Genomic DNA, 72,089 nt, shown 5'->3' with positions numbered 1-72,089 from the left:
TAAGAGTTTACAATAAAGAATGGCCACATGATGTTCATTTAAACTGAGCATTTCCTAATGTTACAAATATATAATTAAATTTATATATTTGCAGATTGATTAATGGCTAAAGACCTTGTAAAAAAATGGAATTTTGATGTTTTATAGGTTGACCGCAGACCAAGAAAACTTTATGCACAAAAATGGAAGAACACTTTGATTCCCACAATGGATGAATGGCTGCAAAAGTTGATGGAGTTAGCAGAGATGGCATACATATTTTTATTTCTCATGCATTATTTTAGAATTAATGTGGCACACTTAATCATACAAAAAATTAAATTAGGTGTGTTTAAAGATTTCTTATGTTTCAAATAAATTTAAGACACTGAACATTGATGTACATCGGTTCTTTATTACTGTTTCCCTTTTGCCTAAATACCCTTAGTAACTAATCTCCAGATTGCAGAATAAATAACAAGAGGCTTCTGCAGGACTCATTAAGAATGCAATTTCCTTTTAAATGAGAGGCAATCAATGTCATTATCAAATCCATTAACACAAGTATTTTAGCATTTTAGCTGAGTTTTTATGTGTCCTACCTGAGATTCCCTAGAGTTTTTTTTTTTGTTGTTGTTAATTTTATCATGATGTACATTTAAGTTGCTTACTTGTATTTTATTTGGGCAGCAGAGAAGGAAGGACAATATTGTAGATTTGGATTAGATGGATACGGCCTATTCAAGGGTAGGTTTAGTTAGCTGACATTTATTTTGTAGACAGCATTGTCCACTACAGTGGATTATGTAGAACATGGGTGTCAAACTCACATTGTCATGGTGGTGTCAGGTGGTGTGGTTTTTCCCCCTTTGTTAAACTGGGCATGGGCATGGGCGTGGCCAGTGCATGACGCATCCAGCCAGCAGGCCGGGAGTTTGACAGCCCTGACATAGACGATATGGAAGAATACAGTGGACACACATGGAAATATATGAGAAGTGGTGCAAAGAAGTAAATTTTTCCATCTCTTAGTCTATATTCCTCTTCTTTCCAAGCATAGCTGCTTAATGATCACCAATCAGATCTGCCAATATATCCAACCTATTGGATTTAGATTAAAGGTAAAGTTGATAAGTTCTGTTGTTTTCTTAACTAACTGGAGCAATTCAGCTTTCTTTCCTTCCTTTCTCTTTTAGTATGATTTCCCAGCAAAGAGGTTGCCCATCTAGTGTTCATAAGCAGGGGTTCTGGGAGTTGAAGTCCACAAGTCTTCAAGTTGCCATGGTTGGAGACCCCTGTTCATAAGCATGATCTCCTCCTAATCCTTAATGCATATTCTTTTGCCCTTATTTCACCCTAGTTTTACTGCAGAGATAGGAAATTATTTAGTAGCAGAATTGATTGAGTTTTGCTTATAATTCTTGATCATTTTGGCAGTTTGAAAGAGAACATGGCAGCAAAGTATTTTCAAAATCTACTTTTCTCCCTTTATAATGCAAAAGAATCTGAGGTGTTTGTTGAAAGAAGTAAGCTTTTAAAGTACAACTTGGAATCCCATTCTGTCTTAGATTGCCTTTAACAGGAGAAAGCTGCTTTTGCCTACAATAATATATTGGCAGATGTTAATCTACCATCATTTCTTCTCAGAATATTTTGCATTCTGCTTCTGTTTCCAGCTGTGTAAGTGCACTTGAGAACCATTTGGGTTTTGTTAGTTTGTTTGAAGGGACTTCTGAGGAAAAAGGAATAATTCAAAAGTAGCTTTACTAACGGAGACAATATTTTATCTTTTAGAAGCAGGCACTGTTGCTTTTTGTTAATTTTTCGTATTGTCTGATGCCTGGTGAAGCTGCATTCAAAGTCTTCTTTCATTTTCTACTTTGACCCAAATCAATTCAGCATAGTCAAAATACATAGGGCTTCTATTATTTTCTGTTTATAACAATGGGAGCTAAACCAAATTCCTCCCCATTCGCATAGCAAGAAGAACAAGGTTATTGTAGCACATGAATATTTAGGCAAAATAGGTACTCTGGATTATCACCACTTCACCACCAAGGGGCAATTATTTGATACTTAGGCATTTACGTTCTTGTGCCAGTGTGGTGGGTGTGCAAATTTTAGATAGTTGCAAAAGAGAATATCAAGGAGAGACTTCTAAATGTGGCGAAAACTTTTTAAATTATGTTTTAAAATCAGGTGCGGGTTGGCTATTTCATGGTGCGACACTGTAATTAAGAGTTGCAAGTGGATTTAAGATTTCACCTGAAGAACAAAGCACTGTTATTATAGATGAAAACAGACGTGTGTGTGTGTGTGTGTGTGTGTATTCATCTGGCATTATATCTGGTGTATGATGTCACCATAATCAGTGTATCTGAAAGCTCCATCTGTGTTGCTGCCACTTCATCATTATGTTGCATTGTGTGCTGCTTTTGTTCTTCAACTGGCTGGCTGTTTCCTTACTCCCCATGAATTATTCAACTTAAGAGGCTATTCTTACCATTAGCAGCAATCTTGAATCCTTCCAACATGTTTTCCAAATATGTGATGGAAAGCAGTCCCATCAGTGAAACATTTTGATGCTGTTTAAGAAATTTTTAAAACCACGGTGGTTTTATTATTTCTAGGGCCCTGACAGCCTGTTGACAAAAACGGTACCATTTTGGAGGTCTTTTAGGAGACACTAAGAGATGTCATTGTGGATGTATTGTCATTGTCCCTTGCTGTCCCTATTGTCATCAGCCAGGGTACAGTATGTCAGACATAAATATGAATATTCCCCTGTAACTAATAGGCTGTTTGTGGTAGGAGGATAAGTAATGATATATCCTGAATTATACAGCACTATGCTTAATGTTTTAGGATGCTTGTATCCTAAAACATTTATCACAAGCTGCTATGTGAAATTAATCTGAATACAATATAGTAGATTTCAATGTAGCACCATATTCTTCTCTCCTTCTGCTTTGGCTTCCTGAACTGATGGATTTATTGACTAATCTTATATACTGCCACATTCCAAAAGGCTCTCCGAAGTTTACAATATCTAAAAATACATGAAAATCAATAAAATGGACTACTACCAAAACCATCTGAAAGGTATCAATCTCTTCTTAGGTTGTATTTTTCTCATCACATCAGAGAACTAGATTGATTCTGTCCCCTAAGGTGGTAATTTTGCCAGTGACTGTAATCTTGAACAAATCAATGTTTTTCTCTTTGGTGTATTTTACAGACAGGAGGAAAGATTATAGTGGCTGACTCTACCTTGCTTTTGCCATCTTAAATAGCTGATAATTTGAAGATTTCCCCAAGTTTTCAAAATTACAGTGATTTAGACTGGCTTTGCCTGGGGAGCAAAAAAAGAGCTGAGTGTGGAAACAGCAGTCAAGATCTTGTTTGCAAACCATAAGGGAAAAATATTTGAACATGGTTATGATTTGAGAAACCTTGACTTTTAGTGCTATCTTAGGCACAAAGCCATGTCATTGACCCCCAACCTGTCATTGTCTCTCAGCCTTAGGAAGGAGAAAATGGCAAGCCATTTCTGAAAATCTTGTCAAGAGAGCTGCAGGGACTAGTCCAGGCATTCACCAGGATTCAACATTGACTCAAGGTCATCCACACATGGTTATAGAAATAGGTTATAGGGGGGTGAAGTTCTAACCCCCAGGGGAAGGGTGCGCAACTTGGGCGTTCTCCTGGACGATCGGCTGTCTTTAGAAGAACATTTGACGGCCGTCACCAGGGGAGCATTTTATCAGGTTCGCCTGATGCACCAGTTGCGCCCCTTTCTTGACCGGGACTCCTTATGCACGGTCACTCACGCCCTCGTTACCTCTCGCCTGGACTATTGCAATGCTCTCTACATGGGGCTCCCCTTGAAGAGCACCGGGAGGCTCCAACTAGTCCAGAATGCGGCTGCACGGGTAATTGTGGGAGCATCACGTTGCTCCCATATAACACCTATCCTGCGCAGCCTGCACTGGCTGCCGGTAGCCTTCCGGGTGCAATTCAAGGTGTTAGTGCTCACCTTTAAAGCGCTCCATGGCTTAGGACCGGGCTATTTACGAGACCGCCTTCTGCCACCGATAGCCTCCCAACGACCTGTGTGCTCCCACAGAGCGGGCCTGCTCCGGGTGCCATCAGCCAAACAGTGCCAGCTGGTGACCCCCAGGGGGAGAGCCTTCTCTGTGGCAGCACCGACCCTATGGAATGAGTTACCTCCTGGGTTACGCCAACTTCCCGACCTCCATACCTTCAAGTGGGAACTGAAGACTCTGCTATTCAATCAGGCAGGACTAGCCTAAATATTATTTTAATTTGATATTTTAGTTTAACTTAGTTTTAATTGAATTTTAAACTGTATTAATTTATTTATAATTTTATAGTTTAGGGTTTTATATCGGTCGTTTGACCGTTTTAGTTTTAAATTGGCTGGTTAAATATTTCATTTTAAATGTATTTTAAATTTATTGTGTTCCTATGTGTTTTAATAAGGCTGTACACCGCCCTGAGTCCTTCGGGAGAAGGGCAGTCTAGAAATCTAATAAATAAATAAATAAATAAATAAATAAATAGAAACAATAAAATACACTAGGGAAGTTTGCTTCCTTAAAGTGGCAGCTAGCGCAACATGTGACCTTAGCCAAAATGACACATAGTTAAAATACATGCGCAAGAATTAGAACCACAATTTTTTTTAGATACTGTCAGGGTTCCAAGTAACACCCCCAATGAATGAAGACTCTAATGCTTGTTATAAAAAGTTTTTATTGGTCAAAAAAAAATTTATGTAAATACATATCAGGTATGGTAAATTTTCATTTTTCTTATACATGATAAGAATTTTACTCAGAATTTTAAACACATACAACAGCCATATGGCAAGCAGGTGATACGAAGTAACTAAGTTTCAATCTTACACAATAAGGAAGGGTCAAGAATAATCAGAATATCATACGAAAGAGAATAAGGAAAACCAACACAATACCAAATATCTTTGTCACTTCCTAGTTTTGGATCTCAGAACTCTGGGTTCAGCCTGACCCAACTCCAGGGTCGCAACAGCGGCAGCCGCCCGCCCCATGGTCTATAACCTCCCTTCTTCAATTCCTGGGTCATCTAAATCCAGGAGGGCTTTGTGTTCCTCCACGAGGCCGCAGCCTCCGCAATTGTACTAATTTTTTCGTAATGCCCTCCCGGAAAATCATCAATCCTCTGGCATCAGCCATCTGAAGCCCACTCCTTCTGGTACAATTTGCTTGATAAAAAGTAATATTTCTTTCTCATTTCACGTACCTGTCTGGGAATCTGCCTCAGAATGGCTATCTCCTGCCCCTATAAGTCAGTGCCCCACTCCTATGTTTTCTAAGAATTTCATCTCGCCTCTTTTCACAAATTTGACATGAACCTCTAGGAACTGCATGCGTGCATATTGTGAATTAACTCTATAAACTCGATCCACATCCCAATTCATAAAATCAACACCTCTCCCAAGAAATTCTCCCAACAGTTTAGTCACAACATCTCTCAAGTCTTCTTGGTCCACTTCTTCCAAATTTTGAAACCTAAGGAAATAAGACATTTTATCCATCTGTAGTCCAAGCACAGCATTGCTTGTCGTCTCCCCTCTTTTCTGCACTGCCCGCATCTCACCCTCCAGACCTTCCACTTTCTGCTTATTTTCTGCTGAGACTTGTTGAGTATCCTTTAAATCCTTTTGGATAGTCACAATTTCTGCTCTTATTTCATCCAGTTTCTTGTCCATATTAGATAACTTTTCCAGAATTCTCCATTTCTCCAGCAGTTGGTCTCTGACCTTTGCCATTTAAAAAAATTTTTAAAATCCTCAGGCAAGCACAGTATCCTTATAATTTCCTCCGGATCCACCAGGGGGCACTCACAGGAGCAACGAGTCCAGAGTACAGTTAGTCAACCAGGAAGCCGAAGGGAAGTGATGTCATCAAGATTCTCATAGTGAAGGCGGAAGCTGGACGCCACCATTGTTCCTCAGAGGAGGGGGCCTCAAACCTCCCTCCTAAATTTCTCCATCACCTCTTTCTCCAGAGCTCCACAAAACCGGTAATCTTGTTATTTTAAGTTCTCCTCTCTCCTAAGTGATTCGTACTCCTTCCAGTCGCAGGGGAGAAAAAACCCCCCCGCACTCCGGAGTACTCCACTCACATTTGCCGATATCCCCTTCCCTTCTTCATTCCTCAATTCTTCTCCGTTCCCTGTTCACCACCAGGCTGCTGCAATTATAAATCCAAAGCCCCGGTGTCACCGAGCACAGCGGCCCAGGCGACGACCAAAATAATGGCCGCGGCCTGTGGCCTCCGAACCCCGCCGAGCCTAGGACGCGCCAGCATCGGTCCCCCCAGTCCTGTATATCGGCTGGGAGACCCCTGGCGAGCCGTCCGTGCGGCAGGTGTCCTTTCCGGAACACCTGGCCCCTAAGGGCCTCGGCGGCGGCCGGATTCGGACACTGGAGGCAGGAGAAGCCTTCCAGACGTCCGTTGCCACCGGATACCGGAAGTCGTCTCTCAAGACTCTAATGCTTGAAGTTCCTCAAAGTTCCAATTTATTAGAGATGTCATATTGGCATATCAGAGAAAACCTGAATCTGTAAGTTTTCAGGTTTTCCCCACTCAAAGGAGAGTCCAAGTCTTTGCCCAGCACCCACAAGTCCATCACATGGCCCAATCAATGCACCATCCCAACTGGAGATGCCTCCCAGATTCAGCCCTCTGGGTGCAGAGCAAGATGTCCTTGACTATCTGAGAAAATAATGTTATTATGACTATATATCATCCATGCTCCACACAATCCCCCTTCCCAGCACTAAATGTGGCAGGCCCAATGCAAAAGATGGCTTCCAGGCCTGACAGATACAGCTTTTAGCAGAGAAAGGATCATTTCTCAGTGAACTCTGCTATTGATGGCTGCCTAGTTATCTGTTTTCCTTTGCCCCACTCTGACCTTAGGGATGAAATTGCTGATTATAGATTGTTGACTGGTAAATAATATACATCAAACTCCACATTTTGGTTTAACTACTTAGGTGCAACTATTTAAATAATCGTATCTCTAAAATAAGGAAATAGTACCCTGTTTCCCCCAAAATAAGACATCCCCTGATAATAAGCCCAGTCAGGCTTTTGAGCGCATGGCAATAAGGCCAAGCACTTATTTCAGGGTTCAAAAGAATGTAAGACAGAGTCTTATTTTCAGGGAAACATGGTATGTGTTATGGATTCCTTTATATTATATTTTCCATTGAAATATCATGCAGAGAGGAGATGGTAGAGTAGATGGAGCAATATTAAGCCCAGATGCATCTCTGTCTTGACAAGAATAAATAATTAGCTCTGAATAAATGGCGAAACTTCGATCTATGTCTAAACAGATGGACTGCAGACTTGCAAGTCTAGAAACTGGCAAATCTGAGGTCTGTGGGAGAACTGAGGATTCTGGAAGCCAAACCTGTTAACATTTAACCAAGATTTGGAAGTACTGAAAAGAATTATTATTTCTCATGAAGCCAGAATTAGGTCTTTAGAAGTAAAGGAACAGTCTCATGAATAGAATAGAATAGAATAGAATAGAATAGAATAGAATAGAATAGAATAGAATAGAATAGAATAGAATAGAATAGAATAGAATAGAATTTATTGGCCAAGTGTGATTGGACACACAAGGAATTTGTCTTGGTGCATATGCTCTCAAACTATAAATTGTATTCAGAGATCATAGGCAATTCACAGATATGAAATGGTATAGGGTCTCCTGCTTGAGCAGGGAGTTGCAGTAGACAACCTTCAAGGTCCCTTCCAGCTCTATTTTGATTGATTGAATGATTTAATGAATGTACCTTGGGTTTACAACCTTTGTTAATATTTATGGAAGAATGTATTAATGGAGTCTTTTCATTGCCAACTGATTTTAAATTGGAGATACTGGTTGGTTACAGATTAAGAGCAAAATGCAATTTTTAACAGCTATATTTAAATTAGAGGTACTACATTCAGAACAACTTGAGTACTTTTTCAAGTGCAGCAATCACTTAATCTGAACTATTGGAAAAAAAGGAAGGAAACAGGAATTTATTGGCTCACCAGCTTACTTACTTACATACTTCCCCCTTCTTTATTTGTTTTTATAAATAACTCAAGGTGGCAAACATATCCAAAACACCTTCCTCTTCCTCTGAGGAGGTGTTGTTTCTCCAGAACAACTCTATGAGATGAGCTGGGCTGAGAAAGAGTAACTGGCCCAAAGTCACCCAGATGACTTTCATGGTCTCCTGCTTTCTAGTCTGGTGCCTTAACCATTAGAATAGGGGTCTCCAACCTTGGTCCTTTTAAGACTTGTGGACTTCAACTGCCAGAGTTCCTCAGCCAGCTTTGCACTAGAACAAACTGCCTCTCTAATATTCCAAATTTTATATTTGGAATACAGACTAATGAATGGTTTTATACTGAGGCAGAATCTATTAATTGCAGTTTTTTTAAAAAAAATATATGTATTTAATTATATAAACTAGAGACTTTTGTAACTGAACAGCAATATTACCTTTGAAGTAAATATTGAAAAGAGATCTCTCGAGGATTTTTTTTTTAAAGGCACAAATATTAGGTTACATGATAGCTAATGATAATTCAACCTATAAGCCCTGCAGAACAGGGGTCTGCAAACTTGGCTCTTTTAATACTTCTGGGAGTTGAAGTCCACAAGTCTTAAAGGGACCAAGGTTGGAGACCCCTATTCTAGTGGTTAAGGCACCAGACTAGAAAGCAGGAGACCATGAAAGTCATCTGGGTGACTTTGGACCAGTTACTCTTTCTCAGCCCAGCTCATCTCATAGAGTTGTTCTGGAGGAACAACAGCTCCTCATAGCTTTGCTGGCTCAGGAACTCTGGGAGTTGAAGTCCACAAGTCTTAAAAGAGCCAAGTTTGCAGACCCCTGCACTAGAACCTTTATAGATTCATAGACACCTATATTATTAGAGTTTTATAGTGAATAATTTTTCTATATTGCCTTTATCATTGTATGTGGCATATATTGATTGAGTGCCATCAAGTTGTCTTCGACTTCCAGCAACCACAGAGATTTTTTCCATTATGAATGAATGATAGTAATATGAAATCATGAGAAATACACTAATAGATGTATGAGTTATAGGTGAATATCCTTGTCTAACCCCAGATGATAAAATATTAATTGCAGCATTAGCCAGGTGTTTATACAGTGTGATACCATATATAGTTAACCTTTCTCAGCCTGAATTTTTAAAAGAAGCAGACAAGCATCTGATAATATTCATCCTAAAATTTATATTTTGGACACTGGAGGAGATAAATGATTATTGGTTGTTCTAATCTTTTTAGATACTGAAAAGTTTTTGATATAGTTCAGATTGAATGAATGAAGTGCACTTTGTGTTAGAATTGGCTATAATTATATCTCCAACAAGATATCCTACTCCTCTATTTTTTAACCTGATTCTTGATTCACTAGCTTCTCTCATTAAATGATCTCAAGGTATTAAATGATCTCAAGGTATTTGAAACTGAACATATGTTGTTTTTATACAATCATGATATTGTGGCTGTTTTGGATAATTATTATCAATGCCTATTGATACTTATTATTGATACTGCAATATGATTTTATATTCTTATTATACTATAAGTTAGAAAAATCCAATTTGTTGGAATCTACAATATATATAAGTTCCTGCAATAAATTGGGATTTAAATTTGAATAGGCTCTGTAACGTATCTTGGATTTGTATTTTTTAAAAAATATGTTACAGTATGTAGTGCAATATTTATCCAATTTCTAGGTTGCCAAACTCCAAGAAAACTCTAGACTTCACAAGATTAAAAAGACAAAAATGGTTTTATGTATTTAAAAAAACCCACATATCACAGCACAGCAGTTGCCAAAGGTAACATAACAGTAACAGAATTGGAAGGGACTTTGGAGGTCATCTAGTCCAACCCCCTTCTCACACAGGAGATCTGTACTAGGGATTCGAACCGCCAAACTTCTGACCTTTCTGATCGACAAGCTCAGTGACTTAACCACTGAGCCACCATAATGTAATTCCATATCCCCCCTCCAACTACCTGAAATATCCCAACCCAAAGCCTGAAGGAGAAACCAGTTTTTTAGAAACCAGTTTTTTAGTGTCAGACAAGGTAAGGGCATTATAAATTAGATTTATCTAAATGTTTAGATTGGCTATACATTTCAGTAGATATAATCCAATTGTTAAAACTTCCTTTGAGTCTCTGGAATAAGATGATGTAATTAAAATGAATATTGTATGATGTCTAACGTATATTTTAAGAGAAATTCCAATGTTAATTCCTAGTAGACACTTTACATAGATTGATTAATGAGAATCAGTTTATGACAGGATAAAATCCTTCAAATATTTTTGCCAAATTGAGCATAATTTGCTTTGTGATGCTGGCTTAGCCTACCAGATTTTCAATTTTACTGTGGGCCTTTATTTTAAAATCTATATTCTTTTGAAATGAGAATTTGAGAAATTCAGAAATCTGAACTGGGAAACAAATATTTGAAAAAATCTCATCTTGGAAGATCAATAGGTCAATTTTTTAAAATGTAAAATTGAGCTATTATTATTTGTGAGTGATGTTAATTCATGATGAAGTATCTTGGATCTAGTCCCCTCTTAATTTTTTTTAAATCTGGATTTCAGATTTGTGTAGATGTGTGTGTGCTGGTATTGTAGATTTGAGGATTCTTTCACTTACATAATTTCATCTTGTCCAGTCATAGCTCTCTTTCAGTTTCATGTCAGAGCATATGATTTTGAAAAGAAATATAAGGTTTAAAGATGTAAATAAGGTATTAGAATATATTCTTAATTTGGTTACTGGTCATTTTATGAAGATCTTTGTCATGATTGATCCTGGGTTTCAGAAAAAAGAATAATCTTACGAAAATGTGAAGAAACTTACCCTCCTGATATCAAAGAATTGATTCAAAATAAGGTTCTGTTCCTTTTTTTAAAAAAAATATCTTTGTCTTCTAAAAATGAAACAGGACATTTCTATACGATATAGATTTCATTGTAGTTTCAAGGATTGAATTCTAATGTGACACAAATGCTTGTAATATGGACCTTTTTATTATAGCTTTCTCCTATTACATTTAGTTATTTAAATCTCTATAGTGTATTTGGCTGTTTTACTGTATATCTAACTATTAATGTGTTTCTTCTTTATTGGTGATGTTGGTTTTTCACCATGTAATAAAAGTAGTAGAAGAAAAGTAAAAGGGAAGAATGTTAAGATTGTGTTCCTGGAATAGAAATGTAACCATTTCTTCACTTTTACAATGTGATATAAAAAGATTAGCCTCTCTGTACTATGAATCACAATAGAATTGATACTTGCTTTTATATGGGCTACAAACTACAGGCCAGCAAGTTTATCAGCCAATGACAATTACAAAGAGAGCGATTTACTTAATTTACTACAATGATCCACAAAATAAAACTCATCACTTGTAGAATTCTTGGAGTATTAATTTCATTTGAATCAGTTCTCTTACCAAAACCCTTTGGCAGTAACACTCATACTTTATGAGGTTCATATTTCTTCAGTTCAGGTTCCAAGTTATCCAAGACAGCATGTCCCATTACCCACAGTAAAGGTTGTGCTTAACAGAGGTGTGTGTGTATTTATTTACTGATGAATTTATTTACTTAAAACATATAACTACCTATCTTACACCCAACTCTGCACTGCTCCTAATCAGAATTGGTGTTATTATATACACAAAAAATGTGAAACCACAGCTATCAATTCTTTAGCTTGTGTTAGCGTCCATATGCATCAAGTTCTTCTCAAGACCACTACCATGCTGTATTGTATTGGCGTAAGTTATGTGCGGATCCAAGCAATGTGGCCTTTTGACATTGACAGATGGAAATTTTGTCAGTGCACAGATTTTCTAAGTGCTGTCCAAGATTTTTAAGTATGGCACCTAGTGTGCCAATAATTACTGGAACCACCACTGCCAGTTTATGCCAATAGTGTTTCAGTTTAAATGTTCAAATTTTGATAGCTTGTGATCTTCTCCAATTTTTGGTCTACTATTGTATTAACTCCTATTATTACCACATCAATTTTCTATACTTTCTTCTTTCCAACAATAGTTTAATCTGGTGTATTATGAGCAAAGACCCTCATTAGTGTGTATTCAGAAATTCCACAATATTTTAACCTACTCATTTTCAACTCCTTTTTCAGTTATATGTTCCTACCAAAGTTGCTTTATTGGCATAATTTTTACAGATGTTATAATGACTCATTTTGGCAACTATGTTATGTTCTTGTTTGTAATTAGTTTGTATATTTTTGCCTGACAAAAATAAGACAACATCAGCAACTAGATGTCTAGAAGTTTTTAATTTAGCTGTTTAATGTACACCATTGGTAAAGTTCCTTAGGTTTTCTTTAGTAACAAGTTGATGTCATCCAACCCGAGGGGCTCATCATATTGTACTATATGTAGTCCTTTTATATTGTCTATCCGTGTGATTTTCATGGTCAAATACAGTATAGGTTTACCATTCCCTTCTCCTGCCCAATATAAAATGATGCCTGCTACCCAATATATGTTCCCTATAACATGCTGTAACGTGCTCTAACCAGAATGACCTTTACATCTTGGATGAACTTTCTGGAAGTATATAGTGTTGGTGTAGGCTCCCAGCTTTCTTTGCTCTTTCCTCCTAGAAACATCTCCACACAGTGTGGGAGCATAGAAAGATTTGGAGTGAGATCATACCCTTCTGAAATTTTTATCATTTCAAATTGCAATTCATCAGGTATATATCGTAAAATACCAGCTTTCAAAACGGAAAGTTTTTAGTTACCTGAAAATAAGAGAAAAGGGATATTGCCAACATTTTTCTATGGCGGTTTCTGCCCTTTCCAATTAACCAATTATCTCAGCAAAGCACAGAGCAGATTGCAGTTCCAGCCTACACAGTGTGGTATTGTTCTCCTCCCAACATACGTAGCTGGCATGCCTCAGGAAATGTGGTAAAGAGTAGAAGATTCCCATTTCCCCAGTGAAGGAAAAAGTTTGTGAGCATCAAATTATACAAGGCGTATTCTATACAAAATAAGAAAATACAGATAATACAGGATGAAGATAATTCATAATAGGAGAAAGTCATAGCATTTGACCTAAACTTTCTCTATGAACAATGCATTCATCATACATATCACTTTCATCTATTCTCTTCCGCCTCAAACCAGGAGCTGTCATCAGACTACACTAGGCATTCCCAAAGAAAAAACCAGCAGCAAGAAATAATTGCAGAGTGTGCTTAATGTAATAGCCAATAAATCTAGAAATCATTTCTAGATTTCTCACCATGTGTCTTAATTTAGGAATCACTCCCAGCTTTTGGGGTTGTTTGTGTTATAAGAAGGGCCAATGTTTTGCCAGCAGTATCCATTCAGCTTTGTCAAAGTATTACCATATTTTTCGGTGTATAAGACGCACTTATACACTGTGGGTAGGTGGAAATGTCTTTGTGTCTTATAGCAGGGATCACCAACCTTTCGGACCTCAGGGACCACTAAATTCATAATTTTAAATCCCGAGGACCACTAATATGATTTTTTAAAAAAGATAAATAGTATTTAGTGCAATATAAAAAATGCAAATCATTTTTCTGTGGACCACCAAAATTTTCTCACAGACCACTGGTTGGTGACCACTGTCTTATAGAGCGAACGTTGCGGAAGCCCCACCCACCCTTTGCCCACCCCACTTCGGCTTCTGGCTCCCAGCAATTTGCCTCCTTGCTGCAAACAGCCTGGTCAGTTTCAGCAAAGCCTGATTTAGCACGAGCAGCTGATTGGTGGTTGGATTTGCCTTCCAGAATATTGCCTATCAGCTGTTCTAGGCTGTGGGATCGCCACCGCCCATCACTGCCATCGCCACCGCCTAGCCCTGCCAACTGGAACGGGCCAAAAGTGGGATGCACAGAGGCCAAAAATGGGGCACACAGAGGCCAAAAACAGGACGAGTGGAGGCCGAAAATGGGGTGTGCAGAGGTGGCGATAGGTGGCAGCAGCGATGGGTAGTGACGGCAGTGGTGATCCCCAAAGCCTGGAACAACTGATAGGCGGTATTCCGGGAGGCAGATCCAATCACCAATCAGCTGCTTGTGCTAAATCAGGCTGTGCTGAAGCTGATCAGGCTGTTTGCTGTTTGCTGCAAGGAGACAAATTGCTGGGAGGCAGAGGCAGATTTTTTTTTCTTGTTTTCCTCCCCAAAAAAGGTAGGTGCATCTTATAGTCTGGAGCGACTTATAGCCCGAAAAATACTGTACTTCTGTTCAAACTATTGGAGGAGAAAATTGAGGATCTGCTTTGAAAAGGACCCATTGTTCCTCTACTATAAGGAGAGGTGGTCCACAAGGAAGTCTTCTGTTTTAGACTAAGAGATTTGAATATTTTCACGAGCTTCATGGGATTTTGAATGATCACTTGTAGCTTGTTCTTCCTTACTCTAATTGATGATTAATTTGCATCTATTCATTTAAATCAGGGGTCTCCAACCTTGGCAACTCTGGGAGCTGAAGTCCACAAGTCTTAAAGTTGCCAAGGTTGGAGACCCCTGATTTAAAGGACCTTACACATCATGAGTCGGCTCCAACACAGATGCTTCCTAGCCTCCATGAAGGTTACACAGCTTTTTGGACTTTCACAACACCGTTCATTGTTTTTTTCTTACTATTTTAGCCATTGCTGTGTCTGAGGCATCAGAAATCATGCATATTCCCATAAACATATGACTGATTCATAGCTTCTTGACATCTGTTTCTCATGCATATATAGGATTCACTCTCATTCTCCTAGGCTATTTAGTTTTCAGATCATTTGTAAAATTTCCAATTGCAGCTCATCCCTTCAGTTTCTTAGTATTTTTCTCAGCTGAATTCAAGGAAATGTTCAGCTTATAACTGTGATTCAAACAGTATGAGAGGTGCCCTGCAGATTTTGGGATTTATGAAGTTGACCTTAGTTAACACTATACTTTAGGGCTGACCCTTTATATTGGTGCTTCCTTGGACCATTATACTATATATCCCAGACAGGTCTGAGATCTCATCACAGACGAATCTGTGAACAATTGTACATTCTCCTCAAGAGTTCCTGGTTATGCTGATGTCACTATGTACCTTTAGACCAGGGGTGTCCAAACTTGGCCCCTTGAAGACTGGTGGACTTCAACTCCCAGAATTCCCCAGCCAGTATGAACTATAAATATGAGCAAGCTGCTGGCTGGGGAATTCTGGGAGTTGAAGTCCACTACTCTTCAAGAGGCCAAGTTTGGACATCCCTGCTTTAGACATTCCCCATGAAACTCATATAAATAATACTAGTATTTTACTTATGTACTTATTCTATCTTGCACGCAGCGTTTTTTTAAAAACTGGGGTAACCTTTCAGGAGTGAATAAGTGCTCTGAGCAGAATTCAGTCTGCTGGAGTGTATCCTGAGGTTATCCACTATCTATCTCTTCTTCTGCTGGGGCTGACTGACTTCAAATTACTTGTCTCTAGCACTCATATATAATGGTCAGGCTATTGCTCCAGGGCTCTAATAGGTAGAAACTCACCGGGATATATATTGATATTCTCTTGCAGGTGCTTGTGTGCAACTTTCTTCCATCCTTTCTCTTAGTACCAGAATTAACCACTTTCTCCAACATATATCATTCCCAGGCCTATTTATCACCCCACTGTAAACAATGCAGCCTTAGTTTCCTACTTCTCTAATTCTGTCCCACAGGATTTTCTGCCACTTGTTTAAGAACAGGCCTTATGTTCCCTCTACATGTCAGATTGGATTTACATAGACATATCCAGGGAACATTGCCATGATTCCTGAAACCTATAGGAAGCCCTATAACTTTTCTCTAATTTTTAACATTGCAAATAAGAAAAACATCCAAGTTTCTTCCTACAAGTTCTCTTTTAAGTTTCTCTCTGTTGCACGTTCTGCAATTTCCACAGAAATACTTAGAAATAGCTATTGTGTGGGCTAGAAGGACCAAGGTCAGATTCAAAAAGCCTGAGACCAGCTGCATCCATTACCATAATAATGCTGCCACTCCCCCTATTGAGAAACCAACAGTATTCAGTCTCTTGGGGGTATATGATCAGGAATAAGAGAGAAGAATTGATCCTGGGGACATGGATTGGTATGGATTTTTTTTTTTGAGGTTTAAAGTTGGCAGTTGCTGGTTTTCTGTTCTAATTAAATATTTTCTACTCTCTGTAATAAACTACCTTAGCAAAGAGCTACATGCTTGAGTCTCAGCCTTCAGGGTAAAGTAATGGATTGGATAAAACCTGATAGTATCCACTCTTACTGCTGTTTTTACAGGGGGAAAAATGACTCAAATTCCTAGATTCAGATCATGATAACTGAGCCTTTTCAACTCCAGACCAGTGCCTTGCTTCTCGATGAAACCCAAGCCATCCAGCATTAGAACCAGGTAGCCATCCAGATGCACTGGCTGAATTTACTAGTACGGCAAGCAAATCAGAAGTCTTTTCTGGTTGCTACTGTAGCTTTGCTAGCGGCAATGAAAATAGGGTCAACCACCATTCTTGAATGGTTACAACTTGGCTCCCTACCTGACAAGTATGATTGAAATCATCTAGCATTTATGAATTCTCTCTCTCTCTCTCTCTCTCTCTCTCCAGATCAGTCGTAAAATGGATGACTCTCTCTTCTGCAACAAAATGTTCTGGAACCTAGGCCTTTGTCCTAATTTCATAGATAAACTGTGACCTTTGATTAAATGGTTGACAGCTAATGATGAGACTCTATGCTTAGTGCATGCATATGTGGCTGATTGTCAGTTGCTCACTAAGGATATGGCTGGAATGAACCAGCATTGCTTCATTACTTGATAAAATACAAGACCAAATAATTTGACAGGGCACCTCAGTTATCCATAGCTCTAGATTGAAAGGTCGAAAAACTGCAACACAATATGGCTAGGAAGGAGAGATGCCATTGCCCTTTTTCAGTCCCTGTCCCCGTCTCCTCCTCCTGGCATGTGCTTGTAAGATGCTGAACCCTTGGAACTGAAAGCCAGCAAGGCTCCGCTGTCTGAGAGAGAGAAACCACGCTGGCACACATATGGTCTGAGTTTATATTGTTGACGTTAGGCTTTTTTGCACAACTATATTGCGATGCCTCCCCTTATGGGGTGGGGCTGTACTCAGCCATAGACTTCCAAACGGCACAGAAGCCCTATAGCGTTCTACTCTAGAACGATGTCCTCCCAGAGAGGAACTACAGCCAATTAGACAAAGAAGCATTAGCCATTGTATCAGGGGTCAAAAATTCCATGAGTATGTCTTTGGGCGGAATTTTGAAATCGTGACTGACCACAGACCGTTACTGGGATTACTGGCTGGCGACCGCCAACGCCTGTGGCACTTTCGCCACGCTTGACTCGATGGACTATATTTTTAGCCGCTTACTCATACAAGCTGCAGCATCGACCGGGAAAGAAGTGGGCATGCAGACGCTTGAGCCGATGCCCACTGCCAGGGCGATCAAGACCCCACTCCGGGACACCCATCCTCCTTATTGACTCGTTGGACTCTGGCCCAGTCACATCAAAGGAAGTGGCTCGGGCATCATACCGGGACATTGTGTTAAGGACTGTACTCGGTTGGGTACAGAGAGGGTGCTGCCCGGGCTTAACGGTTCAAAGAATTTGTTAAAAACGTGATGAGCTCTCGGCTCAAGGGGTGCCTGTTATGGGGTGATCGTGTAATAATTCCTGTTAAGTTAAGGGGCAAGGTATTGGACCTCCTCCACGAGGGTCACCCAGGCATCGTAAGGATGAAGGGTTAGCTAGAAGCTATGTATGGTGGCCACTCATGGACGCAGAGATTGCTGAGAGGGTAGGGAAATGCCAAGCTTGCCAAGAGTCCAGACCGCTACCCCAACAGCCCCAGTCAGAGAATGGGAAAAGCCCCAAGGGCCTTGGTCAAGAATCCACATTGACTTTGCTGGCCCTTTCACGGCCAAACGTTCCTAGTGGTGGTGATGCATTTTCCAAATGGTTAGAGATCATACTTATGAAGTCCACCACAGCGAAGCAGTAATCGCAACCCTGCGCCACCTATTCGCAACTCACGGGTTGCCGGACACTCTGGTGTCCGACAATGGGCCCCACCACGGCAGCCCAGTTTGAAGAGTACCTGGCAGAGGAAGGCATCCGACATGCCCTCTCTGCACCTTTCCACCCTGCGCCGAATGGCCTTGCAGAGCGTTCCGTCCGAGCGCTAAGGAGGCATTGTCCAGGCTCAAGCCAGGTGACTGGCAAACAAAATAGACTTTTTCCTAGCCGTCCAGCACAGAACCCCAAGCACAGCCACTGGAAAAGCCCAGCCGAATTGCTAATGGGACGGAAACTCCGTGCCCACTTGATCGCTTGAACCCCATTACACACCCGAGGGTTACAAGGGGAGCTAGAAAAGACAAGGGAAATGAGCATAGGCGATCGGTGTGGGCCCGAAACTATGGGGACGGCCCTAGTTGGGTCGCAGGACAAGTAACAAAAAGATAACCGCCCAAAATCGTACGTGGTAGAGCTACCAGACAACCGAATGTGGCGGCGCCACATAGATCAGTTAAGGAAACGAATAACTGACCAAACCAAACCAACAGAGACAGGTAATGACCAATACCACTTTGAATCCACAGCTGACAATGACCCGGGAGGCGCAAGACTTAGCTGAGGTCCCAGAGTTCCAGCGACGCCATCAGGTCCCCGAGGGAAACAGCAAGGAAAATTCCAAAATTAATCCAAGGCCGGATGGCCAAGAAAAAGAGTCGGCCAATAATCCAGAGCCCGATGGCCTAGAGAAAGAGCTGGGAGGAGAAAACAGCCCCTCCGACCAGCTCAAAACACCACCCAGAACTGAACCGCGCAGGTCAGAAAGAACTAGGAGACGCCCAGGTTATTTGCGTGACTACGTCGAAAAATAACATGTGAATAAATATGTAAATAAGACCAAGTGTTTTCTGGGAGGGGAGGAGTGTTATGTATTAACAGTTGTGCCTTTAAATATTTGAGCGGGAAATCAGCACGTTGCTGATTGGTCGAAGCCTCCAACAGAACTGTATAAAAGGAGAGGTTTTTGCCCCAGCCTGTTGCTGGGTTCACCCTATATTAAAGAGCTGTTGTCACTACCCTGGTCTCCAGCCTCGTTACTTCCCGAACTTAACACCTTCAGTTTCTTAGTATTTTTCTCAGCTGAATTCAAGGAAATGTTCAGCTTATAACTGTGATTCAAACAGTATGAGAGGTGCCCTGCAGATTTTGGGATTTATGAAGTTGACCTTAGTTAACACTATACTTTAGGGCTGACCCTTTATATTGGTGCTTCCTTGGACCATTATACTATATATCCCAGACAGGTTTGAGATCTCATCACAGACGAATCTGTGAACAATTGTACATTCTCCTCAAGAGTTCCTGGTTATGCTGATGTCACTATGTACCTTTAGACCAGGGGTGTCCAAACTTTGCCCCTTCAGCAGTGGCGGACTTCAACTCGCAGTATTCCCCAGCCAGCATGAATTATAAATATGAGCAAGCTGCTGGCTGGGAAATTCTGGGAGTTTAAGTCCACTCTTCAAGGGGCCAAGTTTGGACATCCCTGCTTTAGACATTCCCCATGAAACTCATATAAATAATACTAGTATTTTACTTATGTACTTATTCTATCTTGCACGCAGCGTTTTTTTAAAAACTGGGGTAACCTTTCAGGAGTGAATAAGTGCTCTGAGCAGAATTCAGTCTGCTGGAGTGTATCCTGAGGTTATCCACTATCTATCTCTTCTTCTGCTGGGGCTGACTGACTTCAAATTACTTGTCTCTAGCACTCATATATAATGGTCAGGCTATTGCTCCAGGGCTCTAATAGGTAGAAACTCACCGGGATATATATTGATATTCTCTTGCAGGTGCTTGTGTGCAACTTTCTTCCATCCTTTCTCTTAGTACCAGAATTAACCACTTTCTCCAACATATATCATTCCCAGGCCTATTTATCACCCCACTGTAAACAATGCAGCCTTAGTTTCCTACTTCTCTAATTCTGTCCCACAGGATTTTCTGCCACTTGTTTAAGAACAGGCCTTATGTTCCCTCTACATGTCAGATTGAATTTACATAGACATATCCAGGGAACATTGCCATGATTCCTGAAACCTATAGGAAGCCCTATAACTTTACTCTAATTATTAACATTGCAAATAAGAAAAACATCCTAGTTTCTTCCTACAAGTTCTCTTTTAAATTTCTCTCTGTTGCACGTTCTGCAATTTCCACAGAACACATACTTAGAAATAGCTATTGTGTGGGCTAGAAGGACCAAGGTCAGATTCAAAAAGCCTGAGACCAGCTGCATCCATTACCATAATAATGCTGTCACTCCCCCTATTGAGAAACCAACAGTATTCAGTCTCTTGGGGGTATATGATCAGGAACAAGAGAGAAGAATTGATCCTGGGGACATGGATTGGTATGGATTTTTTTTTTCTTGAGGTTTAAAGTTGGCAGTTGCTGGTTTTCTGTTCTAATTAAATATTTTCTACTCTCTGTAATAAACTACCTTAGCAAAGAGCTACATGCTTGAGTCTCAGCCTTCAGGGTAGAGTAATGGATTGGATAAAACCTGATAGTATCCACTCTTACTGCTGTTTTTACAGGGGAAAAAATGACTCAAATTCCTAGATTCAGATCATGATAACTGAGCCTTTTCAACTCCAGACCAGTGCCTTGCTTCTCGATGAAACCCAAGCCATCCAGCATTAGAACCAGATAGCCATCCAGATGCACTGGCTGAATTTACTAGTACGGCAAGTAAATCAGAAGTCTTTTCTGGTTGCTACTGTAGCTTTGCTAGCGGCAATGACAATAGGGTCAACCACCATTCTTGAATGGTTACAACTTGGCTCCCTACTGACAAGTATGATTGAAATCATGTAGCATTTATGAATTCTCTCTCTTCCCCACTCCCACTCCCTCTCTCTCTCCAGATCAGTCGTAAAATGGATGACTCTCTCTTCTGCAACAAAATGTTCTGGAACCTATGCCTTTGTCCTAATTTCATAGATAAACTGTGACCTTTGATTAAATGGTTGACAGCTAATGATGAGACTCTACGCTTAGTGCATGCATGTGTGGCTGATTGTCAGTTACTCACTAAGGATATGGCTGGAATGAACCAGCATTGCTTCATTACTTGATAAAATACAAGACCAAATAATTTGACAGGGCACCTCAGTTATCCATAGCTCTAGATTGAAAGGTCGAAAAACTGCAACACAATATGGCTAGGAAGGAGAGATGCCATTGCCCTTTTTCAGTCCCTGTCCCCGTCTCCTCCTCCTGGCATGTGCTTGTAAGATGCTGAACCCTTGGAACTGAAAGCCAGCAAGGCTCCGCTGTCTGAGAGAGAGAAACCACGCTGGCACACATATGGTCTGAGTTTATATTGTTGAGGTTAGGCTCTTTTGCACAACTATATTGCTCTGCTAAAATGCCCCCCAGAAGAGGTAGCTAAGTGCTTGTGCGGAAGGGGAGGGAGGGGCACTGTGGTTATTTTTCAAGCAGAAGCTATAAGTGCTCCAGAGCTGAGTTGCCAAGAAATTGCAGAATCCAAAAAAAGCACCTGGAGTAGCTTACAACAGAAAAAGAAATCAGTGCAATTAAACAAAATGAATAAAATAAATTGTAAAGTTACCATTCTGTTTTTAAAGCAACACCCCCTCCTCCCCAAAAAAGCAGGAACTAGATTTAAAAGCTTGTTGATTTTTTTTTCCAGCTGCTGTCTAGAAGATAGGGAAATCATTTCTACCGGAATGATACTTGTGTTAAAACTGTGATATCACTGCCAAGAAAGCACTACCAAGAAGGAGTTGAAACAGTACAGTATAACATTTTGCTGAAATGGTCCCTCTATTGACCTTCACATTCAAACGGCAGTATTCCTTACAGTTGTAAGAGCTAGCAACTGAAGTTACCAAAACAGCAAGAGTACAACATTCTGAAAATAATACTGAAAATGAAACTTATGCAGTAGTTTTCATAATACCTGATTATGAATGAAAGAGTGAAAAAGCTTAGTTCAGGGACTATCCTGTTTTGAGTAGGGATCCTATGAAGAGCATTATCAGTTGTACAATAGTAGCAAACTTGTAGGTGAATCCAAAAGAATACCACCTACAAACAAAGATAACTTACTCTCAGTAGTATCACAGCAAATTACAATGAAGCCACCATGCTGCTAATATATACTTACACGATCTTAATCTTGTCTTGCAAGTACATAAGCCATGTAATGTGTATGATGGCACTGACAAGCACGTCTTCCTCCCCCCTCCCCTATATCTAGATGTTAGATTCTGGCAATTCTCCAGATCTGTGGTAGAAAAAAAAATTAGAACACATTAGAACATCTAAATCAGGGGTGTCCAAACTTGGTCCCTTTAAGACTTGTGGACTTCAACTCCCAGAGTTCCTCAGCCAGCTTTGCTGGCTGAGGGACTCTGGGAGTTGAAGTCCACAAGTCTTAAAGGGACCAAGTTTGGACACCCCTGATCTAAATCCAATCACAGGAAACTGGGAAAGAACTTGAATATACTAGCTAGTTGAGATTCATACTAAATAAGACCGCTGCTTTTATGGCATTTTATGATATAATATAAAATCTTATAAAACATTTCCTGTGGTCATCTTCTGATGTTTGGCTGCGCTATACAATTCAACGTCGGTTATTTTCAAGGCAAATCTTATCTTATAAAAACTTTACAAGTGAAGGGATTACATTGCAAGTTCTGCCATTGTTTTTGTCGCGTATAATATAATATTAAAATCCACTGTTTTAATTGAAAGATTCTGAGAAACAACATAACTCTCCTAGTTCTATCCAGTCCTATGAGATGCTTTCAGGAATTATTTGGAGGAACCTGCAGCTAAGAAAATATCTCTGAAATGATGACCTAGGAAGTTATCTAGTCTTATCTTAACATTGTTCCAACATTTTTACACATAACATTTATAGTAGATATATTATGTGATAACGGAGCATATTTGCAAGTGCCCTCAAAATGAGCACATTTGAATGGTAAAGCTACTATGTATCGTAAAAGGTCAAAGTTCTATTCCGCTCAAGTTATGATTAAATATTATAACTTCTAATTATTTTATGGAAAAAATAATTTTGCTAAGGAATTTTTGCAGGCAGACAAATACATTTTTAGGAAATACATCTTTATCCATTATATTCTTGTGGGTTGTGAGTGCTGTGGGTGCTCCAACATTGGAGGTTTTTAAGAAGAGGTTGGACAACCATTTGTCTAAAATGGTAGAGGGTTTCTGCTTGAGCAGGGGATTAGACTAGAACAGAGGTCTCCAACCTCGGTCCCTTTAAGACTTGTGGACTTCAACTCCCAGAGTTCCTCAGCCAGCTTTGCTGTCTTAAAGTCTTAAAGGGACCGACGTTGGAGACTCCTGGACTAGAAGGCCTCCAAGGTACCTTCCAACTCCATTATTCTGATGGATTGATGCAGGTGAATTCCATATTTGCTCATTCCTCCTGGGACAGATGAATCTCCTTAAATGACATACTGGTTTTTTTTTTATCTCAAAATAATCTTTTAATAGGATTAGTGTACTTTTCCCCCCTCTAGCAAGTGTTATTTTGCAAAACATGATAAAGCTTCTTGCTGATGAATCTAAATCTATTTACAAATCATCTCTCATCAAAGATGTCCCTGGGTTTTGTGTGATAGCATGGAGAATATTTTTATAAGATTGCCTGGCAAGCTATAAAGCAAAAATCAGGAATACCGTTATGTATTGTTTCTGCAGCATTCTGTGAAAAAGCTGACTTATGCAATTTGCCCAGTAATCTGACTCTCTTCAGCTTATTTCAGATTGTCTCAGGTTGTGAAAATGTAGAAGTTGGATGGAAACAGAAGAGGAAAAAGAATGGCTGACAAATCATTTATCATTTTTGATTAAAGGGAAAGGGGAATACACTCTGACTTTACTATCTAAACCAGCTTCAGAACTTTAGGTGCCTCTGCTAAACAAAATTCAGAATAATATTTGGCCTTGTGTCCATATGGATTAGTTAGAATAAAAGTAAAACATTAAAAATTAAGTAGAAATTGTAATGCATTGTAATGCATATAAATGCATATGTCAGCAATAGCAGAAAGTGTATGGATTCATTGCACAAAGCAAAATTAGATTGATTCATGGGAACTCAAAATACGTAATGACTTACTTATCTCCTTATTGGTAGCTTTGGCAGAAAAAGACCTTGAAAAAGTAAAAATTAGATGAATAAATTATTCCAAAATCTATTTTTGGACAATATTCCTATAGTCAACGAATTGTCACCAAATAATGCAGGCTTTTCAGGTTTTCAGAATTTGCAGTAACTTTAAAAAGTTAAAAAAAATACACTACCAGCATCTGTTAAAGTTTAATCTGAATTCTGTTGTCTCCCATATTCTGCCTTATAACTAAACAGAGACGTTACGGCATCAATAGAAACCCAATTTCCTATCCTTATCCCATTCCCTTCTTTATTTATCACCTAGCTGATGATGAATCCTAGAGGAATTGCAGAGAAATTTCATCTAGTAGAGAAATATATATTCTGCAGCATGGAACCACTGTTCAAAGACTGGAAAGGAACATTTTCAAATAGAGTACAAGTAATCCTCAATTTACAACATTCGTTTAGTGATTATTCAAAGTCACAACGGCACTGAAAAAAAGTGGCATGACCATTTTTCATATTTATGACCTTTGCAGCATCCCCATGGTCAGGTGATTTACCTCGCAGTGTCCCGGGGTCATATGATCATCTTTTGTGACCTTCTGACAAGCAAAGTCAATGGGGAAACCAGATTCACTTAACAACCGTGTCACTAATTTAACAATTGCAGTGATTCATTTAACAAATATGGCAAGAAAAGTTATAGAAGAGATCAAAACTGTTGCTAATTTCTCAGCAACATAAATTCTGGGCTTAGTGATGGTTGTAAATCGAGGACTACCTGTATACTTTCATTTTTCAAAAGCTTGAGAAATAATTCATATCTCTGTACCCATATTGTTTTTGTTGTGATAACTTCTTTTCAGTGCTGGATTGACTTGTTTTTCATTATCTACTGCTGAAGTTTTGGTTTGAAGAATGCTTCCTTGACTTCTATACATCCCCTATATTTAGGATGGACAGTATTCATTATTGTTTAGGGCATGTTGTCTAAAACTTGGCAACTCCAAATCTCAACCACTAAATGCTCAGTGTTACATATTGGAAAAAAGAACCTAAACACTAAGTACAAGCTTGATGGACACTACCTTACAGATGACCCCTGCCCTGTTAAAGACCTTGGAGTTTTCATATCAAATGATCTAAGTGCCAAAGCCCACTGCAACTACATAGCAAAAAAGGCTCTAAGAGTTGTAAACCTAATTTTGCGTTGCTTCTTCTCCAAAAACACACTACTAACCAGAGCATATAAAACATTTGCTAGACCAATTCTTGAATACAGCTTGACTGTTTGGAACCCATACCACATCTCTGACATCAATAAAATTGAACGTGTCCAGAAATATTTTACAAGAAGAGTTCTCCACTCCTTCGAATACAACAAAATACCTTATGCCATCAGACTTGAAATTCTGGGTTTAGGAAATTTAGAACTCCGCCGCCTTCGATATGACCTGAGTTTAACTCATAGAATCATCTATTACAATGTCTTTCCTGTTGAAGACTACTTCAGCTTCAATTGCAACAATACACGAACACACAATAGATTTAAGCTTAATGTTAACCGCTCCAATCTTGATTGCAGAAAATATGACTTCAGTAACAGAGTTGTTAATACCTGGAATACACTACCTGACTCTGTGGTCTCTTCCCAAAATCCCCAAAGCTTCAACCAAAAACTATCTACTATTGACCTCATCCCATTCCTAAGAGGTCTGTAAGGGGTGTGCATAAGAGCACAAACGTGCCTACCGTTCCTGTCCTATTGTTTCCTTTCGTTATATCCAATTAATATAGTTATTACATACTCATACTCATATATATGCTTATATACTGTATAATTATTTCATGCTTATGCTTATATATACTGTGTGACAAAATAAATAAATAAATGTTGTTCAGTTGGTTAAGAACCAAACTTGTTGTTATGCAATCACCAATATATTTCTCTCCTTATCTTGTCAAACTAATTTTTCAGATTTCTCCTTGAAGTAATGTTTTTGTGGGTATTTTAAAAGCAGGAAAGAAGGTGATGTGTGCAATTAAGCAGCAACCCCCGTATATCCATCTAGTGGAGATCTTTTACAGAAATGTATTTGTGTCTAATAGCAAACTTGAAGTGAGTGATATTATTATATCTCCAGGTGTTCTGGAATTTCCACCTACAGTAAATATTAATAGGAAAAAAACACCACGTCACATAATAATTGTTTGCATTTCAAGCAACAAAGCCCCCTCCACTTCTCTTTTCTTCTTTTGAAATCAAAAGCCGTTTTTCACTTGAATGTTCTTCTGAGCAGGTGAAGCTTTAAGGTAGTTACACAGCATTTTTTTTGCAGTGTGTTTACCATTTGATAATATGAGCAAGTTCTGAATTCTACGTTGCTTTAGAGAAGGGGAAGCAAAGCTTTTTATATATGCATACTGCAAATTTCCAGGCCATTTCATATGATTAAAATTTCATAGCAGTGGCAAGTTTTCATCTCTCTTGTCTTTCTGTCTCCAAATGTCCTCAGCCTTGCTCCCACTTTAAAATTGTCATTGACTGCTTGAAATGTCAGGGCAGTAGAGAGTGCTCAACAGGTGTGGGTATTTTTACTACACAATTCTCAAAACTATGGCTCTTTTCCTGGGCCCTTGTATGGTGGGGGAGGAGGAGAGGGCACAAGGCTTACAGTGGTGGTGTAGATAAGGCCATTATTGGCTCTGATTCAGGTCATTCAGTAACATATTAACACTTTGACTAGATCATTTTAGCATGTCAGTTGCTACATTTTGGTGCCTTCTAATCCTGAACCATTTGCATCATTCTTAGGAGCTAGCCAATGATTAAGGGATCTGAAGTCCAAGTCTCAGTTTAGGAGTTTACTTGAACATTGATATTTTATAATATTTGCTGAACCCCTGAAAAGCATCATGTTATAGTTTGCCTTTTTAAAGTAAAAAAATTGCAAATTTATATTATCCATAAATACAACATATATGAGAAAATCATGGGCTATCTCCAGGTCAGGAGAAATTTAATAGTTGTAAGCCTACATCCTTTAATGTGTAGATAGAATAATCTATTTTCCATAGTTTTGATAAGACTGCCCTTAAAAAAATAATCCCTGGATTTGCTTTTTCAGAAATCACATAAATTCATAAAGAAAATGAAGCCTTAATGACTCATTGAAACTGGAAATTAATATAAATTCTTGGAATTTCATTCTAATAAAGATAAAATCCTTCACTTATCTCAAATGAATTTCCTAAAGCAAGAGGATGATCAACCTGACATAACTAATATGGAATAAGAGGCATCTGATCAGCCTCACAAAAAGAAGTCACTCAAAGAGGATATTAGAAAAGCATGACCTACAAAATGAAACATTTGGATTTTTTCCTATGACCATTGGAAGAACATTATTTTGGATTTCTTTTTTCCAGTGGTATTCATCTATTGACTCATTGGGAAACTCTTTGAAATGATAATAGATTTCTTAATGTGATTGGAATACCTAAATCATGCAATTGGAATACAACTGAGGTATAATCTCTGGGGAATAATACTGCAATCCTCACCCTCCCTCTTAATTTTATTGTATGGGATTAAAAGAACCTGTAATTCAGTAACACATTTGTGAAGTCAGATATTCTGGGTTTAAGAGGCAATTTAGAAGCTAAAACTGAGTTTCTGGCATTTGAACAAATCATGCCCTAAAATTCTCACTAGCATTGGAAGGATGTTTGGACATTGCTGCCTATTTTGCCTGTAGTGGATAAACCGATGAATGTCTTGATTTGGGGGATTATGGTCTGATCTCTATGTAACCTTGAGTTAAAAGTAATGAATGAAAACAAGCAGGAAAGTATCAAGACAACGTGTAAGAATCGCAAGCTTAGTCCGGTGAACCAGTAATATAATTTAGCACTGTACAAATATTAGTTAACAAATTCTCACAACACCCCCTGTGAGGTAGGGAGACATTTTTGTTCCCTCTATACAGATGGAAAAACTGAGGCACAGAAAAGTTAAGGTATATATTAAGATGGTGGCAAGCCCATAATTCAGTGCTTCAATTTCTATAATCTGAAAACTAATTATAAAATCATGCTTCCCCCTTATGTATTAGAGCCCAGCCATGCCTTCTAAGAAATAATATGTGGGGTTGTTGCCTGTTAACAACATATATTTGATATTAAGTAATTGTTCCAGTTTTCATCCCCATATAGAACAGCATCTTTCACATTCTCATTTAGATACTATCCCATGCCCAGACTCTCAACTTTGTTGAACATTCTGTACTACGTAAAATGTACTACAAGGGACTTTCATTATATATATTTTTTCTTCATTAGCTATTGTCTTTGTATTTGAAGAGAAAAGGAGGATCTCTGGAAGGCTGCTGTGACAAAAGTAGCAGAATATAAGCACAAGGCAAAGTGAATCCTTTTCTATTGCTCTCTTCATCCAAATTCCCAGAGCAATTGTGCTAGGAGGACTAGAATGTTATCACTAAACCAGCAAATAGCCAAAGCTAGATCCAGGATCTCTTCTTAGTTCAAAAGTAACATCAGGAGAGGAGAGAAAACTTGTCAGTCTAATGTGAAGCCAATGGGAAGGACAATTCACCCGGTGATCGTTTGGCGGAGGACATGTCCATTCAGGCCCACAGAACTGGGTTTCTTCTTACAATGTTTCCTTTTCCCTCTGGGAACATCTGCTAAGCTTCATTTCTGTCAACTGGATGTACCGTACAACATTGGTATCTGCAGAGAAAAATAATTAAAATACAACTACTTAGTGTAACTTTCTTCTTGAAATCCGCAACAGCCACATTTCTAGATTGTATTTTCAACTGCTAATAAAATAAGGAAAAGCTATTTTAGGAGAGATCAACCATCAATTTGAGCATATGGCTAGTTTTTCTATCGTAGAACTCAAATACTAAGTCAAAATGCTATGCTAAGTTCAAACCAGACTAACTATATGATGACGTTAGTATGTTAGGTATGTATCATGTCCTTGTTAGCCACCAAGCACTGAATGTTTTACAATTAGCATAGCCTCATTTACTCATTTCCACAATGTACCCCCAACCTGTGTTGCCTACACATGCAACATGTCTGAAATAACGATGATTACTGTACTTTATATTTTGCAAAGGACATAATGTGACTTTAAATGTCAATGGGGCAATGGAGACCCGCTCAAAATATAGTATTCTATTAGAGGGCATTAGTGATGATAAGAATCTAGCTATTGGAATGTTGCCTTCCTGGAATTATCTGATGCAGGGGTCTCCAACCTTGGCAACCTCTCCCAGAACTCTGGGAGTTGAAGTCCATAAGTCTTAAAGTTGCCAAGGTTGGAGACCCCTGATCTGATGAGCTTATGTTAGGCTAGGTGGATTCTTCATTTGATCTAGTTGGTACTTGAGCATAGCTTCCTCAAACATAGAGAGCTAGCCTGGCATTGTCTATATTAGGAACAGCTCTCCAGGATTTCAGACAGAAATCTCTACCTCTCTTGGAAACAATGAAGACATTAACACATTCTGCCTGCAAGATATACATTTCCATGGAATAATACTGAAGACCAATTTCCTCTGTGGTGCCCCTAACTTCCTCTGGAAGAGGGAAATGTATGGTCTTATATATGGGACTCTTGGATTGTGGGGCACCAGATCTTTGTTGATATCATCTTGTTCTACATTGGCAGGGTACATATGAAAATTATGCAGATATTTAATTCCTACCAAAACATTGTAGTGTCAATCTCCTAGAATATGTATGCAGCAAAAATATAGAAATGGTCTTGATTACTGCGTTCAGGCATGAGTAAATACATAGTCTCAGAAATAATGAAATCTGACACTGTACCGGTAGTAGCTAATTCTTAGGGGGGGCGGGAAACACAAGAAAAAATTAATGTAAGAGACAAGAATTAACTTGGTTTTCAACAGTATGTAAAGAGCATCCATAAAACAGTTCACAATTAGAAGGTTCAGCACTATGTGACCAAAGACGTGCAATTGGAAATTTCATAAAATATCTGGTAGGGAATCTCTCAGCCTCAAAAAAATTTTTTTTCAATTACCACTCCCAACAGTCTCAATCATAAATAGCAAGGAAGAATGGTGGAAGTTGCAGCTGAGTGGAATCAGGAGCTCTATAGTTGCCCATCTTTACCTGAGAAAAAAGATACATATTCTACACAATCGAAGTACAAATATCCCTTTTTAAAAAAAGTATCCTGTTTCTCTTTTGATGTAGATATAATTTCCTGTTACGTTGTCTGCTCTTTTTATATGATATCATAATTCATCCTTGGACTGATCAGGAAGATTGAAAAATAGTTTCAATAAATAATGAAATATTTATAATTTGGAGAGCTGCTAGGAAGTTGTTTTATCAGTTCCCTTCATAACACTTGTACTGCTTGCTTTAAGAAATTGAAGCTGAACAATTGATATGTAGCTACTTTATATATTGTGCATCATACCAGTCACAAAACTTCAAAGAACCTTCAAAATATACGAATGCCATCTTTGCTATTAGGACAGTGTTCAAATTTTGTATATAATACAAAATTTGTATTAATACATGTATATAATTAATATATATATAATATATATATAATATATATATGTATTAATTGTATTAATACATGTATATAATTAATACATGTATATAATACATTCTCTGTCACTTGAATCTCTCCCCTCTTGGCACAGATATGAAACCTTGAATATATGCCCAGTGAACAAAGAGGGATAATTACTTAAATAGGCTTAAAAATCACACTTCCTGAAGATCACAGAAACAACGAGATGAATTTTTAAAATGATGGAGAAGAAGTGTGTGATAGGGGATGGGCAAGGGGCCTAAAACTCGAAGTATAAAATGCCAAGTGGATAGTATGTCTTTTCTTGTCAGCACAGAAGGAAGTGGACCTAGTGACCTATGGATAAGTTCATGCATATGAATAATTTCTCAAATGCACTTTTCAACATCTGAAGATAAAATAAGATTTAATCAAAGATATAACGTTTTGCAGCAAAAAAAAAAAAATCCCTCAGCCAATTTTTACTGCAGATTCTTGGGCTTGGTTATCGAAATCCTAGCTAAGGTATTCTTCATGGAAACCATTTCTGCAAGCTTTACCCAAGTCCTTTTTTCTAGGCAATTGCACTAACAAATGTCATAAGGCAAGTGTTCTTCTTCTTGTTTTATTTTACAGATTAACATGATTTTCTTAAACCTCCAACTGGAAGCATAATCCTGCAACTACCCCTCTGCCCCCCGCTGCCCCCCCCAGTCAATGTGTTTATGCCATCCATGGCTTGAGTTTGGCTTAACTTGATGTTGCCAGCCATTGGAGTTAATTTATCCAATTATACTTAAAATGTTTGTGAATACCAGAATTTTGACAGTGATTGGATTCAGACATTGCTCTAAGCTATACTGTTCAATTTTTGATGTGTGAATCTATTTATCTGATTTATTAAATCAAAGCATTTTTAAACAAATGATGGCTTTTATTTCTTGCACATTCTTTAGCATATTGTGTGATATTTTTATTTGTTTAAAAAAACCTGTAAAATGTCTTTGAGGATGTATGACAGCTCAAGAGACTTTGCTGATCCAGAGTTGTGCACTGAGAAGCCAAAAAATATAATGTAAGTATGTTGCATGGCAACAGTGAATCTAACTAATGGCAGCAACCAGGACAATTTCAAGCTGTACTGCTCTCCAGAGGGAGGGAGAGAGGGAGGGAAGGAATTACATCTTTTTCATTGCAAATATGTTATTTATTGACAGGTGGGTTATAATCACTCTAATACAGTCCTCATTGTGACCACATACTGTGAAACTTATCAATCTAAAGTCTTCCCTATTTTTCAAACGTTTGGGGTGGGGGGGTTTGCTGGGACAAATATTTCCCTAGATTACCTTAGGAGTGCAGAAAAAACAATTGCCTTCCATTGAGGACCTGTATAGTGCACAAGTCAAAAAGAGGGCTGTGAAAATATTTACAGACCCCTCACATCCTGGACATAAACTGTTTCAACTCCTACCCTCAAAACGACGCTACAGAGCACTGCACACCAGAACAACTAGACACAAGAACAGTTTCTTCCCGAACGCCATCACTCTGCTAAACAAATAATTCCCACAACACTGTCAAACTATTTACTAAACCTGCACTACTATTAATCTTCTCATCGTTCTCATCACCCATCTCCTTCCACTTATGACTGTATGACTGTAACTTTGTTGCTGGCAATCCTTATGATTTATATTGATATTGTTTCCTGATTTCTTATTTGTTCCCTATGACTATCCTAAGTGTTGTACCTTATGATTCTTGATGAATGTATCTTTTCTTTTATCTACACTGAGAGCATATCCACCAAGACAAATTCCTTGTGTGTCCAATCACACTTGGCCAATAAAAAATTCTATTCTATTCTATTGATTTCACAATCAGATCTGTCTGCTGTCTGTAACATCTGATTATATAGATCAGGAATAGGTCATCTGTTAGTGCCAAAGGTTCCCTGGACACTTTGAGAACATGTCATGGTTGCCATCATAGAATTGTTGCCATAGGAAATCAACCTGTTCATAAGATAGTTGCTATAGGAGGCATTGTCAGTCACAGAAGTGCCATGTAATAGAATAGTCATCCAAGCAACTCTGTATCGCTCTACCTGAACCTTTCTGGAACTCAGGCTGGAGTTTGCTTTGTAAAACTATTTCCTGTTTACATTTAATTAAAAATACTTTTAAAAAGTCAGGTGAGGCAGGCAAATGGGCACATTAAAGGGGTGAAATCCAGCAGGTTCTGACAGGTTCTGGAGAACTAGTAGCGGAAATTTTGAGTCGGTTGGAGAACCAGCAAATGCCACCTCTGGCTGGCTCCAGAGCGGGGTGGGGATGGAGATTTTGCAATATCCTTCCCCCAGGAGTGGGGAGGGAAGGGGGATTTTGCAGTATCCTTCCCCTGCCATGCCCACAAAACCGGTAGTAAAAAAATTTGGATTTCACCACCGGCACATTAATGTTCATGGGCACCATACTTGGCCTAGGTAGCTTCTGGACACTTAATCTATAGATCCATAAATTGGCAGGAATGAGGAGGTTCTCCATATGATATGATACCCTATTTTAACATGGATAATAGCTGACAGTATGCTTCATATGCAGATGAACTCTGCCCTCTCAAAACTCTTATATAAAATCATGAAAGACTTCTGCCAATCATAGCTACTTAGGATCAAGCAATTTCTTGTGAGGAGAACATAGTGGTCTCTTTGCATGATAGACATGTTTCTCAGTACTTCATGTTGCTTCCATTAATTAAATAGTCCAAAATTAATGGCAACTTCTCCAATGGTAATTTCCCATCTACTTTCTCTAAATCATTGCATCTCAAAAGTTTGGGGAGAGCAGACAAAAAGTTGGACTTCTTCAATCATTTCATGCATCAGTGAAGATTAGGAACACGAACCAACTCCCTCTCTGACATTCTGGCTATGCTTATCAGGAAGCTCACCTAAATATTTTTTAGGGCCTCATGAAAGTATTTTGCATTTTTCTTAAAAGAGAATGCCAGTAAAGAATAAGGTAGCATTTGGGAAATTAAAAATAGAATAGAATAGAATAGAATTTTATTGGCCAAGTGTGATTGGACACACAAGGAATTTGTACCAAGTATTACTTAAAATGTACCAAGTATTACTTAAATTTCATAATACAACATCTTTTCTCATCCCTCCCCTAAATGCTTCGAATTGCCTTGCAGGATTCCATGATACCATTTCCCTTCTGCCTTCAAATCTTTCCTCAAGCCTTGTTTTTGTGAAGCTTTCAGCACAACTGCTTCTCATGCCTTGATGAAGCTGCATGTAAGCAAGCCCCAGCATTTGCAGGTGAAGCCATTTGTGGTAGTTCCCTATTTATATTTTCATAGATTCCCTTTTCCGTGCTTTTTTCCAAGTATTATCTTGTAAGCTCTGTGGAACTGACATTTGTCTGCTTGTCCTCTGGAAAGTTCCATGTGTATCATTCATGAAAAAGAAGAACCACCCCAACAAACATAAGGATGAGGGTCAAGCCAAGAGGTCTTCAAACTTGGCCGCTTTAAGACTTGTGGACTTCAGCTCCCAGAATTCTCTGCATATTTGGCTGGAGAATTCTGGGAGCTGAAGTCCACAAGTCTTAAGGCTGCCAAGTTTGAACACCTCTGGTCAAGCCAATTCTTGTTTCCTTTGCTTGAGGGGGGAAAATGATTGACACTTTATAATAGCAAGGCTGAACTTGCCTGGACAGAGGGATCCTCACAAAATTGTCAAGGCAACATTTTTCTTAATCACATCATGTGTCTGGCCTATCACTTCTGAAAGGTTTCCTGCCCTACTGCAAACTTCATCTTCTAATAAAAGAATGACTCAATTATCTCACATTCTTCTCTACTTTTTTCTGATTGAGGTTGGGGGGCAAAGGTAGAATGCAGTTCAGGCAGGTTAGCTTTCCATACTGTAAGCTCTTGGCAGAGAAATAAAGAAGTAGAAAAGACATTGCTTTTCCAGCAGCAGGTTTTTAGAACACAGGATTCATCTTTAAAATACATTCCTGCTTACTCAGTGAAGTGAGCTTCCACTGGGTTGTACTAATGTACTCTTACTAAATGCATCAAATTCTTATGTACCACAAGTATGTGGTCTCTCCCCCCTCCCATGCCATTATTTCATAAGCATGGGTGTAGACAAAGGAGGGTGGCGGTAAAGTAGGGTAGCTATCAGAAATTACATAAAATATGTAACACATTGAGGTCTAGTTTTGTATCAGCTTCCAAATATGATTTTACTTGATTATTCCACTCTGTTCTCAAAACATAGAAATTGATTTTAAAAAGCAAGCAAACCAAACTCATAAATACCACTTTGGAAGCAGCAGCTACAATAATGGGTAGGTTACATGTCACAGATCAACTTGTCAAAAATGGATTTCAACAATTCACCCAGGTGAGCACAAGACAGAGGAAAGATCAATAGAGTTTGGCAGATGTCTTACCGTAGAATGTCTTGGAGATAACCTTGGAGAAACTATTTAGAGATAGTACAACAAAAACATATGCAAAAATATGCACTGAGTCTAGGAAACAGAGAAAGCATTAACGAGAGACTCCAATAATCTCCTCCCTGACTCCCTGGGGTATAAGAGGGAGGGAAGGGAAAACACATCAGGCCACATTATTCTGTTAGTATAACCTATTTAAATAAAATATAGTGCTAGTCATCTTTGGAATCCATTTCCTGATCTGGTCAACTTTAAAGGGCTGACGCTCTGACAAACACACACACACACACACACACACACACACACACACACACACACACACACACTTATTTAGAGCAGGTATTGAGTTCCAAAAAGTTATAGCTGAGTCAGTGACAGCAGGGACAGCTGCCAGTGCAGCAAATTCCTACAAAGGTTGGCTTTGAATTCAATGGAGCCAGTGGTGGGCTGCTGCCAGTTGTAACAACTGGAAATGTGAGCGTGCCTGCGTGCGGCCTTCTGCTCATGCATACGGCTTCAAAAACAGAGCGATATAGGATGGGATAGCAGCGGGCCGAATGGGCGGGGGCAGGCCCACCCGCGGGTCACAACTACAAGTTTGCCCAAACTGGTCTGAACCAGCAGCAGCCCACCCCTGAATGGCGTGCTTTGCACTTCTGTGAAAATAAATGGATTTGATGTGAGTTTTATTTGAGGAGTCTCAAACTTTAGTCACCTTTAGGAACCTTTGGATCTAATCCAGGGGTGAAATCTAATCTATTTTGCTACCGGTTCTGTGGGCGTGGCTTGGTGGTCATGTGACTGGGTGGGTGTGGTCAACTTGTAATAATGTGGTGAAACTCACTTAACAACGCTCTTGCTTAGCAACCAAAATTTGGGGCACAATTGTGGTCATAAGTTTCTTTTCTTTCTTTCTTTCTTTCTTTCTTTCTTTCTTTCTTTCTTTCTTTCTTTCTTTCTGTCCTTCCTTCCTTCCTTCCTTCCTTCTTTTCTTTCTCTTCTCTCTCTCTCTCTCTCCATTCCTCTTTCTTTCTCTTTCTCTCTTTCTCTCTCTCACTCTCTTTCTTACACACAAACACACACACCTGGTCTGAGCACATAGAGAGAGCCCTTCCCGGGGAGGTTTTCCGGATGGACACACCTGGCAGCAGTGGCGACAGCGGTGGTAGGGGAGAGCTTGCCTGGGCTTCCCTGCCATCACAGAACTGCGCTGTGCCGGGGATTTTTCCCACACGGACGCGCCTGACAGCAGTGGCGGCAGGGAAAGAGCTTTCCTGGGCTCCCCCACCATCCTGGAACTGCACTATGCCGGGGAGTTTTCCTGGGTGAATGTGCTTGGCAGCAGCAGTGGGGGAGGGGGCAGAGCTTGCCTAGGCTCTCTCGCCATCCTGGAACTGCACTGCACCGGGGACTTTTCCTGTGCAGCCACAGTGCTGACGGTGGCAGCGGCAGCAGAGCACATCCTTCAGGGACCCGAGGGTGGGTGGCCTAGCCCAAAAGTGGTACATTCCCCATCATGGGCTGGATGCAGGGTGGGGGGAAGGCAAGTGTGGGACTGCCAGGAAGGCAGCGTGGATGATAGTCAAGCATGGGAGGGCACCAGGGAAGGGAGTAAGATAGGCTGCTCATGCTAGCTCCCTTCCCTGCAACCCTACCATGCTTTCCTGCCTTCTACATGGCCTTCCGTTTACTTGCCTTCACAAACTGGCCACGGGGACATTGGGAAGGCCACGTAGAAGGCAGCGAAGCATGGAAGGGCTGCGGGCCACAGACGGGTGGCTAGCCAACGATTGCTACCGGTTCTCTGAACCAGCCCCAATCTCTGCTACCAGCTCTCCCGAACCGGTCCAAACTAGGAGCGTTTCACTCCTAATCTAATCCTTTCCCTACAGATATTCCACTAACTGCTTTTCATCAAACTTGAGTCTTATGGAATCTTCTGATATGCATCTAACAGCAGTAAGAGGTCAAGAGACTTAAAATGATATCCTCTCCCATCTTCTTCTGTAGTAGTTTTAGATCAAATATCTCCCTCTCCTCTACCATTTAAGAAACATTTTCTCCAGATGAAATCGAGCATGAAATGTATAAATGTAAAAATGGTGTCCAAATATGAAATAGCTGGTAACACTAGTGGGTTCCTGAAGTTTCCTTAGTGCTAGGGAACAGGGGTGGGGGGGAGCCGCAAATGAAAATAATTTAATACTCCCCTCTAATTAGTTGTCATTTGGAAGAAGTCAGATATTTCCTGTAGTTAAGTAAGATGCAGAGTAGATATGACAACCTCTAATCTAACCAGGCTGACTGAAAGGGTATATAAACATATTGGCAGAGCAAATACAGGCTACGCAGCTGTCTGAGACGAACGAAAAGTGCTTAAGGCAGCCTCAAGCCAAGCATGACAGATGGAAGCAGAATGTCTTGTGGGATATGAAGAGGACAATGCAAAGCAAATGTCCAGCTAGCCTTCTGAGTGACAGAGAGTGGTTTGTTTGTACACATCTTTTGCTAGAGAAGACTTTGACCTTAGCTTTGTATTAGTTCCAACCCATGGAGTCTTCTGTGCACTAAATAGTCCCCAGCTCATTAGCTAACTCTTCGTGGATGTCCTTTTGACAGCCACGAGAACCTGCTAAAAAATGGGAGAAATCTGAGTGAAATCTGTCATTCACATCTTCTTCCCAAGAAATGATTGGCATCCTCCAAATGCACATTGACTTGTGGACTTCAAAATTGAAGTCCACAAGTCTTAAAGCTGCCAAGGTTGGAGACCCCTGATTAGTGCACAAATGCACTAATAGGTTTTTTAGGTAATGCAGCAAAGTTATCCTGCACTATCTTTAATGCCAGATGCTGGAATGAGGTAAAATATTTTTAAAAATCTATTCAAATCTATCTTTACTCACCTAGTTTTGGAACTTGTGAGATAGACTCTTGTATTTCTCTGTGTCATGATGCCCTTGACTCCCATTTGACAAATAAATAGAATTCCAACACTCCCCCACACAGTAGATACAACAGCACATTGATCAAAGTGAGGGGAACAGGAAAAAGAATGACAGCTTCATCACCACTGCTCCACATCTTTCAAAACAGGCATAAGGCCTGTTTTGTTTTTGAATGCAAAAAGCATCTACCCGCAACAACCCACCAGGATTCAAGCGATCAGTTCAGACTGACTTCAAGGAAAGGCCTTCCCACTTCAATAATAAGGGCAAGCAAGAGGGCAATCTTGGCACCCACTTCCCAAGCTTTGTAATCCCTTTTTCTCCAGAGGATTACCTAAAGTTAATTCTTCTGAAAGTAATGAATAACTCTCACTTGGATGGAAATTTAGTGGCTGGGCCGTTTTTCAAAATGTGAGCGTACACATATACATATAAATAGAATAGAATAGAACAGAATAGAATTTTTATTGGCCAAGTGTGATTGGACACACAAGGAATTTGTCTTGGTGCATATGCTCTCAGTGTACATAAAAGAAAAGATACGTTCATCAAGGTACACACACACCCATATTTCTATGCACCGTTTTCAGTGTTTCAGTTCTCAGATACCAGACCAAAAGTGCTTTAAATCAGGGGTCTCCAACCTTGGCAGCTTTAAGACTTGTGGACTTCAATTCCCAGAATTCCTCAGCCAGCTTTGCTGAGAATTGCTTTCAATTCTGGGAATTGAAGTCCACAAGTCTTAAAGCTGCCAAGGTTGGAGACCCCTGATTTAAATAATGGATAGAAGACCTCTTCTTTGTTCTGAACTATATTCTCCAATGATACTCTGTCAGAAGCCACATTCTGATGGCATCTGAGGTCAATTGCTCTCTCTTTCTCCCCTTCCACCTGCCCTTATACTCTCTTTTACTAATAGTCCTATTATTTCTCCTTCCCTCTTCCTGAACACCCAATGTTTTGCTAGGAGAAGGATACCTTTTTGCCTCGGTCTGAACTGATAACTAGCAGAGATTAGAATATGGGACACAAGCTAATGAGTCTTGCTTGAAAAAAATGAGTGACTCCCCAGTGCAATTACTTAAGTCCACATTTTTGTTTCTGAGATTCATTTATTACAGAGTACTTCAAGGTCCATGATGGGACCTAAGAGTTGTGGCTCAATAGATTAGTGCCTCCTAATTTTTCTGTGCTGCAATCCTATAACTCCCTGCATTGTATTTATGATTACTACTGTTAGAGGCGGGGAACCATGCAAGCGTTCACACACGCTTGCATGTTTCCCTGCTTCTGTCAGTAGCAATCATAAATATGATGCAGGATTGCAGTTCTGAGCAATTGCACTTTTTTAATATAGTCCTGTGGATAACAAGTGTGAAAAGAGGAGCAGAAAAAAATGACCAGAGCAAAGACAAGAGAATTGGTTCTGAGCAAAATACATTTTTAAAAAGGAGAGGCAAAAAATGCTGATGAGAACAGAACAACAGTGGATGATGACTTGCTAGTAGTACCTGTTGGCTGTCGAGACCTTGCTTCTTTCAAGTAGTAAAGGGCCTTGTTGTAGTCTCCAAGGTGATAGAATGCTACTCCTGACCGGTAGAGTGCCTTGAAGTTCTCCCCTTCTTTCTTCAGTACTTTCAGGCAATATTCTTTGACCCGCTCATAATTCACCAGCTCAGCTTGAAGTAGGCAGGCTACAAGAGAAAAAGGAACAGCAACTACTACATTCTAAGTCTATTTTAGAGAATTATTCTTTCAAGACCAACAAGGGAAAGGATGTGGAGTTGGACGAAAAGAAGACAACTTAGGAAATGGTAGTCTCCTTTAGCTGAGCATCAGATCCCATTTTCCAATCTCTAATCTCAGCAGAAATTGTCTATACTGCAATTAGAAATTGACATAAAGGTGGCATGGATGGATGGTATCCACCTGTTTGTTTGTTTTACAAATAAGCCAGGAATTCCCTTTGCTCCAAGAACACAACTTTGTACAGATGGATTCAAACTCTATGATAAAATAATATACACACATACAAAGCATATACATAGAAAGCTGAATTATATGGGGCAGCTTAAATGATATTAAACTAAAGAAAAATAGTGTAATGAGAACATAAATATATGAAAACATAAATATGGATATTGGAACTGCAAAGCTACTTAACATGAAGTCATGCATAACACCCAATAATATTTTCTCTTTAAATTGCATACTTTTAACTCAACAACACTTGCACTTTATTTTCTTACAAAGAGACATTCACAACGATCTCTTTCCATTTTCTGTTATAATCTGAAGAAATAATCTGTAAGAATTTCAAATTTCAAATCTTTATTGTCAACGCACAACATATGTACAATGAGAATGATTGAGCTCCCTCAGTGCACCCACCTACCCCAACCAGGGGTGAAATGCTCCTGGTTCGGACCGGATCAGCCAATCCGGTAGCGATGATGGCGGGTGGTTTGGAGAACTGGTAGCAAAAATTTCTGCCTCCCCCTGCCCATAACCACCCAATCGCTTGCTTGCCCGCTTGCCACTTCTTTTAAAAAATGCTTTTAAAAGGTTAAAAAAAGGCTCTGATGATCACAGTGAGCCATGCGATCGTCAGAGCCTTTTTATAAACTTATAAACTATTCGGCCGAATAGGTTGTAAAAAAATGCTTTTAGAAATAGCAAAAAAGATCGCGTACCACAGCTGATCACTCCCCCGCACGCGCTGTTCTACTTACCCCATGCCTCCTTTCGGCATACACTGCATGCGCGCACCTTGCATTTGGTGCATGGTGCGCACTGTGCACGTGCACACGCTCAGTGCGCATTCGCAGCCAGTGAACCGGTAGTAAAGTTCAGATTTCACCACTGCCCCCAACACAATACAACTCACTGTGAAGATAGAAAATCCCTAACCCAATAAATCATATGAAGAAAACACCCAGTCCTATTGCACGAGTGTGAATATGTTACACATTGCACTGGCCCTGCAGTCCATCATACTACATAGTTATGATGTTATTTCTCATTCAGGAGTCTGATAGACCATGGATAAAAAGTGTTCTTCAGCCTGTTTGTACGGCTGGCTATACTTCTATATTTCCTTCCCGATGGTAGGAAGGTAAAGAAGTGATGACCAGGGTGAGAGTCGTCCCTGAGAATTTTCTTCACTCTTTAAGGCAACGAGCCCTAGCAATATCATCTAGTGCGGGACAGCCCACAATGTTTTGTGCTGTACTCACCACCCTCTGTAATGTTTTTCTCTCCGTGGCTGTCAGACCAGCGTGTCATACCGTGATGCAATAAGTGCCGACGCTTTCTATTGTGGATCGGTAAAAGGTCATCAGTTGTTGTTCCACCCAATAGCCACAGAAGAGGAGAATAAGACTGTTGTTCATACAGAAGGTGTGTGTGTGTGTGTGTGTGTGTGTGTGTGTGTATTGTTGTGTCTCGTCCAATCTCACCTCAGCCGGGGTCTTCTTATCTGCTTCCGAACATGGAGGAATGTTCTAGTATGCCTCCCGGCCCCAGCCCTGGCTCCATGCCCAGACAGGCTGAAGAGGAAGAAATACCTCCAGCCCCCAGCTCTGGCTCCATGCCCAGGCAAACGGAGCAACTAGACCCCTCCCCCTCCTCCACAGCATGTGAGCCTGAGGAAGGTCAATTACCAACAGCTGCCGACCGGAGTGACCCTCGCGTCAGAAGACTTGATAGGCGGAGGCAACAGAAGGAAGGGAGGGGCAGGCCTGGATAAGTGCTGAGTCATGGAGCCACACTCCATGGCCTATATAAAGGATCTGCTTTCTGGCATTCTCTGAGTCAGGCAAAGTCTAAACATATCTTGCTGAAGTCACTTTCTGGTGTCCTGCCTGCCCTGAAGACTTTGCTAGGACTTTGGCAGAGCTGCAGAGGCACACCTGATTCGGATTTCCCTGACCCGGCCGTCAGCGGAGGAGTGGGACACGATATATATATATATATATATATGTTTTCTGAGGTTTTCACGGGTGTTTGTATATAGGTCTTTGGTTGTTCGGGTTTTCTCCCACGTAAAATTGGAAGTGTCTTGGCGACGTTTCAATGAAGTCTCATTCGTCATCTTCAGGTTTCAGCTTTGTGCTTCTAGGGGCAATGTGCCCCTACATTGCCCCTAGAAGCACGAAGCTGAAGCCTGAAGATGACGAATGAGACTTCGTCGAAATGTCGCCAAGACACTTCCAATTTTATGTGGGAGAAAACCCGAATAACCAAAGACCTACATACGGACACCCGCGAAAACCTGAGAATATATATATATATATGCTATGCATATATATGGAAAACAAAAAGTTGATATGTAACATTTGCGTGCCCATCCCTGTAAAAATTATAAAGCTGCTACATAGTGCTTTGGATTGTTCAGTATATCTTCTTTATTATTTATTTATTTATTTATTTAAACTTTTATACCGCCCTTCTCCCGAAGGACTCAGGGCAGTGTACAGCCACAAATAAAAACAATAAAATATACAAAGTTAAAATATCAATTTAAAATACATATTCGATAATGGCCGAATTAAAACCGTCAATTGACCCAACCTAAAAATACCCCATATAAAATTACAAAATTAAAAATTTTAAAAATTTAAAAATTTAAAAATCAGGCCAGTCCCGCTTTATCTTTTTTACACTGCAAATGAAGGCCTGAGACTAATTTATTTTTAAAATATTTGGGAAAACCATGGGACCACCTATACCAGGGCTTCCCACATCAGCCCCTTTGTCGTTGAGGGCTACATTACACCCACTGAAGATGCAAACTCACTGTATAAGCACTGTGGTTATTTCAGAGCAGAAGACCATTTACAGGTTCAGGGTAGTGACTCACTGGCTGGACTGTGGCTGTATGTAAAAAAAATTCTTTTGCTTGCATCATGTCCTGGTATCTTCAATTTACAGAATGATAAGGAGACTGAAAAGAGCTGCTGTCAGCACAGGGTCAACAGACAAAAATCTAGCAACCTGGTCTGTTCTCAGACACCTTTATGATGTTCTTTCTTGTCATGTGTTTGGCAAGAGATTCAGCTTTTCATTTATGATGCTTGTTTTTCTTTCACAAAAACTCTACACAAATTGTATCTTTCCTGAACTGAAGCCACACAGTCACATCAATTATACAGATAGGCACAGGCAAAAGTACATCGTTATTAAATGTTCTGCCCTATGACTGCAGTGAGAAATCTCCAAGCCTGTATTTTGTGCCAGGTACAACAAAGCAAGAATGGGTTAATTCTGCACTTCTCTCTGCATATTTATATATCGTGTCATTTCCAATAGAGACTCCTTCTTTTTTTAGATTCTCTTTTTTTTTCTCTTCACAGTGGTACTATTCTGTGACAAGGGCCATAGAATTGATTAGTTCAAAGCCAGATATAGGATCCCTGCTCTCACTTTTTTTACAAGCTGGACTGTCTTTTCCAAGATGGAAAAAATTCATAAGCGCACAAACGTGCCTACCGTTCCTGTTCTATTGTTTTTCTTTTCTTCTTCATATATATATATATATATATAGGTCTTTGGTTATTCGGGTTTTCTCCCGCGTAAAATTGGAAGTGTCTTGGCGATGTTTCGACGAAGTCTCATTCATCATCTTCAGGCTTCAGCTTCGTGCTTCTGGGAGCAATGTGTGATTGCAGCTGTTTCTTCCTTTTTAACTGCTAGTGGGGGTTTTGAACTGATTGGGTGGGAGCTTGGCTGTGATCTGATTGGATGGGGGTTTTTTGTGCTTTGATTGGCTGGGGGTGTGTCCTGTTTGGGTGGGGGCTTGGTTGTGCTCAGATTAGTCTGAGTTGCAGGCTCCCAGAAGCACGAAGCTGAAGCCTGAAGATGACGAATGAGACTTCGTCGAAACGTCGCCAAGACACTTCCAATTTTACGTGGGAGAAAACCCGAATAACCAAAGACCTACATATATATATATATATATATATATATATATATATATATATATATATATATATATATATATATATATATATATATATATATGCTTATACCTTTATATACTATATAACCTTTCTGTATGATAGTTACATATATTGTTGTGAAAAAATAAATAAATAAATAAATAAATAATGTCTGTATTAGATGGACTGCCTCTTCCCAATTACATCTGTCCATGTCATCAGGTCTGGCAGAAGAGGTTTGTTGCTGGTCCCATCTTGCTAAGGAGTCCCATCTAGTGGGACCCAGGGGACAGGCCTTTTCTGCTGTGGCACCTGTTCTGTGGGGCATCATCCACTCTAGATGAGATTGGCTTCATCTCTGCCAACCTTCAAGAAGCCTTTCGAAACCTTATGTTAACAGGTTTGGGGGTCACAAGGGAGTGGTATTTGATGAGGTGACTCCATTGTTCATATTATCTTATGTTTCCTCCCAGCCTTTAATATTAATTTTTGTACTTATTGGATGCTTTATGTATACTATAAAACAGGGGTCTCCAACCTTGGTCCCTTTAAGACTTGTGGACTTCAACTTCCAGAGTTCCTCAGCCAGCTTTGCTGGCTGAGGGACTCTGGGAGTTGAAGTCCACAAGTCTTAAAGGGACCAAGGTTGGAGAGCCCTGCTATAAAATACTGTGTATGTGTGTGTGATGACTAGGTCCATCATCTGTCCGTCTGTCCGTCCATCTGTCCGTCCGTCTGTCTGTCTGGTAAGGGCTAGATACAATAACAGCAGACATTTCAATGCAATTTCTAGAACTGACCCTGTTTCCAGATCCTGTCTCTATTCACTCATTGATCACAGAATGGGACAACTCACTACAGCCAACTCACTATGACCAACTCACCACAGCCTATTCCACCATTCCTTTGATATTAGTGTAACTGTTATGGCTGGATTGTCCCGTTGCAAGTTAGCCATAGCAAATTGTCCTGGACCTGATCACGGAATGGGATTGATCAACTGCAGCTGGACCTGCTCTAACTCTGCTTCAGATGGTAATACAGGTAGTCCTTGACTTACCTCCACAGTTGAGCCCATAATTTCTGTTGCTAAGTGAGACACTTGTTAAATGAATTTTGCCCCATTTTCTGACCTTTCTTGCCACAGTTGTTAAGTGAATTGCTGCAGTTGTTAAGTTAGTAACACAGTTGTTAAAGGGAATCTGGCTTCCCCACTGACTTTGCTCGTCAGAAGGTCGCAAAAAATGTTCACATGACCCGGGGACACTGCAACCCTCATGAATATGAATTAATTGCCAAGCATCCAGATTTTGATCACATGACCATGGGGATGCTGCAACGGTCAAAAGTGTGAAAAATGGTCATAAGTCACTTCTTTCAGTAGTGGTCTAACTTTTAGCAGTACTAAATGAACTGTTGTAAGTTGAGGACTACCTATACGTATATGCTTAGGACTATTTTCCTTCGCTATTGTAATGCAGAATTGCAAAATCGAGTTTGATACAAAAATGTACCCTCCATCCATTCACAGTAGCCTGCAAAGCAGACATAAGATCTGCCTGGTCCAGCATCCTATTTCCTATAGTTCTCCCCCTGTGCTTAAATTGATTGTCTAGCTGCTAGCAATTTCTGGTCCAAGCTATGCTGCCACCGATTCTGACATCATATTGATCAGTCACTACCATTGATTAAATTCTGGCATGTCCCCATTAAGCCGGTTGCATAAGTTAACCCTGAATTTAAGCCTTGTTGATTTCATGAGGTTTTTTTTGTTTTTTGTTTTTTATTTTGTCAATCATATATAAGATAACAGGTAAAAGTATAAACATAATTTGGATACATTGGAGCACCCACCCTCTGGAATGAACTTCGCCCCGGTTTACGTCAATTACCTGACCTTCGGACCTTTCGCCGTGAATTGAAAACATACTTGTTCATCCAAGCGGGACTGGCTTGATTTTTAAATTTTCAAATTTCTGGTTTTTTAATAATTTTAGATTGGGGTATTTTAGTATAGGTCAATTTGACGGTTTTAATTTTCGGCCATTTTTGAATATGTATTTTAATTGTTATTTTAACTTTGTATATTATTGTTTTACTCTGGCTGTACATCGCCCTGAGTCCTTCGGGAGAAGGGCGGTATAAAAATCTAAATAAACTAAACTAAACTAAACTAAACATGAAAAGAGTAAGTAAAAAGGAATATTAGGACAGGGACGGTGGCACACAGCTGCACTTATGCACACCCTTTACAGACCTCTTAGGAATGGGGTGAGGTCAATAGTAGCCAGTTTAAGGTTAAAGTTTTGGAGGTTTGGGGAAGAAACTACAGAGTCAGGTAGTGCATTCCAGGCATTGACCACTCTGTTACTGAAGTCGTATTTTCTGCAATCGAGTTTGGAGCAGTTTACCTTAAGTTTGTATCTATTATTTGCTCATGTATTGTTGTGGTTGAAGCTGAAGTAATTATGACAGGTAGGACATTGTGGTAGATAATTTTATGTACTATGCTTAGGTCAGACTGAAGTCGGCGTAGTTCTAAGTTGTCTAAGCCCAAAATTTGGAGTCTGGTGGCATACAATGAATAGATACAATGAATGTTCGTTGGATATCCTCCATAGGTGTTGTTGTTGTTGTTGTTGTTGTTGTGAGCATCCGTGGAAATCAGAATTGACTCTCTCATGAAAGAAAGGCATAATTTTAGGAGCCGATGCTGTTAGGCAGCAAGAGAAAGTAGCTGCTGCTTACAGATGGTAATTTCAGATGTGGGTGGGGATTGGAAAAAGGGTGTGACAGATAAAAGGAAGAAAATGCCTGAATGCTGCGGCAAAATCTTTTCAATCATTGGCCCGGGTCACCTGAGTTCTGTTTTGAACAACAAAGAGTCATAGCCTGATCCTACATGCACTTGTCAGATGTGACGGAAATTTGTCACACACCACAAAGAGCGCTAATGGGGATTTGTTCCCAAAGTAGACAGCAGCCTAAAGCGGCAGATTTTCATTAGGACAGCTACAGAGTGGTAAAGGATTATATTCTCCTTCTTGACTAAAGCAGCCTCGCCAATGATATCCCAAACAAATAAAAATCTGGGGGCTGACATTTCCATTCAGAACAATACATCTTAAATGCACAAAGGCGTAGAACAAAAGCTTGGTCCTGAATTTATCCCCTTCCTCTCAAAAAGAGGCCAGAAGCCGAGTCAGCAGGGTTGACCCAGTCCAAAGGGAGATTTGCCAAGAAAAGGTTATCCAAAGACCACACTGTCCTTTTGCTCTTTTCCTTCCAGGTTCATATAGCTAATCATGTACAGGTAATCCTCGACTTGCAACAGGCTGCTTAGTGACTGTTCGAAGTTACAACGGCACTAAAAAAAGTTACTTATGACCATTTTTCACACTTACGGCTGTTGCAGCATCCCCATGGTCACGTGATTTACATTCGAATGCTGGACAACCGACTCACATTTATGACGGTTGCAGTGTCCCGGAGTCACGTGGTCAACTTTTGCAACATTCTGACAAGTAAAGTCAATGGGGAATCCAGATTCACTTAAACCAGGGGTCTCCAACCTTGTCGATTTTAAGACCTGTGGACTTCAACTCCCAGAATTCCTCAACCAGAATGCTTTAGAGGGGAGTAGATATAATGAGATGAGGAGGGGTGGAGAAAAAAAGAGATTTCAACCCATAAAAAAAGTTGCTGTTACCATTGGAAATTTTCCCATCGCCTTCAAAAGCAATGACCTCTTCGCCTTATTAAAATTCAGCTAGATTCTCTCCTTGCTTCTCATGGAGCTTGAAATGAAGGCAGCCATTCCTTTCTCTCATCCACCCCCATGTCTCTTCTTGTCTCCACACTTCCTTCTCGTTAAGGTGTGAATCTGAAACTAAAATCCTTGACAGCCCTGAGAATGTACTTCTATATTTATGTATCAAATAACAGGTACAATAGCACAAACAGCTGCCCTTTGCCCAAGAATTCTGCCTGGTGCAGTCAAGAGAGCAACCTCTTTGTGTATAAGGTGGCCTGTCAGTGCCACAAAGAGACAAGTTGCTGGAAGCATGAAGAGTAAAAGACGGCAAAGGCTTCAAAATTGCAGGCTCACAAGAAGCTGCCTTATTCTGAAACAAAACATCAATGCACCTAGCACAGAATTATCTTTACACACTCCCATGGGGAGATGAATATTTGGGAGAAGAGCAATTATTCTGAGTCCAACCAGAATCATTGACATCTAATGTCACAGCAGTTCTGCAACATTTCAGACAGGAGCCTTTCTCAGGTCACTTGGAGGTTATGAAAAAAATTGAATATGGACCTGTTTGTAATCAAAGCACATGATCAAACACTGAGTTTTGATTCCTTTTAGAGATCAAGCATTTAGTCCCAGCAACTTCATCAAATCTTTTTATGAAGTCATGGAAATTGTCCCCGGGGTCCATTACTACTATATCGAAAGCATGTTGATCCTTGTAAGGATTTTCAATCTCAGTGTGAAATTCATTCATTTCTCAAGCAAGCCAATTCTTCAGCTGCAGCAATTTATGAATACAGTCCAAATGGTCAACTTTGAAGTAAGGAAGTTTCATGTATTCATATGAAAGCTGTATTACTTCCCTGCTATGCTTTGCGTGTCCTTTTTTGTATGATTACTGCAATGTTTCTAAGCTTGCAGCGAAAATATCCTTTCTGCTACTGCTCCCACCCAAAAATTACTAATAGTGGAAATGACATCATTACATCTGTCTGCGAAGAAGTTCCCCATTTATACAAGTTTGCACACAAATATTTTTCCACAGCTGCTGTCCATAATCTTATTTAGGGAGGAAATCTAAGTTTAAGGCCAGAATTTCATTAATTTATGCAGAACATAAATTCATCAAATTTCTAAGGCCCAGTATAGCTAAGAGATAATATAATTAAGATTTAAATATAATAAGTCAAATTGCAGAAAATTATTTGTAATTTTCTTCTCATATTTTCCAGGCTCGCCTTTCCTAGTTTTGGACTTGGTTAGGATGGAAAACCAGAGCTAGACTGAGAAGTACAATATTTAAAAAAAAAAAAATCCCAGAAAATAAAGAGTAGTCAGTGGCTAGACAATTTCTCTGTATTTATGGACAAATACCACTTTGCTCAATATCTTCTGCACCTGCATCTCATCTTCTTCTCCATTGTGATTAGAGATCGCTTCTTCCTTCTTTTGTTTGTTGCTGTTGTTGAATAAGTGGTTAAAAACCCTGGAAGGTTTCCTCTTTTGTGTTGCCTATCTTTTCTTTTAATTTCCCCTGTAATGTTTAACCCAGGTTTTATCTTTCAAAAGCAATATGCAAGCTCCGAACCTCCAGTAGCATTTTCTTTTCATACTTCAATTATACTTTTCCCCTTCATGAGTCATTCACTAACTGGGAAAGCTTATTCAGTGGTTTCTCCTTCTTTTTCTTCCCTATTGCTCTTTCTTAGCAAGCATCACTAAAGATCCATCTGCCTTTTGTAGGCTCTCAGCAGAAACTGACTTTCCTGCTAAAGAGTGGCTTCTCTCCAGAGACACTGCATCGCTTCCTAAATGTGCTCTAGGACAGGGGTCTCCAACCTTGGCAACTTTAAGCCTGGTGGACTTCAACTCCCAGAATGCCCCAGCCAGCAAAGCTTCTGGGAGTTGAAGTCCACCAGGCTTAAAGTTGCCAAGGTTGGAGACCCCTGCTCTAAGAAGCTGGGAAGAGTCTCAGGAGTAGAACTGAAGGATGGCTCCTAAATTTGATAAATAAATAAAAATATATAACTTTGACTCTAAGAGACCTCCCAAGGGGGCCTGCTCCTTCAAGAGGAAGGTTTTTATCCAGAATTATCATTGGGGGGAGACAGAGTTTGCCCAGAAATCTCCTTCTTGCGGAGTCTTAATCTCAGTTATTTTCCTTTCACCACAGCTCAAACCAATTGATGACCTTCCCAGTAGCTTTGTATAGATGTGAAATAGCAGGGGAGATAACGATGAACCCTGCAGCAGCCACAAGTGGGCATCTCTTTGGGTGACCTCTCCCCAATCATCACAAGTGGCACCGTTTATTCAGGAAGAAGTAGAACAACTTCAGAACAGGGTTCCCAATTTATTTATTTATTTATTTATTTATTTATTTTTCAAATTTTTATACCGCCCTTCTCCGAAGACTCAGGGCGGTGTACAGCAGATACAATGCCCTGCCTTTGAAGTCAGAAGAGTACAATGGAGATAATTGTAGAAGCCAAAAGGTCCGAATAGATGAGAAGGGATGCATTCACCCCGTTCAGATCCCAGCAGGGGTGAAATCCAGCAGGTTCTGACAGGTTCTAGAGAACTGGTAGCGGGAATTTTGAGTAGTTCGGAGAACCGGCAAATACCACCTCTGGCTGGCCCCAGAGTGGGGTGGGAATGGAGATTTTGCAATATCCTTCCCCTGGAGTGGGGTGGGAATGGGGATTTTGCAGTATCCTTCCCCTGGAGTGGGGTGGGAATGGGGATTTTGCAGTATCCTTCCCCTGGAGTGGGGTGGGAATGGGGATTTTGCAGTATCCTTTCCCTACCATGCCCACAAAGCCACGCCCACAGAACCAGTAGTAAAAAAATCTGGATTTCACCACTGTCTGGGGCCGGTTTAGCTCAGGCCGGTAAAGCCTGTTATTAAGAACACAGAAGCCTGCAATTACTGCAGGTTCGAGCCCGGCCCAAGGTTGACTCAGCCTTCCATCCTTTATAAGGTAGGTAAAATGAGGACCCAGATTGTTGGGGGGGCAATAAGTTGACTTTGTAAAAATATACAAATAGAATGAGACTATTGCCTTATACACTGTAAGCCGCCCTGAGTCTTCGGAGAAGGGCGGGATATAAATGTAAACAAAAAACAAAAAAACAAAAACTGGATCCCAGTATTGATCAACCGCTAGATGACCAGTGCATTTTACTTTGCTTCCTCTAAGGCAGTGGTCCTCAACCTGTGCTCCGAAGACCCCTGCGGCGCCACAATGTCATCACAGAGGATCCATGAAGGATTGAAGAAAAGGTGACCTTGATCAAAACTTTCCTTCCCATTGTAATACAAGGGGTGGGGGGAAATCCTCTAATTAAAGGGAGTTTATATGCTGGCTTTGAAAAATAGATATAGTTAGATGAAACACTTTTGAAATATAGTTCAAATAATGCCTCACCTGTAGCATGCGGCAGATGACCAAAGAGCATTTCCTGCTCCAACTGGCTCTTCTCCAGGTCCCTTCCAATGGGCCGACTGGCACCATTGCCATGTGTGAAAGATTCAAGACTTATGAGGGAGACAGGTGAAAATAAGTCAAGTATTTGGTAGAACAGAACTGTTTCTTCTGCCTAGCCCCTGTCCCAGCTAATCTTCCATCAGTTTCTCAGACAGACGATACTAACGAGCTTAAAGAATATTTTTTCATTGTTGAGTGTACTTAATTGGTGTTGCAGTGAGGTGCCTTTGAATTTATATAGGATATAAACAGCTCCAATAAACAATGGGTGTGCCATCCTTGCATGGATAGCAAGACTGCAATTTATGCTGCAAGATGTCCAACATCTGCAGATATTTTCAAGTGAACTTTGCATTTTCAAATAGTACTGGGATAACTAATTGAAGAAATAAAACCAAGAAACTCTTCTAGCCATTTGGCAGATTCCCTCATGTACTGCATAGCCAAAGTCTGCTCAAGGAATGAGACTTGCTCAGCTTCTGCTCCAGATGATCTGCAATATACCCACAAAATCCATCTTGGAGACTTGCGTAAACATATATACGTACCTCCATGTATATTAGAAATATACTATTTACTTACTTGTTTGTTTACAACAGTTTTATCCCACCTTTATTGCTTTATAAGTAACCTAAGCTGGAAAACATAGATAGTATTTGTACTATTTTCTCTACAATCACCGCCGTGTGAGGTGGGCCCTCTAGAGTTGGACTTGGCTGGATAGGAGAATCCTTTACCTTTTATTATGTTTAATAAGAATTACTTACAATTGTCATGCTGTTGGAGATGCAAGTCATGATTAGAACATTTAATCCAATAGTTTGGCTTTATCCCGTGATGGTTATAATTTATCCAATAATTTATCCACCTCTCCTGCGCAGACTGCACTGGCTACCTGTGGCCTTTCGGGTGCGCTTCAAGGTTTTGGTAACTATCTTCAAAGCGCTCCATGGCATAGGGCCGGGTTACCTACGGGACCGTCTGCTGCCACCGATTGCCTCCCACCGACCCGTTCGCTCTCACAGGGAGGGACTCCTCAGGGTGCCGTCAGCCAGGCAGTGCCAACTGGCGACACCCAGGGGAAGGGCCTTTTCTGTGGGGGCTCCCACCCTCTGGAACGAACTTCCCCCAGAACTTCGCCAACTTCCTGACCTTTGAACCTTTCGCCGCGAGCTTAAGACACATCTATTTATTTGCGCAGGACTGGACAAGAATTTTAAATTTTAAATTTGGTTTTAACAGGGTTTTATTATTTTATCGCAATTTTTTAATATTCGGCCTTATTTAATAAGTTTTTTAATTGGTGTTTTATTTTGTATTTATATGTATGTTTTTATTAGGCTGTAAACCGCCCTGAGTCCCCTGGGAGATAGGGCGGTATAAAAATGCGATTAAATAAATAAATAAATAAATAATTTTGGTTTAAAATTCATAAGACAGTCAGCATGACCTTGGAACACGACTTTGCTGCTCAGTAAGGACACACTCTTCTTGACCATAGAATCTGTGTTCAGAATCTATAAAGAGGTCAATACATTTGGACATGGGATCAGGAGACGATTTCAGACAAATTGGTCCCCTGAAAGCTGTGCCTTCACCAGCTTTTAACTAATTGTAACCCCTTGCCTCCTGTTCAGATTTTCAACCTTTATATATACAACATGTATAACTGCTATGCTGACATTTTATTGTGCATTGTAGAGTCCCTCTTTGAAGGAGATGGGTGGTTTAGAAATGTGAGAAATAAATAAAAAATACATATTTAACATTAGGATGCACTAAATTGCAGCTATGAGCTGTTAATAACGTGGCTTATCATTAACTTCTTTTGACAAAGGGGCAAGGAGGAAAATTTTCAAGTATTATGGTAATTTTTTTTTGAAGTTCTTTATTATACAAACTTCCAGCTCTCATGCTCCTTTTCTCCCTTTTCTCTTTCTTTCCACTCCATTTTTTTTTTACATTATATGCCGTGCATATATAGTGTAATTGTTCATTTATGATACACTTTGTTAATATTTTATAACAGTTAAAGATGCATTTAGCTTTTGTGGGGGTTTTATGTCTGCACTGCTATTCTTATTATTTTTAATTATTTAAGAAAATATATGCATGCATGCGTATTTATTTGTATCCCAGCTTTATTATTTTTACAAATAACTCAATGGAGCAAACGTATCCAATCAGGAATGAAATCCAGCTGGTTCTAACAGGTTCTGGAGAACCAGTAGCGGAAATTTTGAATAGTTTGGAGAACCGGTAAATACCACCTCTGGCTGGCCCCAGAGTGGGGTGGGAATGGAGATTTTGCAGTATCCTTCCCCTGCCATGCTCACCAAGCCACACCCACCAAGCCACACCACGCCCATCAAGCCACGCCCACAGAACCGGTAGTAAAAAAAATTGGATTTCACCACTGTATCCAATGTACCTTCCTCCTTCTACTTTTTCCCACAACAATCTTGTGACTTGGGTTGGGCTCAAAGCAAGCGATTAGCCCAAGGTCACCCAGCTGATTTTCATGGCTAAGGCAGGACTAGAACTCACAGCCCCCTGCTTTCTAGACTGGAGCTTTAACCACGAGGTCAAACTGGCACGCGCACACACACACACCTGTGTTTTTAGGTTTGAATGGTGACCAAGGAGAAGTCACTGGCAGAGCATGTCTGGAATTCCAACCCCAGGGAGGTTTTACAATTCTTTTTTTAAATTTTGGAGGTTCTAAAGACCATTCTGTTCCAGCTGGTTTTTGAAAGATTGATACGACTCTCACCGTTCTCTCTGCTGCAATATTACATTTGATGTTAAATGTATTTGTTTTATCTGTTTTAGATGTTGCGGTTTAATATTTTTTTTATCAATGTGCAATCTAGCATTACTGTATTGTTTGCGGTGAGAAGATGAATTGTCCTGAAATGTAGCATAATCTTTAATATCCATCTTTCCATAAATGAAAAAGGGCAAGTGACAATTCAGGACTATGGATGGCATTTTCAGACCAGTTGATGATGACTTCTGATTCCTGCATTTAATGGGAGACTCTGTTTATGGCTTTGGGGTTGATGATGCTTCCATGTTTCCCTTACATGTATGTACACAGCAGAGCCAAATGTATGAGTTTTAGAATTTTGGGACTACACCAATCATTCAAGGACTGGTTCATATATCCTGGTTAAGGAATGTAGCATCTGAGAAATATCAGGATTCATTGAAAAATACAAACTGACAGTTTTTAAACTGGAAAGGTAAATTTGAGAAGACTAGTTCTGATGACGTGGGTGAGAATGTTGAATGCATAGATTGCAGGCTCCAGTCCTGCTGTCCCAAATGCCACTTATCTAATTCTATAAGAACACCTATATGCATGCACCTACAACTAATGTAATATATTTATATCAGGAGTGAAATCTACTTAACTTCCTTACTGGTTCAGAAGTGCATGTGCCGTGCGCGCATCACATGCGTGCACAGACCTTCTGTGCATGCATAAAATGTTCTGCACATGTGCAGAAGGTAAAAAACACATTACTTCCAGGTTAAAATCAGGAAGTAATGACACCTGGGCGGGTGGGCGGAGCTTTGCTCTGCCATCACTACCGGATCGCCAAACCACTGGCCACGATCGCTACCGGATCACACAATCTGGTCCGAACTGGGAACATTTAACCCGTGGTTTACATGCTGTTGAAGAGGGATATAAATCTACAGGCTGTTCCTCAAAGGAAGTTTGAAAATAATCCTAAAACCTGATCCAAAATTTGGTGCTGAATTACATTTTTTAATGCACCTGAAGGAAAAAGGAGCTTTTTCCTTCAGGTGCATTAAATATATAAGGAATACTAGTAATTGTATTTAATTCAAATAACTTTAATTTAATTCAATTCAACGTCAATTAAAATTTAGATTTTGGCCAATTCAGTGGCTCAGTTCAGCTTTCAGCCTGAAGATTGCTCACTCCTATTTTAAATTTTCCATCAGATGGGAAGAGTCAACAGTCGAGCTGTCAAAGCAAATTTTAGTAGGAATGAATCAGATTTAAATGAAGACATAGCAAGCTGGATCCAGATTTGCATACGTTCTATACTTATAGAAATGTTTTTTCTTCTCCCCATGGTGGCAACTCCTACAGGATCCTGAAAAAAGCCCTACAAAACAGTAGATGCCTGTGCTCAGGTCCTTAAAAGCTATCAAGGATCTACTCTATTGGTGGGTTGCTCCCGGTTTGCTCCGATTTGGGAAAACTGGTAGTGGCTCTGCCCACCCACCCAGACATCATCAAAAATGTTCTGCGCATTCGCAGAAGTGCCATGTGCTCTCAAAGCGAGCGCCTGCACCCGCGCACTACTGATAGCGAACTGGTAGTTTTGTTTTGTTTTTGTTTGCTTTTTTTTGCATTTATATCCCGCCCTTCTCTGAAGACTCAGGGCAGCTTACACTATGTCAAGCAATAGTCTTCATCCATTTGTATATTATATTGTATATAAAAGTCAACTTTTATTGCCCCCAACAATCTGGGTCCTCATTTTACCTACCTTATAAAGGATGGAAGGCTGAGTCAACCTTGGGCCTGGTGGGACTTGAACCTGCAATAATTGCAAGCAGCTGCTGTTAATAACAGACTGTCTTACCAGTCTGAGCCACCAGAGGCCCTGGGATTTAAAGCCACCAGAGTGCCTGGATTTAAATACCACTATTGATCTGCTCAGTAGTGTATTTAGTAGAATCCTTCCCTGCCTGTATAGAATTTCTAGAAATAACTTTAGGGAGCTAGAAGAAGGAAAATCTCCTTCCACAACCCAGTTGCATGAAACTAAATGTAAATTCATGTTTACAGTCTTCAGATCAGGGTGCAGCTTTCAGCCATATAGGATGCAAAGGCTTTCTTTACTTTAACCACAACTACTGCAATATGAACTTAGAGAACAGAAAGCGAAGAGGCTTAAAAGTGACTTCTGGATGTTTGGCAAGAACAGGCTGATGTCCTCTTTGTTTACTATACCCTAGGGATCTATACAGATTGTGTCTTGGGAATAGCACTGCAGGTGACTCTGCTGAGTGTTGTTTTCCGATCGTTTCAGTAAGTAAACAAACAGCTTTTCACCAAGACACCACAAAGCACAAGCATTTTTTCCTCTGATGGAAAAAAAAACACGGTTTTTTTGTTCTTTAATCAAAATTTTGCCAGTAATAAAAGGACATTAGCTGCAAACATTGTGAGTGATGAACAGCAGCAAGTTGTTAAAGCTGCTTGAGGAAATGGTCTTCTTACATTTTGGAAAGTCTTATCACTTATGATACTTTGATAGGAATAGAAACATGTTGTAGGATCTAGGACTCTATCCCTTATCTCAACTTTAGCGTTACTAATCCTAGAAAGGTCTAAGGAGGTTGCGGCATCTGCCTGAGCTTGGCTAATATTATTAGAAATCACCAAGAAACATGTGACTATAGTCTAGACCAGGGGTCTCCAACCTTGGTCCCTTTAAGACTTGTGGACTTCAACTCCCACAGTCTCTGGGAGTTGAAGTCCACAAGTCTCAAAGGGACCTAGGTTGGAGACCCCTGGTCTAGACTGGGATGGCAGTGATGGCTAACTTTTGCCAAGAAAAATCACTTGGATATGTCCATAAAACCTCTGAGCTGAGGTCAAATAGCAGAAGACCATCTTTGATCCTAGAAATAGGATGGTTTTCTCCCATTAAGTAGGCTGAAAACTCCAGTTGTGGCCTGTCGGCTGCCAGCAGAGCTAGCTACAGAGTAAGACGAGGAAGTGGAGGGAAAGCTTGGGCCAGCTTTGGAGCCTTTGGAAAGCTCTGATAAGGAAACAGCATCAGAGGCAGAGGCAGAGCCATCCTCCCCCAGATGGAGAGGCAGCTGTCTTCAGGGCCGGAGCTGAGTGAGGGGGAGGAAAAGATGGTGCCCATCCCAAATGCACGTATGCGCAGAGAGGAAAAGAGAGGAGAGCAAAGGAAAACAATAAGCTGACTCTCAAGGAAAAGCAGACGTGGATGCTAGCCAGTTCCTCCCTGCCTAGGAAAGAAATAGTAGGGGTTTGGGAGTGGCCAGTTGTCACAGACAACCGTTCACTTTTAGGATACAGCAAGCAATTCGGATTTCTTGGCCAGGTCTGTTGTGACTAATTACGTTTGATTTTTGTTTATCCACATGAATAATAGACTGTTCCTACCTGGATTGAAAAGGCTTTTGTTTTTTTTTACTTGTGAGTAATCAGCTTATCATTACTTGCTAAAGCTGGATCAGAACCACTCCATAAGACCACATTTGATATGAGTGACTTAGGCAGAATCATCACTTTAAATTCCAAAATTTCTTAGCTGCTCAGAGCTGGGCTTTTATTCTAATTTTACCCAGGGACATGTATATGCAGTTGAGTAGCATATACAGTTTGCAGTTAAAGATTGCAAAATATTTAATGGGAGAGATATATTTAGCTACAATTGTATAAAAAGAAAGATATGTAGATTTTACAATCTGCTAGGAATACTATCCTCCTGTGCACCATGAAGATGAACTACAATAAGCTCTTGATTTCGCTTTTACAATTTCTACTCTGCATGAAAATCCCACTCCGCATCTACGCAGTGTGATAATTATGAACCAAGCCACCCCATGATGATGCTGGATAATGGAAGAATAGTTAATTATAGCCTTCTAATTCTTATTGATTCTAGTTATTGCAGGAAAAGAACATTTATGTTCTTTTACTGCAATACCTCACAGTCCTTTACCTCAGAGTCCTGTCCACAAAAGGGATGCTGCTCCAGGTTTTAGTAAGATTTAAGGAAAAAGCTGGAGGCCTCATCTTAATGCTAAAAAGCTAAGCCTTTTATCTTTAAAAGAAGAAAGTCTTGTGGCAGCTTAAATACATTTATTACTGCCTGCTGACAAGGTATAACACTGATATTCTTGCATGAATTATTTGGTTCAAACTAGGTATTCAAAAATGTTTACTACCAGTTCTGTGGGTGTGACTTGATGGGCGTGGCAGGGGAAGGATACTGTAAAATCTCCATTCCCTCCCCACTCCAGGGGAAGGTTACTGCAAAATCCCTATTTCCTCCAGATCAGATGGGACTTGGGAGTCAGAGAATAGATGGGGGCAGGGCCAGTCAGAATTTTTACTACCGGTTCTCCGAACTACTCAAAAGTTCTGCTACCGGTTCTCCAGAACTGGTCAGAACCTGCTGAAATCCACCTTTGACTTACACATAGTAAACTGAGTCCCACTTACTCAACCCAATTCTTTGCTTTCACACAACACAGTGAACTATGCACTAACCACATGGGCTTCTAATGGCTTTTGTGGGGGGAAATGTAATAACATCAGTTTTCTTAAGAGAACTAATAGAGATGGGGGTGGATGGGAAACAAAACAAAGATCTTAGGATTAGAGAAATGCACGAATCCAGAAATGGGGAGGTACTTCTTACCATGTAAATTATAGATCAAAATTTAGAGCATTTTGGCCGAGGAATTTTGAGGCTTGAAATCCACAAATCTTAAGGTTGTTAAGGTTGGACACCCTTGATTTAGACAGGTTTCTACCTCATTTTGTTACAGATGTATAGTATTTGGGGATGGTTCTGTCAAGAGGAGGATGAAATTTATCGCCTCACTATGAGGGTGGTCATAAAGCCGAACAAATTAATTAAAATGGTTCAGTTTAATTTCCAGATTAATTTTGCATGCTGCAAAGATATGAATCAGCCTCCAGCATCGTCTTTCTCAGAAGGCCTCTGTGTGGAAACGGGCCTTAAAATTAATGGCTACAACTCAGTGCTTTATTTACCACAGGGTCCATCTGGGCAGAAGTGTAGGACAGGAGGGGGAGTGTTCGGTGGAAGGTGGGCTAGAATGGTGCAGGTAGCACTTTTGTGAATTCATGGCTTTGTTCCCCATGGCAACAATTTTGGGAATGGCAAGCCTCCTGTAACAGCCCCTTCCACAGTATCTCAGAATTCTAAAGCAGGGGTCCCCAACCTTGGTCCCTTTAAGACTTGTGGACTTCAACTCCCAGAGTTCCTCAGCCAGCTTTGCTGGCTGAGGGACTCTGGGAGTTGAAGTCCACAAGTCTTAAAGGGACCAAAGTTGGAGACCCCTGTTCTAAAGGAACTCACCAGGTCAAAAAGATTGGAGTCTCAGGTATAATGGCTACCCCAAATAAGAGTTACCAGAAAAATGGTAAATAACTGCTTCAGTGTGAACTGAAACTGAAGGACTGCCTCTAGGGTTTTCCACATGAAGACGCATCCTTATTTCATAGCATGAGCAAGCAAATCAAGGGGGAAGACAAGCTATCACTCCCTTCCCTCCATCGTTGTGGCCACTGGCTTTGTTTTTCACAAACAAAACAAGCTTTGTTTGTCCAGAAATTGGACAAGCAGACAGGTACAAACAGGCAGACAACTCCTGCATTCAAGGAGATGATCCTGAGGCTATCCAAAGCCCTCACGGTGTGGGAGTGCATGTGTGGATGTGAAGCTGTGCTAGCCCATACAACCCCAACTCTTATTTTGTGCTTTTAAGATCCAAAGGGAATTCGGAGAACGTACATTTTACAGCCCTACCCTGTTCTCCAACTTTGAAATGTTTTTGTCATAGCAGGTGACCTTGACTGATCTTGAAAAAGCTGAGCAATATTGGAGTGTTTAGATGGGTGGCCACCAAAAAAATACCAGGGATTTGAAGAAAACATCCCAGAATGTGGTAATGACATCCTGTTCTTTACTGTTATTAACTCAACCACATGGATGCACTCAGGTACCGCCAGGAACTGAGCTCAGCTGAAGTGACATTCAACTCACTGAAAGGGACTTTTTGTTTTTTACATTACAAAGGAAAGGGCCAGAAGAAAGGCAGTTGAGAGAGTTATTTGCTTTAAAGTTCAAGGCAATTTAAGAAGTATATGATTCAAGAATAAATATGATAAAGGAGAAGGTCAAACTGTGAAAGCAATCTATTATTAAGTCATCTGGAAATGCATCAATTATGAGTAAGAGCATCCGGTTCTACTCTACTGATCCAGGAATGCTCAAGTTCAGTTTCATTATAACATCAGGATTTGCCATGGCTCCTACTCCTCCACTCACCTTCCCCCCACTTCATAAATTCATTCAGAGGGAGGCTTAAGGAAATCAAGTTCATTGCTAATTCAAGGTTATATTCAGTCAAGACGTCACAGCTAAATAGCTGCTTCAAACTCATTTGGTCATAAATAATGGAATTTTATTTTGTAGGAGTGATTGTTCTTTTAATATCCTTACCAGCCGCTGTGATATTTGATATACAGATCAAAGAGCTCTGCAGAGAATTTGATTTTCTTATAAATCATAATACATGATAGCTAGCCTAGATTTGACAAAGCCCATAAGAGATCACTCTATGTATACAACCAAAGATTCCCAGTGATACTGGCTATTTTATCTAAATAAATAGATGTGGATAGGTTAGATTGTTTTCAAGTCATAATCTATTACAACCAATTCACTTAATAACCAGGGTAAATCAAAGCCAACATCACAAAGTGAATGGAATGATTCAATGTTCAGCATTTATCCAAAGCCGAACAAGCATCTTGTTATACTAAACAAGTTATTCAAGGTTTCTAAACTGACTATGATTGCTCCAAATGCTAAGTCAACAACCTCTGCCAACTCATTTTCAATTGCAGAATTTTGGGAATCAAAATATATACAGGTGGATCTTATTTGATGACTATTTGAAGTAATGACAGCACTGAAAAAGTTGTAATGCTTCTATTTTATAAGGTATGGGGAGGACACATGTGGCAAATGAATTATGCAGATTGCCTGAAAAGAAGCTAATTTAGTCTCTTATCTGCAAGATGTACCTAAGTTTCATTGATTAGTGGATGGGCTATCCCTGCGGTTAAGGGTAATTATGCTGTTCTCTACCTAGCTGACTCTAAATCCCATTTACAGCACTAGCAAATTTTACATACACATCAGAGGTGGTATTCAGCAGGTTCTGACCAGTTCTGGAGAACTGGTAGCAGAAATTCTGAGTAGTTCAGAGAATCAGTAAATACCAACTGGCCCCGCCCATATCTATTCTCTGCCTCCAGAGTCCCAGCTGATCAGGAGGAAATGGAGATTTTGCAGTATCCTTCCCCTGGAGTGGGAGGGAATGGAGATTTTACAGTATCCTTCCCTTGCCATGCCCACCAAGCCATGCCATACCCACCAAGCCACATCCACAGAACCAGTAGTAAAATTTTTTGAATCCCACCACTGATACACACACACATATAAAGCTATAGTGTACATGCATATTATGCATATGCACACATACGTAAACCAGCACACACACGAGATAAATTATGTACTACCGGTTTATTCTTATCAGGAAATATTGCCTTCATCTTCACAAGCAGCACTCCACAGTGAAATCCTTTTGATTGCTATAAAATCTCTACATAGGTTTGCACAGAGGTGTCTGGGATGGTATGCGAATGAAGATGGTGACCCCATCACTTGGGAGTCAGACAGCATATACATATAATAACATTATTTTCACTGTTATTGAAGGCACACTCCCTTATGTGTGGTGCATGAGACACACAAGAGAAAAGGGTTGGGGGTCTTGAATGTGTGACCCATTTTGACTTCTTAAATCTCCCTATAGATGCCCCTGGACCTGGGCACATGTTATATCATAGTAAGGCCTAGAATAATACCCTAAGAGACATAACTGCATCCACTCCCTTAGCACGCAAAATGTTGTGTAGTGAGGTCTGAATAAATATATACAAGGAGCAGCAACTAAACCAATAATAATGAAGTCTTATTAGAATCAGAAATAGTTTGTGCTTTGAAACAGAGTTCTGAATACCTGGCTAGATTCTTTCAGCAAACCAGTTCCTCGTGCAAACCTTTCAACTCTATTTATCTTCCAGTCCTGATTGATTGGTACCACCAATCTGATGATCATGCAGATATTTTCATTTAGCAATATCTATTCTTCAAAACCAGGGAGCATTTCAGCATCTGCTGAATTATTAATAGTAAAGACCTGGCATCTATACAACACCATGTAAACCTTCCAGTGCAACGTGAGATGGAAACAAACCAATGAATGTCAAACTTCGCCACCCTTTCTTCTGCCAAATGATACAGAATTACACTTGGATGAACAAATCAATGTTAGAACATGTGCACAAGTACAAGGAAAAGCAGTATTTAATGTCACCTGATCATCTTTCTCCAAATCACAGCTAAGAATGTAGGTTGGGGGGGTGGAAATTACTGCATTTGTTAAAATGTGTCTTTAAAAAGGCTAAATGTTGCATAGGCTGCCTATATGAGCATCTCAAAGCTGCATTATCATAGCTTCAGCGGAAATTCACAGTTCATTGATTGCAACTTGAAGGCATGACTTGGATGCCTGAAACAATTGTTGCTAATCAAAACACTGTCATTTGACAAGCTTCACAACATTTGTCATCTGAGCAGCTTCAAAAACAATTCCTCTTTATAAACCTTGTTCGTGTTGTTTTCAACAATAAACATTGAGCAATGATCTCTCTGTTCATGCCCAAATATCTGAAGTACATGCAACCTTTAACTAAAGCTTTCCAACTGGAAGGTATTGACCAGTGCTGGTCTATAACTCCCACGATTCCTACTCAGCATGACTGGATGGATGGGGATGATGGAAACTGTCATCCCAAGTCCTCCCAAGTTGGAAAAAAACTGCCTTGAATGTATTGAAAAACATTCATTTTGACTTACTAGCGCTCTCCCACACCTTCATTCTATAATTCTCAGTTGCAGTTCTACATTCAGTGAGAGTGGAGGAGCATATTTCTATAAGAAATGGTGTTTTTGTCTCTTAAAGAAGGAGTCAGAGAAGGATGAGGCTTCTTCCCATCCATATCGAAATGATACGTTCAGAAAAAGGATGAATGGGCCCAATAGTATAAAAGGAGATGCTGCAGAAGCTGAGAGGCAGTGCATCATCTTACCAGCACAACAGGCTGAGTTTGTGCTTCTGGCTGGGCTTCCAAGCTATGAATCTGTCACTGTGATCTCGAGGTCCAAACTCTGCTATTAGATCAACCTCTCCTGGCAGACTCTAGTTGTCTTTATACTGCTCAGAGGCGGGTTCTTTGTTGATCTTGGCTGTCATCATCATTTATTATTAATATTTATGTGCACATTGGAAATAAGAAACCTCCCCTCTCCTCATCCTCCATGACATCTGTCATCTTTCCAGAGGGGGAGACTTCTTAGTTCCAAGATATATATAATAATATGACACTGGGTAGGCTTGGAGCCCATGGATGATGGGAATAAAGCCAAAAAGAGTACTATACAAATGTATTTCTCACACTCAGACTCCCAGAGAGAAACATACAAATACATGACCTCAGAATTAGATTAAGCAGTGTAAGTCAGCATTGTCAAACTCCCAGCCCACGGGCCAGATGCATCACCCGCTGACCACACCCATGCCTGGTTTAGCAAAGGGGGGGAAAGTCCCAATATGTCATATTTATTTATTTATTTATTTTATTAGATTTATAAACCGCTCTTCTCCCGAAGGACTCAGGGCGGTGTACAGCCAAAATAAAAAGAAACAATGTACAGTTAAAATAAAATTTAAAAACTTATTATACAATGTGGCCGAAATTAAAATAGTTAAGAATCTAAAAACCCCAATTAAAACCAGAGAGAAATTTAAAATTTAAAACTAACAATTTAAGAAAGCCCCGCACGAACAAACAGATATGTTTTCAGTTCGCGGCGGAAGGTCCGAAGGTCAGGTATTTGACGTAAACCAGGGGGAAGTTCATTCCAAAGAGTGGGGGCCCCCACAGAGAAGGATCTTCCCCTGGGGGCCGCCAGCTGACATTGTCTGGCGGACGGCACCCTGAGAAGGCCCTCTCTGTGCGAGCGTACGGGTCGGTGGGAGGCATGCGGTAACAGAAGGCGGTCCCGTAAGTACCCAGGTCCCAAGCCATGATAAACATATGAAGCCACTGTGATGACATGAGTTTGACACCCCGGGTGTAAGTGGAAGAGCACTGGAGCCTGGAGCCTGGAGGGCTATTGAAACAGAAATATACCTCTCTCCCCCCTTCCCCAATCTGGTGCACTACAAATATATTGAATTCATTACTCTAGGCCCTGGGTGTCCAATAAGATTGGAAGGCATCAGACTGGGTAGATAGTAACATTCATGAATTCATTATAATTCAGTGCTCTGCTATTATGAAAAAGTGCTATGTAATTCTTGATACTTGAGAAATATGGAAGACATGGAACAGAAACTTGGATGGCTATTACACACAGAGAGGCTGTGTTCATACCACATGGTAAAACATTGTATATTTAGCCATCATTTGCTGAATAAACCACAATTAACTGAGAAGTATAAACAATGGTTTAACACAGCGCTTCTCAACCTGTGGGTCGGGACCCCGTTGGGGGTCGAATGATGATTTGCCAGGGGTCGCCTAAGACCATCGGAAATATGGGAAGTATACTTGCGAGTCGAAGAATCACGAATTCGGCTTCAGGCGTGATGAATTTAAAAAGAGAGAAATCTTTGCTCTGATGTCTCCCTCTCAAGCCAGCTGCAATCACTCCCAATCGCTAGCCTAATCTGGCTTCAGGCGCGATAAAATTAATAGGGGAGGAGTCTCCGCTTTAATGCCTCCGTCCTCAAGGCAATCGCAAGCAGTTCAGATCGCTAGCCAATACGGCTTCAGGTGCAATAAATTCAAAATGAAAGTAATTTTACAGTTGGGGTCGCCACATCATGGGGAATTGTATTAAAGGGGTTGCAGCACTATAAAGGTTGAGAACCACTGGTTTAACAGAACAATGCCAGGTTCATACACTAAACTGAAAAGTAAGCTAGCAGCTATCCAAGCAAAAGCAGAGACAGTAAAGTTCCATTTAGTCCCAATAACATCTATTCTGAACAATGCTTTTGTCTCAGGTCTGTTGCTCGATATATGCACTTCCACACCTTTTCCCTTCCCAACATATGGTGGGTCATGCTCGCCCGTGAATTCTGGGAGTTGAAGTCCACACATCTTAAAAGTTGGCACGGTTGAAAAACACTCTTTTAGAGGGTTTGGATTGTTTTTTTAAAAAAATAATTTAAAATGTTTCCCTTATGTGCCTCAGTAAACTTTACAGAAGTTCTGTAAGTTATGCTAGTATTGTGTTGACTGAGAGACTGATGGACTGCGTTCATGCAACAGGCTGTCATAGATTCCTTACCCATGCTATATGTGAATAAATCAAAGTTAATATAATATAACAACAGAGTTGGAAGGAACCTTGGAGGCCTTCTAGTCCAACCCCCTGCCCAGGCAGGAAACCCTACACCATCTCAGTCAGATGGTTATCCAACAAGTCAGATGGTTATCCAACAACCATCTTGTTGGGGGTCACATCAAATATTTAGAATGGGTGAAATTTGAACCAAGATCTTCCTAGTTTAGAGTTCAAATACTTTAATACTAGCATTCTAGTTGCTGCCAGCTATAGAGAATAAAAAAAAACTAGTAGGCTGCTTTTTTCTGGACTCTTTAAAAAGTATTCCAATTGCTCATTGAAATCGAATTAAGGGTATTTCATGCCTACCCAGACCCTGCTGTTAAGTGGCTTTTTAACATCAGTACTTCTGAAAGAGGTGACTCCAGCCATTATAACATTATTGCCAAACTATTGAACTGATGATAAACAACTGGAAGAAACAGGCAGAGAAAAAAAGGTGCTGTATAATTGATAGCTGCAAAAGCAGAGGAGTCTATGGACCATAATCTCTGGAGAACCCATCGATCATTTCAAAGTTATTGTCATCAAATTAGCAGGCCATAGAATTGCTGGCTCCTAATTACATTGCTCTTGAAAAATCACAACAAATCCAGCTAGTGTATAGTTGCTGTGTTTGAAGATGGGTATAATGAATGCTGCTCTTTCTCTTCCCTTCTCCCCCCAAAGTTTCTGGAACATTTCTCTCTCTGCACTCCCACCACCCTACCAAGGAGAGATCGTTTTCAGATACCTCGTCTTTTTTATGAAACATTTGACTTTAGACTTCTTGGTCTTTAACTGTTTCCCCAAAGGGAAATAAACAGCCAAATCTGAACAACCGTATTACACACACACACAAAATTCTCTTCTCATTCCTGTGGGTGGTATGTGTCTTTCTCAATCTTGGGTCCTCTAACAAAGGCCTGAGGTTTTTAAGGGTTCTGCGCAGTATTTTAACTGTCCCTAGCACTGCATTCTTCTGGACCAAGAGCTCTGATGTCGTTCCTAGGATCTGCTGGAGCCGCAAGTTCTTTTATCAACAGTGGGACCATTTTGGCTTCGGCTTTTCACATCTCCTCTAGTTCCTCCTTCAGGCCTGGCACTTCTCAGACTTCCTGGACTACTTCTGCCTGGTGTTGTTGTTATTTGGCACCATTACATCTTATCGCTACTGCTCTCTTCTGGTCTTTGTCTATTAATTTGTCTACTACTACAGTGTCTGGTTGATTATCTAGCAGTGCCTGCCTGTCCGTCTGGCTCTGAAACTCCCACAGATTCTTAGCCCTTTTATTTTCCACAACCTTCTGTGGAAACTCCTTGATGTCTGGCTGAGGAATTTTGGGAGTTAAAGGCCGCACATCTTTCAGCTGCCAAGGTTGAGAGACACTGATCTACCCCTTGGGTTCTATCTAGTGTGTTAAATCCCTGCTTCTATGGATCTGGTGCTTAGTGCCTTCTTCTTGTGCAGCTATGATCAGTGCTGCCTTTTACACACAGAGAGACACATAAACACACATACAGAGCACTCAGTTGCTCTGGTGTTGTATGAGTGAATGTGTGTGTGTCTTTCTGTGTTTATTAATTTTACCATTGCCCACAGAATACATGGACACATATTTCCCCTAGGGACAAATTCTAGAAGGGCAACCTATTGCAAGTAGGAAAACAACAGACTCTTGCAACATGTTAAAAACAAAGCAACTAACTGATTGTATTCTGCTGCTTCTGGACATCACAAGCACAATCAGCATTTTTCGTGGATTCATTCGAAAACGGGGAGATTGGTAGCACTATCTACCAAGAGTAAATACTTCACAAATCTGACGAACTGGTTCTAATTCATAACAGTTTATGCCAGAAGAAATCTGCCGCAAGAATTACTCCCCCCCCCCCTATCCTTTTCCCTTCAGGTAAACTGGATTTGCAAGAGCCTTGGGGACAAGGAAACCAACCATTTACTTTAAAGTTTCATGCATAGCCATGGCTATTTATTATGCCCTAGTTATTTAGCGATGTAGAAAGGTGCACTGCAGCAGATGTGCTTTTCAGCTGTTAGCGCGCGCGCACACGAACACACACCCCAGAGCAACGACAAGAGGCAACCTCCAAGGTATGCCACCGAGAACGCCAATTCATCCTAAATAAATACGGCCTTTATTTGCTTTTCCGGCTAGATCGAAGGAATCTTTCGAAAGACATCTGGGATGCTTTCCGTCTCCAGACTCCACGGCAGCGGGCGGCAGATCCCCGCGCCCACTTTCGGGGGGGTGGGGTGGGGGGGAGAAACCACAGGTTTCCAAGCTCGTTGCAGAAAAGAGGAGGTTGGGAGGGGGGGCGGGAGGAAGGGAGGGGGAAATGACACCTGTCGTGTGATTATCCCTATTTCGTGAGTTGATCTCGCGATCAAACTTGCATACAACTGCGGGGTGAAGTACCTCCGATCTCTCTCCCCCCCCCCCGCGCAAAGCTCTTGCCTTTGCCTTCAACCTCCAAAACGAACTTCAGTCACAATGCACGGTCGGAGCCCTCTGGCCCAGAGAGTGCCAGGAAGCGCCTGACACACCCCCTTTCCTTCCCAGCCCCTCCGCTCACCATTCTCTCCCCGCCCACAACCACACCGTTCCCACCTCCCAACCCCCAAGCCAAAACCCCAAAAGTGACCGCCCGACCTGCCAGGCTGTTGTAACAGTCGATTTCGATGCTGTCCAGCAGTTGCCTCTGTTCATCGGAGAGTTTGGCCAGGCCGGTAGCCCCCGCGGTCGAAGCGGCCGAAGTGGCGTCCTCGGCGTCTTCCTGGGCCAACAACAGTCCCTTCAGCTCCAGCAGCGCCCTGTGATACTTGCCGATGGCTTCCCGGCATTTCTTTTCCTTGTAGCACTGAGCGCCTTGGCTTTTAAAATCCAGCGCTCTCCGGATCAGCTGCTCCGGCTCTGCAGCCGGAGACGCGGCGGTGGGCGCGGAGAGCTGGCCGCAGCCGCTGCTCCGATGCTGGGCGGCCGCCGCTGTCCCGCCGCTGCCCTGAGCGCAGTGCCCGTCCCCTGGTGCCCGGCTGCCCGGGTTCTGCTTCCCCGCAGTAGCGGGGCTCTTCCGCTCCATGCCAGCCGCGGCTTGGCTCCTCCTCGCTCTCAGGGCGGCGGCGGCAGCTCCGACGCTGAAGCCGGAGAGCTAGAAGGCGCCGCTGCCTCTGCCGCCGCCACCTCTTCTTTCCTCCTTCTCCCCGCCGAAGGGAAATCAAGCGGCTGCCCAGGCAGCTCCCGGCTTGCTGGGGCTGCTGCCACCCTTTGGTTCGGCGCGGCTGCTTGCTCCCATCCTCCAGGCGCCCCCTGGCAAGAGCGGGGCACCGCCGCCACCGTTTCCTCTCCTCCTCTCCGACCTGCCTCCCGTCGCGCGGGGCTCGCGGGGCTGCTGGTTCCCGCGCCGCTGCGTTATTTCTGAGGGGATTTCGCCGAGGGGCGATTGGTGCCAACCCAGAAGATTCTGCTCGCTCGCTCGCACGCAGGGAGGGAAGGGAAGGGAGGGGCGGGCGAGGAGCCCAACTGGTTGCCCAGCCCGCTCTCCGCCCGACTCTAAAGGCACCGGGCAACGTATGGAAAGAAGGGGCGCGGGGGGGGCGCAGGGGCTGAAGAGGAGACGGGAAATCTATCAGGTGACGTAGGCAGAGAGCGGGGAAAGCAGAGCGCCGCGCCTCGAATTTGGGGGTGGGGGGGGGTTATGTGAGGGGAAGCCACCATCTCTTTGCCTCTGAGAGATCAAGGTATATGTAGGCTCTTAAAGCGACAGGCATCCTGGATGGGAACGCTTGGGCGGGGAAAGGACGGGCGACCGGCCCCCTAAGCGCCTATGTATGAACACAGGTAGTCCTCGACTGTCAACAAGCTCATTTAAGGACCCTTCATAACTGGCGCTGGGGGAAAAAAGGGACATGGCGGCTTTTCCCACTTACAACTGTTGCCTGGTCCCCGCTGGTCATATGATCAAAATCCAGACCTTTAGCAACTGGTTCATAGGTTGCAGTGTCCTGGGATCCTGGGATCTGCTTTTGCCACCTTCTAACCAGCAAAGTCAATGGGGAAGCCAGATTCACTGAACGACCACATTACTAACTTAACAGATGTAAATGATTCACTTAACAATGGTGGTAAGAAAAGTCTAAAAATGGGGTAAAGCTACCTTAACAAATGTTTTGCTTAGCAACATAAATTTTAGGCTCAATTGTTGTAACTCAAGGACTACCTGTACGGTACAGTAGTAGCTAGTGATGCTCCCCTGGCCGCCATTCGCAGTACATGGCTACAGCTTAGAGCAGAGAATACAATAACGATGAAATAGAAGGGTGATCCTGGGTGAATGGGAAGGGGAAAAACCCCAGCAGAATAAAAAGCAGCAGAATGGGATACTTGGACCCTAAACTGGGGAGTTTCATCCACCCCTGGGTTTCTTCTACCCTCCCCTACCTCTATCACAGTGGTTTGGAAGTTGTTGTCTTAGTGTATTTCCTTCCTTTTCCCATTGTTGCTAGAAAGCAACCTAATCTACATTAGATCACTTGGAAAAGGATCTTTCTGCAGTGCAGACCATTAATTCCGTGATGCCTCATGTTCAAAACAGAGGTGCATAAAAACATTTCTCCCCTCCCTACTTCTGCCTTGCCATTCTTACTATGAGAATGCATTTCCAAAATAGTGGATGAGATGAGGCCTATGCAATAAGCAAATATTCATAGCCATTTAGTTTAATCATAGTATGCCCTGAGCCCATTCTGCAGACAGGCAGTGGGCATGAAGCTCAAAGGTGGTATTTCTCTTCTGCGTGAATATAACAGAGTTGTGTAAAATCACCATTGCAGACTCTGGCTAAGATATGAAGCTTGGGAAGTTAAAGTAAAAAGTGGTTATCCTGCTCTCAAACATTTCAATATCTACGATATCTTCCAGGAATTGTGCATTTTGTCTTGAAAATTCATAATATAATAATTTAATCTTTTATCATCCTAGAAGGAAGTAACTTTGGAAAGAAAGGGGGGGACACACAATAAAACAGACCCAGCATTATATTAACATGACATAAATCTTAGTCCAGACAGGATTAATTTTCTCAGTTTAATTGTGTGAAGATGTCTTAGATGATAATTTCCACAACCGCTAGCTAACAGGAACTTGTGGTCATCTGGTACAAGTGAGGTCAACTGGAAAACATTTGTCATTACAGAAAGTACCCATCAAGTTCAACTGATTCCTGAACAAGCAAAAGATTGTCCTTCTAGAATATCTTACCAAGACTGTATAGCATTTGCTGGAAAGGATTTGTTTTGTTGATATTTAAGTCAGCTTTTTTTTACTTACTGTAACCTTAAATATGACTGGATGAATGAATATGACTTAGAAATAATGTAGTTTTATAAGTGGCTTTATCTCTGTATATACATTTAAGTCTTCCTGAGTTGCCTTTCAGCTCAAAAAGGCTTCAATGATTAAAATTCAAAAACTTTAAAACAAACCTCAAAAGTTAAGGTATCATCTCACAAAGGAACTATAGAGCCAGCAAATATATTCATGTAAATGTGGCTTATTGAATAAATTACAGTGGGCTGGTTTATACAGCTGACAATGGCTGAATTAACTGTGGCATCACACAAAGGGCGAACTGATCAAAATAACCTGCTTCTATTTCTTCCTCAAAATATTTCCTTTTCTCCTGGCTTGTGTTATAACTCACGATTTATGATTTCATGCTGCACCTGTTTGAGCTTGTTCAAAAAGCTAAATCTGAAACCAAGTATTAAACTACAGTTTCCTTCAAGTCACGTTCCTGGTGACTTCGTCATGCATATTGTTGGAGGGTTTTTTTTGCAAGAGTACAGAAATTATTTACAGCTGTCTTTCTTCCAAATATTTTTAACTCTCTTTCTAGCTCACAGATCTGAAATTTCTTGGTGTCTCCCAACCAATTGCTAACTAGATCCATTCCAACTTTGAAAGTCTAATAGCAGCCAGCTCAGAGAGGTGCTAGGAACAATTCAGCAAAAGCAATGGTAGCTTGCTGTAGATAGGAAACATTTATTTAAACACATTTATATGAGTGCCCAGATTGCACAAAGCAACTCTAGTGATTCCACAATATAAAATCCCATAACACCCCCCTCAGCAGCCACAGGCACAATCATACCAAACACTTGATGGGCTCCATTTC

The 72,089-nt window shown here is 40.7% G+C and overlaps 1 protein-coding gene across 1 annotated transcript; it reads right to left on the bottom strand.

Moving 5' to 3' along the window:
* Positions 1 to 28,279: 28,279 nt before the first annotated feature.
* TTC9 (tetratricopeptide repeat domain 9) lies at positions 28,280 to 69,385 on the bottom strand. Its single transcript, XM_058161936.1, has 3 exons — positions 68,570 to 69,385; positions 39,916 to 40,098; positions 28,280 to 29,138 (listed from the first exon to the last, which is right to left on the bottom strand). Exons 1-3 carry the CDS (start codon positions 68,994 to 68,996, stop codon positions 29,059 to 29,061), a joined length of 690 nt encoding a protein of 229 aa, XP_058017919.1. The 5' UTR covers positions 68,997 to 69,385; the 3' UTR covers positions 28,280 to 29,058.
* Between the last annotated feature and the right edge of the window lie 2,704 nt (positions 69,386 to 72,089).

The sequence above is a fragment of the Ahaetulla prasina genome, chromosome 1 (assembly GCF_028640845.1).
Source record: "Ahaetulla prasina isolate Xishuangbanna chromosome 1, ASM2864084v1, whole genome shotgun sequence".
In the NCBI taxonomy this organism is placed as follows: domain Eukaryota; kingdom Metazoa; phylum Chordata; class Lepidosauria; order Squamata; family Colubridae; genus Ahaetulla; species Ahaetulla prasina.
Note: the sequence above shows the minus strand (reverse complement) of the source record. Positions and strands in the feature narration are given on the sequence as shown.

Coding starts and splice junctions, on each gene's coding strand:
- TTC9 (XM_058161936.1), bottom strand. CDS start 68,996: ATGGAGCGGAAGAGCCCCGCTACTGCGGGGAAGCAGAACCCGGGCAGC. Junction 40,099..68,569: donor CTGTTACAACAGCCTGGCAG/GTCGGGCGGTCA, acceptor TTTCTCTTGTAG/CCTGCCTACTTCAAGCTGAG. Junction 29,139..39,915: donor AAGGTCTCGACAGCCAACAG/GTACTACTAGCA, acceptor TTTTCTCTGCAG/ATACCAATGTTGTACGGTAC.